The following is a 63,049-nucleotide window of genomic DNA, read 5'->3' on the forward strand; positions in this document are numbered from 1 at the left end:
GCCCTTTCCTCCAGTGTGGGGACTTGTGGAGTAGTCTGGGCAGCAGAGTTGACATACTGAAGCTGAACACGCAGAGGCACACCAGAGGCAATTGGGCTGGCCAGCATATTTCTCTCTGCCCTGAGAGCAAGTGGTGGCTCTGGCAGGGCTGTCACAGCAGCAAGGCCCATGTCCCCCCTCCAGCCAAACTGCCACTTGTCCAAACAGCCGAATTCCATGCTCAGGGAGCAGGCAGGGATGGAGGCACATGGCTGTGGTTGATCAAAGCCACAACCTATTCTCCAGGAAGAAGCCCAGGCTGAGCTCTGTGGTGGCAGTTGCAGTTCCATATCCTGGAGGCAGACTGCAATGAGAAGGAAGACAAAAAAGCCCCACACAAGCACAGACAAAACCTTCATTCCTCCTTCCATCAGATTGTCTCCTTTGCCAGCTGCTCAGCTCCTCGCCTCCAAATCCTCACCAGCTCCTGGACCTGAGCAAATCCGCAAGTTATCAACCCTCACCTGCCTTTTTGCTCAGATCCAAACGGGGGAGTCATCACCCCTCCCACCTATTGCCCTCACCACAGTCCACTGGTGCTTGCAAAGGTTTATCCTCTCCAAGGAGCCCACACACAGTGTGACTACTGAATTCCACACGTGGCTGGCAAGTCATGAGGGGATGTTTGTGCTCCCAATCCAATTTGCAGAACCGACCAACATACCATGAATTACAAGTGTCAGATATCACAGGCACATCTCCAGCTGGATAATCCATTCACAGGGGAAGTATTGGTTCCAGAAACTGCAGCAAGTGCCTCCCAAGAGCAAGAAAGAAGGGTGACTGTCAGAGAAGGGTCACAGATTGATCCCCTGCCTCTATCCTTCCTCCTTGCTCACTTGTGAGCTGAGGATAAGTTGCTCTGAAGTTCACCGCCCAATCACTGCCTGCTGGTGAATATTCAGACAGTCTGTGCCACACCTCTGAGCCTTTTACCCTATTTGCATACAAGTCTCCTCAGAGATAAGGGGCAAAGGAGGGAGACCAGAGGCAGGATTGTTTCTAGAGAGAATAGCGTGCCCTCTGTTTTCCCAAGAAGAATCAGGAGCATCCTGCATCCCTTCCAAGACACCGGCTTCCTTGTATTCCAGGGATAAGCCCCACCACCAAGCCTGGACACCAGGCCACGAAGAAGGAGCTCGCAACTTGACCCTGTGAACAGCAGAGCAGGGTTTATTTAGGTGTGAATTGTTACTAACTGCTGTGTGCACTGCAGCAGAGCAGAGAGGCTCTAGTGGAAATCATGGTTTTCAGGCACAGACACATACACAGAAGCTCATCCCTGTCTCAGAGCTTACAGACTAAGAAGGAGCAGATGCAAAAGGTCCCAGCAGGAAACATCAGAGGCTGTCTCAGTCCAACCTGAGTGCTCAGCTATCGGGTAATACATGCAGGGAGAGAAAAACACTGAGGGTCTGTAAGACAAAGCAAGTAAAGTACATGGGAGACTTGAGCAAAGAGCTTCACTGGCACACATGCCCAGCACCATTTATTCTTGCAACCAGAAGGCATCCTGATGAAAGCATGCAAAATACTCACAGAGAGAAAGGCAACTGGGTGTTGCTGCTGTCCTCGGACACACAAGGGCAAACAGATATTCAATCAGATGAAGAAGCAACCAGTCCAAACTTCATCAAAGTAACTAATTTCCTTCACTCATCTGGACTAAGCCATCCCAAACACAAGAAGATGTGGAAGACAAGAATTTAGCAAACCTTACAAAAAGATTGGACAGTGACGTGGATGAGAAGAAACAAAAAACCATACTAATGATAGCTAAGAACACTTTTGGGAAATATGCTAAAATTTATCCTCCTGGTCCCAATCCCATCTCTAATAGATAGTAACCAGAAAGTGATATTAAATGTTGAACAGATTATGTTACATCTGCTTACTGCAATGTTCTTGCACCTTCCCCTGAAGCACCTGGCAAAGGCATCAGAGAAAGCATCAGATAATCAGTGACAGGATCTGGGAATAAATGGATTTTGGGGCTCATGAAGTTTGACCATTTCAAGATTCCAGTGTTTCCAGGGTCAAGATTGCAATCTCCATATTTGCGTATACAAAGTCCTTGCAGACACCAATGAAGTGAAGCCATTGGAAGTAGCATTGCCAGTGCAATGTGATGGGTTGTGGATCTCATGATACTGTTCCTGTTTCTCCTTAAAGCTCCAGAACCTGATGACAGATGATTAGGTGAGGAACATGTTATCTGTATAGGACAAATTTCTAGTCCACTCATGTGTGGGGAAAACCAAAAATTGTGATACTAATGCAACATGTTTTCTAAACAAGAGAAGTTTCTAGTAGTCTTCGCTGTAGGTGAAAACTACAAAATGCTATTTAAAAACAATTCTAAAGCTCAGCAGCCAAGGCAAAGAGATAGCATGTTGCATTTATTCTTTCACAAAAGCTCATAATTTTACAGTTATCACAAATTTTTGTGGTTCAGCTTAAAATGTCTGAACCCTTGGGGCTTAGAATACTGAATTTAAGGCAACATAAAATGCTTTAAGCTCCCTTATATCTCAGTTCTTCCTAGCTTCTCTCAGTTGCAGGGCAGCTCAGCAGCTCTTCAGAAGCCCTCCTCTGCAGGGTCTGCCTCCCCCCATGCTGCTGACTTTCTAGATTTCATCAGACATCCCGCTGATGTCACTGTTTTTCTTAAAGCTCCAGCTCTCAGACTCACTCAATTATGTGAAAACTTACATCATATAAGGAAAAGTTCCTACTCCTCGTAGGTGCCAGGAAAAGCTAGGAGTAGAGCCTCACTGTAACCCGAAAGCCCAATACTGAAGGCCTGAGAAAAACACTGGTATCTTCTTACAGTACTGAGATGTTTATGATTTGAGAGATTCAGGTCTTGAATCGTGTATCTGAACTCCTTCTGCTGGCAACATTGCTCTCCCCAGACCTCAATTTTGAATGGGTCTCTCTTGCCTCCAGCCTGCTAAATTTACACCACTGCTTCCTAAAAAGGCTAAAAGGCTAAAAAGTGCTCCACAGCAGTATGGATTCTGGATAAAAAAAAGGAGACTGATGTTCCCGTGAACACCAAAAGTCAGTCCAGCTGAGGCACTAGTAGTATGTCCTTAGCATGGCCCTGAGCTTTGTCCCAGCAAATGTCACTGTTGTGTCTGCCTCCAGCTGAGCTGTGTGTCCCTTTCCCTCATCTCAGGGCATAGCATCCCCTGGCCAGGAAGCAAAAGCAGCTTTCCTCTTCCTCCTCCTCTCCATTCCTGGCGCCCCTGTCAGGTTAGCAGAGGTAGCCAGAAGCTGGTAAAGGTTACGACCGGTTTTCCACTGCTGTTGTAATTTGGCTCTTGTTTCTACAGCACAGCACCCTTCTAGGGATGGGCTTTGGAACCCCAAAGGCTTTCTGACTGAAGATGGAGTTGGACCTGAGGGTTAGGGCGTTCACAGTTTGCATGGGAAGCAAGTTAATGCTCAAACTCAGGCTCTGACCCAGTTTAGCATACATTGTGAACATGCCCACACACTACAGTCTTCTCCTGGGGCCAACACCTCACTGCAGTATCTTGAAGGTGAATGTACACATCTCCTTACTTCGTGTAACCTGCTCAGTGAGGGGTTTCCAGTGCCTCCCTCATCCCGGTACGCAGGTGTGTGAGATTTGCATCTGTGGCTGCTGCACACAGGCACAGCTTTCTAGGAAAGGTGTGTTTTCCAGCTCTTTCCTGTGCCAGTATTGCCGCCACCTGGAGATGAGAGGAATGAAGGGCTCCCAGCCATTTCCTTACCTTCATCCCTCTGCCTTTTCTCAGCCACAAGGCATCCTCCTCTATTTCAGCTGGAGGGAGAGCTGGCAGCCTCCCAGCTACTGTGGTTACGATGTCCCGTGAGTGCAGCCTGTTGTGAGCCTCGCTCGGCGAAGGACGGGGCCCTTACGTTCTTGGTAAAAACACAGCTCCTGGGCACTGGGGGAGGCTTTGGATAAAGGAAGCAACCCCCATTCAGCCTACTCGCAGTCCTTCACCTTTTGGGAGGAGGCAACTAGCCCTGGGCCTTCCTGTCCTTGTTAGTTTAGAATTTAAGTTGCAGATCTGCATGAATGAATACAGGCTTGTGTGTTCGGCAGAGCTGTGCACATAAAGGAGAAGGGGTTTTGTCCATGTGTTTTATGGCACTGCCTGCGTAGGGAGATGGGAGGGAGCTTATAGGCTGCATGTGCACGTGCACATTTTCATGTTGTCTGCACGTGTGTGCATGCGTATGTGCATTTCCATATTGTGTCTAATAGGCTCTTTGTTTCTCCAGAGAAGAAGGAAAAGGAAATCCGCATGTAATGAATCCATTTATTTTATGGAGCTCCCCTGGAGAGGGGCCGGGGAGCATGATTTATGCAAAAAAACAGGCAGCTGCTGTTGGGAGGGGGGCATCAATCTGGTTTTGATTTTAATTCGTAAGTGGAGGTGGCCACACAAGCCAAGGCCTCGTAAACTCCCCATAGAAGAGAGTGGCCCGTTGGTGTGAGGCTGTCAGAGCCTATTTGGCCATTAGTATCGAGCTGCTCTCTACTGCATCTGACTAATTCCCGCCCTGTTGTTCTGCTTTCTTAGGATGTGTTTCCCCGTGTTGAGGCCTCCCATTAAAAGAGAGAGGCAGAGCTGTACTGGGGCACAGACTGAAATCTTTGTATTGAAGGGCAAAAAAGCCCTTTACAGAGCATTTGCAGTTTATGTCACAATTCAGTGTACAATGTATACTAATAAAAAAAAAACAACAAAAAGTAATATGACTTGTATGCTACCGTCCAGATCCTCCCAGCCATTTACAAAAACATAGGGAGCAAGGTGGGTTGGAAAGACTTCTGGGTTGGGGTAAATGGCCTGGAAACTACATACCACTCCTCAGTCTTTTTTCCATCCCTGCCATTCTGCATAACTCAATGCATACTGTCAGGACTCTGAGTGTAAAGGGACAGTGGAGAGGTTCCCAGATGAAGAGATGCTTTAACAGGGCAGAATTCTTGACAGAATTCTGTTTTATTATATGATTCTTCATCAGATCAAGAGTCCATGGAGTTTAACCATCAGTATAGGAGAAAACTGCTCATAACATACTCACTCACTCTGTGATTGTCCCATATGACAAGAAAGTTGCATTTGGCTTCCTGATCTCCCTCAGCTGTCTGTGCATGGTATAACTGATATACAAAGAATCTAACTCAAAATCTAGCTCAGGTCTGTATTCTTCACCATAATCTCATGCATGTCCAGTAGAGGTAGGTAGGTAAGTGGACAGACAGATATATCAGTTCAGGAAACCAGTGAAAACTGGTCTTTTCTGAAAACTATCCTCACATGTTACCAGCAATTAATTATTGGACAGAATTAATAATTTTTGTATTTTACTTACTCTGTGTAACTTGGGTCCCTACAAAGAACACAGATTTTCTAGTTCTCAACACTGAATGGTATTTTTAGATCACTCAGATACATGTTGTCCCTACAGAGAACAGACAGCACTTGTCTGTTGACATTGAACTTTAAAAGCTTTTTCCTTGGCAGAATTAAGGCCTAGTGGTGGGTCAGTGAGAAGAATTTGGAAGAAGAGGTGTGGTTCACTTACCACTCCCTAAAATGCCCAAAACACCTTGCAGAAGGAGGATCTGTTTCGAGAGCTACAAAAAGGAAGGCAGCTCATTTGCATGTTACACCTTTGTTGATTTTCCAGGTAGTCTTTTTGTGGCTTTCTAAGAACTTCATTTGGCACCAGCTTATAAGTCAAGGGTGTTTACTCTATGCTGCCAGCAATACAGCCCCTGGCATCACCCCGCTCTTGCATCACCAAACATTCTGAACCTCCTGTTCCCAAGTATCTGGGAAAAAAAAAAAAAAAAAAAAAAAAAAAAAAAAAAAAAAGCTTTGAAAATATAAAGGCCAAGTATGCACTGATGTGAAATGATGACTTTAGGAAGCAGCCACAAGGAATGTTTTTATTTTCTTTCCCTGAAGCCAAAAGTGGTAGGTCAATTGGACTATCAGTTTTCAGGCCAAGAAAGCAAGCTGCTTTTACAGGCCATGCTGGAAAAAGCTCCTATAACAGAGTCTAGTCTGTGGAGGAATGGATCAGGTCACAGAACTTCCACCAGCAGTAGCTTTCAAGCATAAAGCTGGATCCATTTCACAGTTTTATCTGAAAGAAACTTAATTGCTTACTAAGTCTCAGAACTACTAGCCCTGCAGCAGAGACTAATAAAGATTAGCTGAAAGGCCTCAAATTTACAGTAAAGTGCCATTATCCACACTTGCCCCTTGATAATCCCCAATTCAATGATTTTGCTCTGTTTGAGAGACAAGACTGAGTACCAACAACCAAAACACTGTGAAAGCCAGGTGAGTAGTTAAAAGTAAACAGATCACCTTCATGCTCTTCAACATGTTTTACATTTTCCTTCCTTGTATATAAACATAAGTGTCTTAGTAGCACTGCAAAGGATATTTATAATTAGGGAAATGTTTGAACTGATCTACCTTTCCACCTTCTGCCTGTTTTCACTTCCACTTATCAAGTGCACGTTTAAGTCATCGTATGAACTGTACATTTTATGAAGTCTTGGTTGAATGATACTGTACCTCTCAAAGTTTTTCAACGGTTCCTTCAGCTACAGCTTGTGCAACTCTTAATTTTAATGTGTTAATCTTCATACAGACCTACAGGAAGGAGAGGCACAATTATGTCCCAATTATGGTTAAGTCCCTGAGGAACTCAAAAGACTAAGCCTTGTCCCACACGGCAAAGCTTATTCAGCCAAAGAGGGCTGCTGATATAATTGTGCCAGCAAAACCCCTCATGTAGGTGTCTTCAAACTGATGCAACTGATGCAACTACACCATCTTCATTTTTGTCACTGGATAAACAAATAAATGTCCCAAGGTTGGGAAAAGGAGGAAAATGATGCCCAGTCCAGCTTCTAGACATGCAGGCCATATTCCCCCTAGGTGACTCTGCCAATGTTGTTATGCTCCTGATCATAGGGTAATTAACTTATTATTCCTCAAGTAAAAACACACAGAGCACATGTAGGTACACTCTACTTCATGAATGGCCAGCATGCAAAAGTTTATTCTTGCTATTCTATTGGAGTTTGACTTCTGCTTCTAGAAATGTGTCCCTTAATAGCTCACAAGAAAAACATGCTGGAAAAATCACCTCATGACTTGTCAATGTCATACAGAAAGTCTGTAGCAAAGCAGAGAATTGAGACCAGGTGGTCTGTGTCCCCAGCTAGTCACCTAAGAACATGGATCAGATGAGGCATGAGAAGCAGAACAGCCTGGAAGCACCCCAAGAAAATTTGTGCCATCATCAGAATGTAACAGCCCAGAAAACAGAAAACAAAATAATCCTGGGAGAAAAAGGATGAGCTATCTCAACCCACAGGCACCAGGGCATGTTCCCATATGCTGCTGCAAGGCTAGAGACATGGCAAGCTGAATATTCCACAGGATAGCACTACCTACATTGGTGTGTCATGCTAGGCTATGACACCTCCTCTCCAAATGGGTGGCTCTGAGGACAGTGAAAGTAAATATTTTCCTGCAGTATCTCTGAAGATCAAGAGAAGCCTCCACACAACCGGAGACAGGACCACACAGTGGGACTGAGACAGCAGCTGGGAGTAGAGAAGGTTCCAGTCTGGCCTCTGGGCAACCACAAAGGGCCTAGTAACTTCTGATGCTCCTTACTCAACAAGCTGTAGGGCCACTGCTGCCTGCTTGGAAAGGGTCTTAGTATACAATGAGGAAAGTTGAAAAAAAAAAACTTGAAGAGACTAGTCTAGCTCAGCTGGTTGAGAACAAAGACCCTCCTAGCAGCAAATAACTCAGCACGGCCCTGACTCCTTCATCTAGGAGCTGATTTTCATCCAAGAGCTCCTCACCAGGAATTACACCTTTTCAGCCAGCTCTCTGCAGTTCCTACTGATTTGGTCTAATGAAAGTAACTCCTAACCAATACTGGTTTAGTAAAGTTCCCACCAGATCAAAACTGACCTCAGTTGGCTCCTGTCATTTCCAAAAAGCTCCTGCTGATTTGGCTGACTGACTGAGCTCCAGGAAAATTGTGTGTAAGCCTTGCATTTGCAGAGGGTAAATTCTCCCTTTCTGGAACACAAAGGAGACAGGAACAAAGCCAACAGGAACAAACAGAGTCAATTTGTCTGGATGAAATTGTTTGCAGCAACCCCTGCTCTAGGGCTTCTGCCTCTGAGCCGGACACCAAGATATCCTGGTTAGACCAGCATCACATGCCACAGAGACACAAACCTTCCCAGCCCTTGGCCACTTTCTTTCTAGCTTTATTTGATTGCCCCAGGCCGGGGCACCAGCACAACTGCATGCTGCAGCTACTTGCAGAGAGAACTATCATTATGAAATACATGAAGAGTTCTTTCATCTTGCAAGGGCCCAAAAGATTAGGCCCAAAGCAGACACTCAAAAGCACCCTGTACTTTGGAGATGAGCCCAACAGGACTTGTAGGCACTTTCCTCACCCCTCTCAAACTCTTGGCAGAACTGTGATTCAAAATTATTGCTTTAATTAGAGGCTTACAGCTACTTAAGCATCTGACTTCCATGCATGGCCCACCTGGCAAAGCAGGCACACCTCCCCCAAACCCACGTCGGGCCCATAACATTTGCAGGCTGTGTGGGCTGCTCCGTTTCAGGGCTGTGGAGCCTGTCGTGTTCCCCTCCAGCTGCAGCGTCGGCAGCGTCACGCTGACAGGTTCAAGCCATGCAGAGAAGGTTGTTTTTATAACCCGCTCTCTTTTAACAAAACTTTCCCAAGCTTATTTCTCTACATTATAGTCAAGATCACCTGCTGCTCAAGGGGATGCAGATTCTTAAAGGAAAATTGCAAAAAAAAAAAAAAAAAAACACCAACCTGGAAAAACTGACACAGAATGGCATCCAAGGAAGAAGAAAGCACCTTAGCACTAACCAGTTAGTCCAAATACTGAGCTCTGCCAACATCCCTCATTCCTGACTGGCAACTCCCCTCCTCTCTCTGTTGTTCCCTGGTGTCCCCACAACGAGCTCTGCTGACCTGCAGCTCTCCCTACTATTCCAGCCGTGGGACCACAACATAATGCCCAGTAGCTGTCTTTGAGCCTTGATCAATAGCCCCCAGTGTGACCAGTGAAATGCTGGACTACTCACAAATTAATCACAGCTAAGTTCCAGGATCCCACAACGCATCTCTGCTGCACGCTTGGCCTTCGCTCACAACATCCCAACTGTTCTTGACCCTCATTCACAGCACAGCTCCTTCCATGCACCTCAGTCCCAATTCACCACCTTCTTCAGCCCATACGGATGGAAACCAGCAGATGTGGAACGTGTGAGTTGCTCCGCTGTATCAGTCCCAAGGTCTCCATTGTTCAGTATTCTACCTCCTGAAAAAGCTACCAGACTAGACAGGGAAGGGTTTAAAATCCACTTAGTAGCCTGTCCACCATCTAAATTTGAACTGACATTAGCTTGAAAGCCTGAAACATCATGTTTATTCTGGCTTTCAATTATGTTGTTAATAACTACAGTTATTCTCCACATACTTACCATTTACACACTGCCCAACCAAGTAAACAGTAATACTGTAAGTGCACTGAGTAGTGCTGCTCAAGTCTTTTCCTAAACCAACAGAGTTAAATTAGAACAATTCAAGATGTCTGAACAAATGAGTTTTCTCCCAAATCATGCACTGCTGCCTGGCATTCTACAGGGAACTTCATTTGCCATGGAGCCTCCTCTTCAGTAAGTTTAGCTGGGTCTCTCTGAACTCCTCCCTAGTCTTGATCAACCTAAATTTGGCTAGTGCTCACATAGTAATATTTAAAGCTCACGCAGTGCAAATGAAGAAAACATGCTATAAAAGGATTCAAAACAATACCATTTGGTTTTTGTTTTAAAATTTTTGTATTGAATTTCATGCTATTGAATCCACAGCCCTGGAGACCAAAGTTCCTTCTTAACTCAAAAGGAACTGCACAGGCAAGATCAGGTTCTTCACAGTGTGCTGGAGGATCGACTTCTACACTCCCTAGTGAGTTTAGACTCTGAATAACATTTAGTCCACAACTTTTTTGAATAAAATATCAATGAGTGCAATGAAAGTCCAAGGCCTTTTAGAGAAAGGGGTATTCTTGCTCACTAGGAACTGGACTACAAAAAACCCAACTTATTTCACACATGTACTGCCAAGGAGCTGTCAAATGGAAACAGCTTATTGTGAAATGTTTTTGTCATGAGAATGAATATTCAGTCAAGAACAAAACAAAACCCACCAACCTCTCTGACTTTAAAATCAAAAAGCCCTCTGGCCAAGAGTTTCAAAGCTGTTCATCACCCTCAGATGGCCTGAGATCCAGGACCCAACAAAGTTCAAGAGCTGCTGCTCAGTAGGACAGAGAATGAGATCCCAAACAGGTGTGGACCAGGTGTGAAAAAGAAGGTTAACACACCCCATCCATCACTGGACAGCACATCTGGAAAAACGGAAATAAATATTAACTCAAGTCACAATCTTGTCTGGAGATGAGCAGAATTCCCCCCAGTGGCAACTACAGAATATCATGTGGTAAGGACTGCAGCTGAGCTGATTTACTGCTAAACTGTGCTTGTATGTTTGCAGGAGGCTCTCATTCCCTTGCTGCTGAATTGCTTCATCTTAATACAAGAGACAATGAGTCCTAGTGCTCTTCTGAGTATCTCTCTGGTTCATTTTTCCAGTTGCAAAGCAAATGGTTTGAAGTTTCATTGTCTTGCCAGACTCATAAAAAGAAACTATCAAGTGCTAGCCAAATTGTGAAGAACAGCATGTTTTATGAAAACCCAATTAAACTATGGCCATCAGCGTGTCACTTTCATCTTTGCCGAGCACTGCCTCAGCTTTCTTGTTGCATGCCAAACTCATATTCTTCTCTGATGCACTCAGTGAGATTACAGTTAATAGTTTTGTTTTGTTGTTTGGGGAAAAAAACACACACACACACTCACACACACCCCTTGTTTATATACTAGATCTGCAGGGTACCAGAAACAAGCCTCTTTGGGGCCAGGAGAGGATTTTATTTCCACTGATTGGCTGTCAAAATGGGAATTGGTCGTTACTATAACTCACACAAACAGGCACAGAATGTCTTTCCCAAAAACAAACTGACAGGCATTAAATGAAAAGCACCACGTTGCAATGCACTTTGGGAATCCTCATCAGTGGAACAGCTCTTTGAGCTGCACAACATGACCCATGTAGACCCTACAGTCTAACGTACCAGGAGATTTGGAAAGTGTCATAAAAGTACACTCCTTTGGAAATTCTCTTTTCCCTTATCTGTCTCTAAAACAGGTCAGGCATCCAGCTATCCACCCTGGAAGACAAAGGGAAATGCAAGATCATATTGCGTTTTCACTTGATGGCAAGGAGGACATCACTATAGTTTTCCACCAGCTTTCAAGTCTCTTCCAGGCTGACGATCAATAAAAGTAAAGAATTCACTAAAAATGCAATGCAACAGATTGCAAAGCAGAAAGCACATACAGTTAGGGATGAAGTAAAACTGATTTTAATGGACCACTAATCATCACTCCAGCCCATCTAACCATTTTTCCAACATGCCAGTCCAAGAAGCAACTTGATGATGACTGAAACAAAACAGAGCTGTCCTACTTTCTTGCACTGTTATCACTCCTCTATTGTCTTCTCTTTAGAAGACTGTCTAATAAGACTGTCTCCTATTGTCTATTCCTCAGTGCAATTTTGATGCTAGTGAGAAGGGCATTCCCTGCTTTTACTTGTTGCAATATTTGAGGCTTTTCATGCTGAATAATACTGGAAAATTAAAAAAAAAACCAAAAACCTAGAAAGAAAATGCATTCTTTCCAGATTTGCAGAATGCAAAGATAAATCAAGGTTCAGATAACAGTTCTCTGTGGATTAAACAAATCCGCTGAGACTCAGAGTGGTAGCACATATAGGTGTGTACAAGAAGTTCCATGTTCTAAAAAATTCTACCCAGCTGGAAAACAGCAGCATTACAAAGAAGTACCACTCTGAGAACTACATCAACAGCACAGTTGGCTAAGTGAGCGCTCTTCTCAGAAATACTTGGAGGGGCTAGATAACTGAAAGTCTCCAAAATTGAGGTGAATCCAGCTGATATATTTGTTATATGGTGCCAGCATAATTTCCCCGAATGGCTAAAGAGAAGGAGAAGCATGAAAGGGGTCAGTTGGGAATATATGTGCATGTGGGGGAGGGGGGCAAAGAAAAGGCAAAACTAGCTGAGAACAGGCTCCATTTAAATTGCATACAGACCTCACACAAAGCACAGAGAATTGGTCAGTAGATTGAAGCCATCTGGCTGGAGGAGCCATAAGAGTAAAACCCTGCTGGAGATCTCCCCATCACGTCCCATCATGGTCCAACATCAGAGCACAGCACGGGCTTCCCCCACTCCAATCTCATGGAGTGAAATATGGGAAGATGAGCAAGAAGAGGATTGAAAAGTTCATCGTTATGACACAGCCCCTACTCCTTTCACAAAGTATGTTGTCCCAAGGCCTCTCCAATAAATCTCAGGCTTTGGTGGCAACAAGAGAGAAACTGAGTCAAGGCTCTATGTGCTGCAGCCAACAGCACAGAACACTGACACCAACAGCTGGCTTCAGACTTCCATGACTCCCCAGTGAAAGACCACCCCAGGGCTCTCCTAATGTGAATGAACCAGAGGACTCCAGTCTCCTCCTGCTCATCCTGGCCATTTACAAGCATGTCTGCTGTAGAAGGCAGACACAGCATTTGTTACAGTGCAGCCTGGAAACATCTGAAGAAGCAACATTTTTATTATAAAAACATACAAATGTATTTTTAAACTTATAAAATGCATCTTGATTTATGTCTCAGATAAAGCCTCTGATTTCATTTAATGCAAATTAACACTGCTTGTGTTTCAGCACACTGGTATCTGAACACTCACCAATGCAGTGGTCTTTATGCCAGCCAACGCTTACAAATTTAATGGCTTTTTATTGCCTGTTTTTCTGAAGTCCCTCCTTCACCTGGGTTGGAAAATCAAGGCACTTAACATCTGGAAAAATTAAAGCTTTGGAAGTTTGCCGGTCTGATTGCCATGGTGTTGTTACAGAGTTTTTGTTCCTTATGATTCTCCCATGCAGCCCAAATATTAGTTGCCAGAGATCAAATCCAGTGCAAGTGGTTCAGTTGTTTTCCATCATTTTGACTTGCCCATATGGAACATTCCCAAAGCATCAAAAGACATCAGTATTTTTTAAACATTGAAATTTATCATTTCTGTATCAGAAGTGATTTTGAGTGATCCCAAAGTCTTCTCCATCTAATAAATGCCATCACTGAAGTATTTTAGCTGGTGTCAGCAATGCCACAGATACTGGGTATAAGAACAGTAGCAGCAAAAATATATAAGGACTGTGGTGGGGGGAGAAACAGAACTGAAGTGCTCACACAAAAGGAAGTTGGATTAATTTTCCCACTGGATTTTTCTTGTTTACACTTAGCTTGAAATCTTGGAAGGAAACGTAATGAAATTATTCCTTGGTTATTTTACTTTGAAAAATAGTCATATCCACTGGGAAAATAAGAAAACCTTAAAAATATAAACAAGTTATATTCAAGTGAGTCACTCATTCTTCTATCCGAGTGCCATCTCTCTGCTCTCTTTGCAGCATTTCCTTCTTAATATCTCCAGCCACCTTTTCATCCCCCTTCACACTTCCAATTATTAATTTTTGTCCCAATGTCATTCTCCTCCACCCTCTAATGTCAGTTTCAGAAGCTAGCTGTCACTTCTTGATGGACACAGGAATTTGGGGTACATTGTTGTGGTGTGGAATGGGCCGGCCTTTCCTGCTGACGAGATGTGGTCACTCTTGACCAGACACGATTCACATGTGATGAGCCCGGCAGGAGTCCCCATGCCCTAAAGGACTCGTGCCACTGGACAATCTTCAAGGACATTCCTGTATCTCAGTGGTTGAGTAGGACAAATTGTATTTTGGTGCAGGATGATTGTTATTCTCTTCCCTTATTTAGACTTAAGAGAGTTTTTGTCACTTTTGTCTTTTACAATCAGAAATTTGAATTATCCAGACTTTTGTTTATGCAACTATAAAATATTATAGTAATATGTGCTTTCTAAGTACAGATGACCCAACAGGATAAACCTGTGAATCTGTGTCCCTCTCATTACAGCTGAGCATCCCCAGAACAATTCTCAGGATCTGTGACATCTAATGTGCATATCTAACAAGTAATTTTGACGAGCTCACTAGTTTTCCTCATTTAAAATCTTGGATGATCAGTTGTTGGATTTGAACACATTTCTTCTCCTTTTGATCACCCAACACAAGATTATAACATAAATTCTAGATGTTTTGCAACCTACTTGTAACCAGATTCAGGTTTCCTAATTTTTCAAGAAGGGGGAAGGGCTGTTGGATGCAAAGTGAGCGCTGACCTGCACTGACCCCTTCTGGAAAGCACCAAGAATGTACCATTGGAAACAAACCTGCACTGGTCCTGGGGGTGCGTGTGGGAACTACTTGACCTAATAGCTTTTTCCATCTTGATTCCTATGACTTTTAATCATGTTTGGTTGGAACAGCCTCAGCCTTCAGAAGCTATTTGCATGGGTAAGGCTCTGGAGCAGATATACATGTCATCCATTAAAATCCAGTGGACCAGAAAAGGCTCACAGAACCAGAAAAGTTTCTCTGTAGATGGGAGCAGATACACTAATACATTACAAGAAACAAGAAAAATAGCAAAATATAGTCCATTTTCAGACAAGAAGATAACACAATTAGTATGAGAAGAAAAATGGAGCCTTACAGAACGTCTACATTGTGTAACCCCAAAGCAGTTCAAACGAGAGAATACAATTTCTTTGACAACAGTCCCATAAAGTTTCTGGAGGCCATGAGCAATTAGGGCATAAGTTTCTCAGCTAAAACACGATACTTTCTTGCTCCTGACCAGATCCATATTTGGGAGCACAGGTTGAATTTTTATTCAAAAGGGAAAGGACTAATTCTTCAACGGCCCGTGACATCCTGTTCTGCTCCTTGGAAACGTCCAGTTCTATCTAAACTGCATGACCCACCACAGTGCTGACAAATCACAGACCATGGCTGAACCAGTTTACAGAAAGAAAATCACTTTCTTTTCTCTCATGTACAGGGACATAGTATTCAGGGCTGTATTTCTTCTTCCCTGAACACAAGGGCTTGATGAAATAAACACATTCAAAAATTATCTGCAAGAAATCAGAAATATGTCAAATTTCCAAATTCGGAAAGAGATTATGGGCTTTAACTCAAATTGGCACATGCTTTGTTTGTCTCCTTGGGACTCGATGGTCTGCACTGCTAACAGTTGTAGAAAATCCTCACAAGACAAAAAAAAAAACATCTTGGGAGAAGAGACAAATTGCTCAACCCAAGAGCGCAGGTTTTTAAGAAAGCAACAATCTTCCTTCTTTGCATTAAATTATTTGTCACTTAAAACTCCTTCAGAGACAGCATTTGTTTGAAGGTGAGGCAAGCAAGTGGAGTACATACTGTATTCGAACTATGACTATGTTGCTGGTCTCTTTCTGTCTGACCAAAAGCCACACTGCTGCTTAAGTATCTGCTTCAAAAGTCTCACGACATGGAAAAATTTTTGAACAGCCACTAATCCTCTGTCTACATTTCTTTACCACGGTGAGCTAGCACTGTGCTTATCAACTGTTGGTTTCTATTCCATAAAGAGAGCCATCCCTTTAGTTTTCCCAAACACAAGAGGCAACAAAGCCAGCAGAAGAAATTGCATTTATTTTAAGCAATTGAATAAACTCTTCTGTTAGGTTATTTCTTCGCCTAGGATAAAACTCACTTTAGAAATAAAAAAAACCAAAATAACCAACTTATAAAAATGTGACATCACTACACCACTGTGCCCAGCAATGTTCCTTCTCCTCATAAGGAAATGAGTCCCAGACTGAATGGCAGTAAATATTTTGTTTGGCTCTTATGTGTAAGATTTTGGACAAGTTGAAGATCACTCTGCTCCTAGAAATCATTATATAGCATAAAGCGGTGAGAGAGGAAGGGATCTCTTCCGGCAAGCATTCTTACTCAGAATAATAAATACTGAATAAATGGGATGGCCCTGCTTTCACTACTTGGCATAAAGCACAAGAGTCTCAACAGAAGTCCTGCCTTCATTCCCACTTCTTTGGGAAGTCCAGGGTTGAGTCCTTAGACCTGCAACAGAAAGAGATTTGCAAGGTAGACTGTAACAAGAAGCAAGTGTAACACACAAGAGGAAGGAGATGGAAGACCTCCTGTGACGGGAAGATCAAATTATATTTTACGATCAATTCTACATTTATGTTGCAGTTTACATTTTGCACCATGTTTTAGATACAAACTCAGAAAAACATACAGAACATCTTGGATGAGCACTGTTGAAATAGAATAGCATCAGTGCACATGACTCACAAGTGATTTTAATTTACTCTGTTAGTTTTCACTTTCTGGATTTTTTTAAAGAGTTGGAATGACAGAAAACAAACAAGCACTTAGAGAAACTCCATGAATGACCTTTGCTCTCAAGTACAGTTCAACTCAAGTACGCTCTTCACGATGATGCAGCATTACCATCTAAGACGAATTGTTTGTTGGTATCTAGAATCCCAGTGGACTATGTAGGCATAAGCAGGCACCTCTATGCTACCCTCCACCCAAAGGCAGGTGTGGAAAGTCAAGAGATAAGGCATGCTAAGAAAGATGATGGGAAAAGTCACCTCGCAGCAGCCTTCAAACTGTCAAAGGCAAGTGATAGTAAAACAAAAATGGAAAGTATTTAAACTAGATTGACTGTTTACAAGAGTTACAGCCTGGCAACATGCTGTTTCAAACTGTCATCTGCTGAAATGCACAAAGCACCGCAGGAACAGGCAGGAACCTCAGGACCCCTGGAACATACAGATGTGGTAATGGTGATTTGAAACAAACCCCTTCCCTGAATCCCACAGCTGGCCTGAAACCCTCCTTGATGCAGGAGCCACCCCAGAGCCCATTCAAACAGAGGAGCCATATAGTTCAAGCAAAACCACCTCTCAGCCCTCCCTCACCAGAAAGCTAGGAGATGTAGGAGCTGTGGCAGGAGTGTAGCTCAGGCTTCCACAACACAAAGGCATCACTACATCTAGATTTACCTCCATCCTCCTGAACATGAGCCAGCGTGTGCCCAGGGGGCCAAGAGGGCCGATGGCACCTGGCCTGTATCAGGGATAGTGTGGCCAGCAGGACCAGGGCAGGGATTGTCCCCTGTACTTGGCACTGGCAAGGACACACCTTGAATCCTGTGTTCAGTTCTGGGCCCCTCACTGCAGGAAAGACACTGAGGGGCTGGAGCGAGTCCAGAGAAGGGCAACGGAGCTGGGGAAGGGTCTGGAGCACAAGTCCTATGAGGAATGGCTGAGGGAGCTGGGGATGTTTAGTCTGGAGAAGGCTCAGGGATGACCTTATTGCTCTCTACAATTCTCTGAAAGGAGGCTGCAGCCAGGTGGGGATCGGCCTCTTCTCCCAGGCAGCCAGCGACAGGACAAGAGGACACAGCCTCAGGCTGCGCCAGAGGAGGTTTAGGTTGGACAGCAGGAGGAATCACTCTACAGAAAGGGTGAGCAGACACTGGGATGTGCCACCCGGGGAGGCGGTGGAGACAGCGGCCCTGGAGGTGTTCAAGGAAGGACTGGACGTGGCACTCAGTGCCATGGTCTAGTTCCCATGGTGGTGTTCAGTCGTGGGTTGGACTCGGTGACTTCAGAGGTCTTTTCCAACCTAGCGGTGATGCTGTGATCCCAAGCTGATACCACCGCCAAAAAACCCCGCCCCCCAAGCCCCAAACAAACGAATAAACCAAACAAAAAACCCAAGAAAGCCCGAACTCGGTACCAACCACAATAAACTTAAAAGAAACAAACGAAAACAATGAGGAGGACCACCCCGCAGAGAAGAAGCCGGGCAGGAAAACAGACACCTCCCCTGGGGGTTCTGCCCTCGGGCGCCGGGGCGGGGAGGACGCGCCCCGAAATGGCGGCGGCAGCACCGCCCCCCGCCGGCGGAAGCGGCGTGACGGCAGCGCCGGCCCCGGCAAGATGGCGGCGCCCAGCCTGCTGCGCGGGGGGCTGCGGCGGATCCTCTCCGGGCTCCTGGGGAGCGGCTGGGCCGCGCCGCCGGCCCGAGCCCTCCGCGAGGGTGAGTTCGGGGGGGGCTCCGCACGGCCCCGCGCCCCGTTGCCTCGCCGCTGTCTCGGAGAGATGGTCGCGGTCACTGTAATTCGCCCTCTTCTCCCGCCCCCCCAAATGCTGTTTCTTTCAGGCTACATGAGTCTCATTCCGGCTTCCCGTCTCTTTTTTCTTTTGCAGTCGTGGAGGTGACTGAAGGCAATACGACCACAGTAAGTCCCTGCACCCCTTTTCCTTGGTAGCTGCCTTTGACATTGCTTCTCCTTCCTTCAGCCGTTTGTGTGTCCGTGCCCTACTCCACAACAAGTAAAGGAAAAACAGGGACATTTTTCTACTTGAAAGACCTCTCAGGCTGTGAAGGCAGAGCCAAGGCAGGAGTTTGTTGCGAGTGCAGGTAAGCAATGGAGGGTTTGGCTGCTGAAAGACAGGATGATCACCCTGTGCCGCCAGTCAGAGCCACTCATGAGCACCAAATCCCTCGCCGCACCCCGGGTAAAGTCGGAATCCTTGCCCAGAGGCATTCAGCATCCACCACACTGGAGGCCTTTCTTCAGACGGGTTCGTTTTCTAAACTGGTGACATTTGGCTTCGTCTTGAGTGTGGACAGGCACGAGGGAGGTTTGCCGTGGCTTTGTGACTTCATCCTGCACTGGCAGTGCGATGTGGCATTGCAGGACGTGTCCCTGCTGGGTACATGCCACACACATCGCTTGCATTTGATCTGAGTTGTGTTTGTTAACCACACTGTGTGCCATACTGACTTCAGGTGGTACAAAGCTTGCATCTTATAACACACGTGGTAAAAAAAAAAAAAAAGTTAAGTGGAAGGGGTGTTTTCAAAGGAAGATCTTAAATACTAAGGGAAACCAGCTCCTGAAAATAAAACGGAAGTTCTAAAGTAACTGATAAAGAAAAGCATCTTCTCAGCTACAGTTTAAGACAGGAAGGAAAAAATTAAAGCAGTAGAATTAGAATTTTGCCTAGTTGGCACCATCTAATCTGATGTACTTTTATCAAGAGAATTGTCATTTTTTAGAAGAAGCACTGAAATTGCTGAAGGCAAAATAAGATTGCATTATTCTGCTCACATTGTACCTGGCAGTAGCTATATATGCCTTGGCTGGAGAGCGGTAACACAGATATTTTGAAATACATAAATAAGATGAGGAGAGTGGAAGAGGAACTTGGGAGTAGATAGAAGGCAGTACACTTAAATGTTAATCTATATATACATAAATAATAAGAAGGGGGTGGGCTTTTTTTTGCTTGCTAATGAAACAGAAAAAACCTGTTTGTTCATGCCTTCAAAAGTCTAATTATTTTTGTCAGAAATACATTTTGTTGGAAGTTTTATTGTATTTGTGTTAGTGGACATTGTCATATCTGAAACCTGCGTGGAGCAGATTACTTACTCTATTTTATATATCTAAAATATATGGCAGCTAGCAAGATGTCATAAGACTGTCAACAAAAAATAAGTTTAATCTGTGACAGTAGGAATGATGGAAAGTATCTATTTCTTGCCTTCAAGTGCCAAACTACTAATCTATGCCCAGAAACCTGAAGAGAAGAGCTTGCAAGTGTGACCTGGAGTTTTTTTAACCAAAACAAGAGGGGAGCGTACACACCAACAAAACATACTCAGTGGATTGCTGTATTTTGCACTCAATCAGTTTCAAACCAGATGTAAATTATAATCTCAGAAGTCCAAACCATTAACTGAGGCATGAAGTGAAAAAAGTAAGCACTACATTAGCAGAGCCCTTTATGAAAATAACTCTTCCTGGAGATCTGGATATATTTGCTGTGTAATATCCTAGCATCAGTCTGGAATCCGTCAGTGCCTCTAGATGAGGAAAATGTTGTCAAAAATGGTGTAAATTGACCAAAGGGTTGATATGTTTCTCAGAGTATGCATTGGTTGCTCCATTTATCCTGCCAATTCTACATCAGTCTTCCCTGAATCCATGGTTCTCTGCTCATCTTTCTATGTCCTCATTTTTAATCAGTATTGAAGACAGCGTTTGATGTGAACCAGATGAATAAATCCCAGAGAAATACAGATTTCATCAGCATACTGAGAATGTACAGCCCTTACACTCCCGCGTAGTTGTTTAAGAGAAAAGTAGCAACTGAGTGGATTAACAGTATAGAAGTCCTCAGCAGTTGGGGAATAATTGCCAAAACCTGTACACTGAAATTTATCTCAAGAAAAATTGATGCTGACATAGCATTCTGAATCTTTATTCATTTCCAAGATGGAATTACAGTCATAGTACAGTCTGAAGACAGACTGGCAAGAATCCAGACTAGATACACTGGCTTCCTTCAAAATAACTTCACTGATTAATAGAAAATTAGATACTGGCCTACATTTTATATTTATAGTTAAGTATTTGTTTTCATAAAACTAGCCATTGTACTTGTGGGGAGAGGAATCTTACTTAAAAATTGACAATTCTGTCTGTTTGAGGTACCAAGATGCTTAAACTGCAAGTAACTTATCTGTTTCCATTTTATCATCAGAAAGGCAGAAATCATCTGGGGTATGAAATAGTTCTGAGAGTTCAGCTCACATTCATCATGGGATGCCAGCTTCCCTTGCACACTTACAGAAAAGGTCATGCTTTGCTTTCCCAGATTTTCAGGCACAGAGCCTGATGGTTTCTTACAAGTAACCTTGCATTCCACCCAGGGTTTCTTTTCAAACTCTCTGGTGCTTGCGCTCTTTGAGGCTGACCGTATGCATTCGGAATCTGGTTGTAGTCCTAATTTGACCAGAGGAAACTCCAAAATATCTTGGAGAAAAAATGGCTTAGTTTTAGTATCTCTTCTGTTCATTTGGGTGCAATTTGAGATAGCTCTTACTTCTATTAGTAAGTCCTCAAAAAAACCAGACAAGTGCACATGTAGATGGGCTTTGTATTTCTGACACATCTACGTTTAGGAAACAAATTTGTTGAGTTCTTCCTTTACACACCTCCTACATCTCTTTGCATGTTTCTTGTGAGAAAACTTGAGTATTAGATGCCACCACTTTATAGTGATGTAGAAAAGATCATTTTTATAATCTCATAAAAGAATTGTTCAGAGAATTAAACTGGATAAAATACTGGTATTGTAAAAGAAATTTAGAAGCCCCACAGACATTTCCTTATGATCCTTAAATTTTAAATTTTGCTCAGAGTTTTCCCTGCTAGTGATTTATAATCCAGCAAGCCCCTGCATGTTTTCAACTGTAACATGCATCTGCTATTCTGTGACATTCTCATATTCCCAGAAAAAAGGTACTTTAAAGCTTTTGGCTAAAGGGCCTCTAGAGTTTCAAGGCATGATGGTTCAAAAGAGCACTGCAATGAATGGAATTCAGGCAAATATGAGAATTTGTCCTTCTCCTCGTAGTCTGTGGCATAGACATACCAAAGGGCTTGTTATATCTATATAAAAGTGAATTGAATGATGCAGATACTGTTCCACTTACATCCCCACAGAACTGGTCAACATAGTGTAGACTTGATGAAAAGTATTCCTTGAGTCACAGGTGCAGGTAGAGCTGTAAGCCATGCCTGATCATTGCATCCTTTGAATTGTTTCCTAGATTGAAGGGAGAATTATAGAGGATGCTGAAGCACCACCTCCTCCAAACCCCTCTGGCCAGTGCCCCATCTGTCGCTGGAACCTGAAGCATAAGTACGATTATGTGGTAAGTTTAATGAAGGAGTTCCCCTGTCCTCATTGCTAGACAAGTATTGCTCTCAGATCTAGGTACCCCACAACCTGTCCCTCTTGTCTCTTGCTGGGTGTAGTAAAGGTACTTAACTCCAGCTCTGCTTCTCTTGGGTGCAGCAAGAGCCTCCTACACAGTAATTGTTTGCCGTGGCTGATGGTGTTCCTGGGAAAAAGGATGAGCTTGTATCAAGTAGGAGATTTGGAATTACTCACATGGCCATCTGATCTGAAAAGGCCATATATCTCTTCTGTGCCCAGCTGCCTTTCACCATTGCACTTCCCAGAGAATCAAACTGGAATGCAGCATTTGGTCAGTGCATACAGGCCTAGCTCCAGAGAGGCCAGAAGACTTGACTAGGTCAATTACGTGACTTTGAGCACTATGATTTTTCATTGGTCATTGTCAGCTAAGATAATAACTGTTTCATATAGCTTTTAAAACTCTTGAAGAGTATGAAGAAGAGCATACATTTTTGCTTACCTTGCAATGGAAAAAACAGGTTTTATTCAAGCATTTTGCAGGAAATGCTAATAAGAAGTTTATTAACTAATGAGGGGATAACTAACACTAAACCTAGAATATGGGAAGGAAATCCTGTAGTGCTTTAAAACAAAAGCACAACAGTCACGAACACTTTAGAATAAGAAGCGTGATATAGCAGATGCAGAATGTAAATTTACAAGAGGTCATTCAAACACAGAGTTTACAAAAGGACTAAGTCCCCCCCTTGCAAGCTCAAAACCCAGCACTGGAATTGGAAAAGAAGAAAACCAGACAGGAACATGCTGTTACTAAGATCAGGCAACAGAAAACTCAGAATAAGCTAATGTCAATAGGATTAGAGGGGGAGATACAAACACATTGGAGAAAAAGAAACGTTTGTGAGAAAGTCCATTAATGAGAGGAGAAGGGGACTGAAAGCCACATTGATTGCAAAATGACTGAGCTGCTTACGTGTAGTCCTAGTGCACACACACAAAGGAAAAATTATGTTTTAGTATCTGTGTAGTGATGGCAATCTTGCAAACGTAGAACAACAAGAAAAAGCAGATATAGAAATAACTTAAGCATTGAATTAAGTACAGACCAGCAAGCCTGGATTGCATGTTGCCTCAAAGTCTTGAAGGAATTAGCTAACAAATATATTACTTCACTCACAGGATTTTTTTAAAGTATGAAAAAAAAATCCTGGGGAATCCCCAAATAGTTTGAAAACAACAAGGGAAATATTAAGTAGATGAGAGAGGAAGGAGAATGATGCTGATGATTACCAATTGGTAAATAAAATGTTGGAAATTCCAAGTAAAAGGGTGTCAGCTAGGAGTAAAAGCAAATAATCTATTGGATAGGACTAATTAAGACTCACGAAGAATACGAGTACGGCACTAGTACCAGACAAAATACTTGCAATTACTCCACACAGGTGAAACCACAGATGTGAGGTGTAAATGAAATATGTTTAGTGCCTTTCAGAACCTGTGTTGCAGACATTGAGGCATTTAGAATCTACTGTTGTCAGTGATTCTTACTCAGGCTAGGTGTGAAGTATTAAACAGTGAAGTAAGTTGGGAGCAGGGGAGTATTTAGTGTTTTCTGGCTTGGTTTCTCAACAGTGTGGGAAATCTGGAAATACAATGAATTTGCAGATTATAATAAAGTAGGTGAAATGACAAATTCCATTAAGATTTGTCAAGTACTACAAAACTGGATCATGTCTGTTTTGTGTTGCCCATATTTGAACACAGGGATTCCTTGCAGTTCTTCTCCATGGTTGCTGAATTGTGTTGTGATCAAAACCAACAAGTTACTTACTCTGAATAATACTTTTTTAAAGTTCATATCTTTTTATGTGACTTTTAAATGCAAGAAGTAAACAGCATCATTAAACTGGGTAATTCTAGAGTTTTACATAACGCATTCCATGAGTCACACATTTACAACCCTAGAGAAACTATAAACTGATGTTCAGGGATGAAATGAGCTATGGCAGTGGATTACCTCTTGGGAATTAATACATAGACTTACATAGACTGAGTTTTTACTGCTGTGTGTGGTAGAAGACTCCACTGAGTATCTGGAGAGATAATAAGGCCATCAAGAACCAAAGAAGTTTTAGACAATGTGATTCTGTAGAGTCCGAGTTCTAGGATTAGAAATTGGTCACAACAGACCCTGTGAAACATGAGTTTTATGTGTGTTTGTAGAGTGAACTAAGTTACGAGTTTTCTTCCACACTTCACTTTCATTCTTAGATCCGGATTTCTACTGTGCAATAAGGAGGCAAGAGAAAACTAAATGTGAAGAGAGATTCTGCAGCCAGTCTTGAGAATCATTGCTAAGACCACTTCTAAGAAACTCTGGTGCTGAGAGACATTCTAGGAATGTATTCATCTCAGCTGTCACATGCATTTTGAATGCATGTGCATCTATTGTATATATATCCAGTACTCCTTCTGGACAAAAAGCTAAAGAGAGGAGTGTGAACTGGTATTTTGGAATTGTAGGTTTCTTACCTCGCATTTAGAAGCATCCCTCTGTGGGGCTGATGAGAACTAGGAGAAATTTGAGTTCTGGAGTAGACCACTTCTCTGCTTGTGTAAGTCTCTTATGTTTTTGAATGCCTTGTACCAGTCACAGATTTTCAGGATTTTAAGGTGAATAAAAATCTTCCTTTTCTGCACTAAAGCACTCTCTCTATTCTATTCTTTGCTGCAACCATGATGAGCAGCAGAATCTTGAGATGCTTAAGTACTAAAGTGCAGGCATTTAACTCCATGAGCAATTAAACAGTGGGACAATTTTCTCACTGGTGGTTAATTGTCCTAAATGTCTGTAAATTGATAGCAGCTATTTTTGTTAAAGATATAGCCCAGTTCATACAGCATAACCTATAAGCTGTGCTTGGTAAGAGATTGGAATAGATGGTGGTTCCTTTGAGATTGATGAGATCAGTAGGTTGCACAGAAGGGAAAGTGTGAGTTTTTTTGCTTGGGGCGCTTGTAATTGGACTGAATGAGGCACTATGAAAAGGGAAGTGTTGAATTAGCCCCTGAGGGAATTGAGTAATATGACCTCACAGGACTTTCCTTTTGTCATGTGCAACTAGCACAGTCTAAAGTAGTGGCATAATGAGTTACTCTGGCTGTCAGAGAACTGGGGGACCAGTGTCTCCAAAGTCATTAATCAACTGAACAGGCATTGTGAGCACTAGCAGGTCGTGATTCCAACCTGCCTCAGCTGTAGTATAGAGGGCTGCAGTTGTCTTTGCCAGTTCAATTCTGATCCTCTCCTGTGGCTCAGGATAACAGAGCTTAAGAAATAAATTCCCACAGTTTGTGGTCTGCGTGTATGTGTCTAGTGAAACTGAGATCTCAGTTGCTTTTTTTTTCATATCCATTGGAGATAGAAAAATTATTTTGGTCATTGTAAAGATGCAACTGGATTGAAACCTGCAATTCTGTTACAAAATGCGTGGAGAATGGTGTACAGCTCCCAGGAGTATGGGAGAAAGGAAGAACTAGACTCTTGTATAACTGGAAATAATGACTGGCAGGCTTGTCTGATACAGCCCAGTAGTTTTGTAATTTGGCTGCACGGATAGAGCTGTTCCTGCGGTAAATCGAAGTTTTAATGAATCACGTGTCAGTCAAGGAGCCTGCTTTTCAAAGTGTCTGCAGACATTAAAATGCAGGTGCCTCTGCGTTTTGGTTACCATCTATTCACAAGAATGTGTGGTATATAGTGCTCCGTTCAGCAAGTTTGTCCAGCCCTTTTACAAGTGAAGGCTATACTTGTTTTTCGTTTCCCCCCTCATCCACTTCAAACATCCTTAGTTTGAGTAGGCAGTAAATATGTCATCTTGCTGTGGCAACAATTAGGGGAAACCGAACTGCAAGCTTTGCCTATTAGCCCTAGATCAATTCAGTCCAAGTTGTTTTCATCAAATGCTGCAGATTACAGGGGTGGGAATCTGAGTCCAGCCTCATGGGAGCTGTCCAGTGATTAAAGCAAATCCGTGGTTACAGGCTTGGCTGTCCACTAGCACAAAATGTGAATTTCATGGAACATGACGGCACCATGAGCACTTGCCAGACATATTTTTTAATTTGACCGCTCCACGTACTTGTTCACTTCCCTCCACAGCTGCCCCATAAAGTTGGCTGTACCTGTCTGCCTTCTCCCAGTGGTAAGATACATCTGTGTGAGTACTCTGGGAGAGGCACCTGGCCTGTTAACTGTGGGGAATCTTCAGAAATTGACAAACCTTTGGTCAAGTGTGCAGCATTTTAAGCCAAGCAGTGTGAGTGTAATTTGGAGCTGTAGCAGCTGGAACATGACTGATGATTTCAGTCAAGAAATGAATGCCACACCAGGGTGTTGGTCAGTTGGTGACACTGTTGGTCAGAGATAATAACAGAGAACAGATTTTCTTGATTTTTTTTTTTCCTACAGGGAGAAAAAAAATACTATCTCCATTTGCTTCCCACCACCCCCCTTTATATGGAAACACTTGATAACAAGCATGTGACTCCATGAGGTGTGGTGGTAATACGAGCAATCACTTGGACCACACACACACCCTTAACAGGAGTGTGTGGCCTACTTAGTCTTTCATGGCTGCAAAGACTGAAACTGCTTCAAATTTGCCATCAGCTCTGTTTTTCCTCTTCTCCACAGAGTAATACAGCAGGCTACTAGCAAAGTCTTGAAAGTTTTTCTCTTTCTAGGCACTTGGAGCTGAGCAGCCCTTTTTCACTTAGGGAAGTGGTATGTGCTAAATGGCAAATTGAGCTGTTGGTGATTTGAAGATCCAGACAGCTAAAGAAGAGGAAAAAGGGGGATGGAGTCTTGTGCTGGTTTCCTGAATCCAATCCAGTGTATTTCAGGAGTGGTCAGAAGTCAGTGCCCTTGGTGTTCGGCTGGCCTCCATCCACTTTCTACCAGTACAGCTGGCACCATCTGGTCCCTTGGTTACTGTTCTCCTTGGCAGGGCCATGTTTTAGCTGGGCTGAGGGACACTGCTTCCCTTTTAACCATCAATGGCCTCCCAGGAGCTTGCTGCTAGTTGCTCAGCTGGGCTTTTCTTGTTCTTTGGATACAGCATCGCACTGTAGGGTGCCTGATAAATCATTTGTGTCAGTGAGACATTAAAGTCAGTGTCTAAATGTCAGTGGGCCTACACGATGTGCCATCTAAAAATCAGTCTGAATGTGTTCACTGTAGACAAGTGGATGTAGAAAGCAAGCCAAATATGGGAAGAGGGAAACAGTGTCTCATGATGATATTAGTGAGGGTGGTATTGATTGGGGGTGAGAGTGGGGGGTGGGAAGGACAAAAACAAACCACAAAACCCCAAACAAAGACCCTCAAACTCTCAAGTGTTTTGTCTATAACACTTGGAACTAACACTTTGTCCCAGGTGACTGGAATCCTTTTCTAAAAAGGATAGAAAGGAAAACCCTGAGAACTACTGACCTATCAGCCTTACCTCTGTGGCTAGGAAGATCACGGAAAATCTTCCTATAAGCTGTGCTAAGGTACATGGATGAGAGACAGATGATTTGAGACAACCAACAAGGCTTCACCAAGGGCAAGTCCTGCCTGACCAACCTGGTGGCCTTCTGTGATGGAGTGACTCCATCAGTGGACAAGGGGAGGGCTTCAGATGTCATTTATCTGGATTTCTTTAAAGCCTTTGACATGGTCTCCACAATATCTTTTTCTCTAAATTGGAGAGAGATAGCACTCTCTCAATGGCTGCTAACCTATGACAGACCTAGATGGATAAGGAGTTGGTTGGATAGTCACATCCAGAGGATAGTGGTCAACTGCTCAGTCTGATAGACATCCATGACAAGTGGGGTACCTCAGGGGTCCTTACTGGGAGCCATTCTATTTAGTACCTTCATTAATGACATAGACAGAGGGATTGAGTGCACCTTCATCAAGTTTGCATATGACACAGCTGAGGGGTGGGATGCCATCCAGAGAAACCTGAACAAGTTCAAGAAGTGGGCCTGTGGGAATTTCATGCAATTTAACAAGACCATGTGCAAAGTGCTGCACCTGATTCAGCACAACCCCCAGTAGAAAGATAGGCTGGGGATGAACAGATCAAGAGCAGCCCTGGAAAGAAGGACTTGGGGGTGCTGATGGATGAGAGGCTGGACATGAGCCAGCAATGTGCCCTCACAGCCCAGAGACCCAATTGTATCCTGAGCTGCATCAAACAGAGGGTGGCCAGCAGGGCAAGGGAGGGGATGAACTCAATGATCTTTAAGGTCCCTTCCAACCCAAACTATTCTACGATTCTATGACAGCATCTGTCAGAATCCATCATTACCAGAAGGGCATCCTAAATTCCAGCAGCCCCCTTGACAAGTGAGCTGGTCTTGTGCATTGGGGGTGGGTGAATAATTCCTAGTTAGATAGCTTTCTGAATACTCATTTTATATTCACTTGTGATTATTTGCTTCTGCAATGGCAGTAAATGAAGGTGGGAATGTTCCAGGGAGCTCTCTGTAAAAGAGCAAAGATAGGGGGTAGGAGCAGGTCTGTCAATCTGTGAACAGGCAGTCAGGGTCACCCAACATAAAAAGCAACAAATGCTCTTTGTTCTTGCCTGTTGCCCTGGCCGGGGGGTGCGAAGTTCTGCCATGCCTCATTTGAACTCGCTCTGTCCGGGCACTCACTGGCAGGCCCTGCGTGGTCCTGCTGCCTCAACTAGGAACATACTTACAAGAGCCATGGAGAAGTAAACTCTCAGCCAGCAACAAGTCTGTCAACAGAAGGGATAAAAACAAGCACAAAGTTTCCAGAGGCCCTTTGGGCCAACTTATGCTGATGTCAGGATGTCAAGGATGCCTGCCTATATTGGCCTAAGAGGTATCTTTGCACTGGTGCTGTGTGTGGAAATAGAGAGCATGGATCTGAATCCTGGGCTGTTGTACTGTGTACAGTTAATGGGACACTCATGCAACAGCTGTTGCTGCTGTGTTTAAAAATTTGTCATTCCAGCCCTGTGATACTATCTTATCCTAGAGATCCCTTTAATTTTGTTATTATTAAGAGGGCTGGTTTACATTTCTAGAGCTTTTAATTGTAAAGGTCAACAGCAGTGTAGTCTAAATGGTTCTTGAATCACAGATGAACCCTCAGCATGCTTCAAGTGCTCCTTGCATCCACCATGACTGTCACAGCCCCACCTAATGCACACACAGTTGAAGGGCTGAGTGCAGCAATTTATCCTATTAGTCCTTACTCATCAGCACAGGCTCTTTTCTTACATAAAGCTTCCTCATGCAAGATCTTGGACCATTTCCCTGCTCTCCACCTCTCCAGAGAGACATGAGGGAAGCTCCACCATGGGAAACCGGATAAAAGTTGGAGGAGTAGATAGCAGAGAACAGTCCTGCTGTGAGGGAACAAGGAGGGGGTCAGAGGTGATCTAACATATCTGTGAACTTTAGGACAGCAGCTGTGATGGCATTTCAAGTTGTATAAACAATATCCATCTGTAGGTCTTGTGTAATTCTCCCTGAGTACCTAGGACACATTATCTTAGCAAGAATCTTGGAGCAAGTAGTGAAAGAGTGAAGGAGCAGGGACTGCAGCTGACATCATATGTTTACACCAGTGAAGTCAGGGAAAGACTCAAACCATCTGAGTGACCTTACTGAGCTAAACTGGCAGGCAGTGACAGCAAGCTAAAGCCACTTGTTGTCAAGCTGCAGACAAAATGCGTAGGAAGGAATCATTGTTTTGTTTTACATTGTTTGGAGTTCTGTACACAATGCAAGGCTCAGCACAACACCTGCAGTCACAGCAGTTAAGGTAGGTGGGACACTGAGGGTTTTGCCCTTCTCTCTTCCTCAGGATGTCTTGCTGCTGAGTCAGTTTATCCGTTCAGATGGAGGGATGCTGCCACGAAGGATCACAGGCCTCTGCTTGGAGGAGCACAAGAAGGTTGCTGCCTGTGTGCAGATGGCTCACCGTGCAGGTACATAGCTCTGCCAGAGACAACCCCTAACTCTGGGTTACCTATTGAACCCCTTGAGGGGGGTCTCCTGCCCAACTGGTATAGCTTAGTGACATGTCATTGTCCACTCACCCAGCAAACTTGTTACGGTCCAAGTGCTGGGACAGGGTGAAGGAACAGAGACTACTTGTTCTGCTTTGTCTGTGTCCTGACTCCTGCCTTGACAGCAGACATTTATCCTTGCAGATAAGACTAGCATTGCAGAAAGATCTGGGAAGTGGTACAGTCTCCAGTAACTAATGATTAAACACCTGCTTCTGAAATTACTTGATTTAACTAAGCTTGACCTACCCCATTAGTAACATGCAATCCTACCATCTGCCGTGTGACGACTTTTTTACTTTTTCCTGGGAGTGGGACCCAGGTTGACGCAGTCAAGAGTATTGTGCTGATCTTTATGCCTGGTACCTGAATTGTATCCAAGTTAAATGGACTGAGAATTGTAATAGTCAGATTTTCCATCCTGGAGATGGAATCTGATTGGACACCAGTGCCCAGTATCCTCTGAAAAAGCCTCTGTGATGAGCCCAAGTGACAGTGTCTTTGGTGTATATTTCCTCCCTATACCCAGTACAACTTCCCAGCTTCTCTGGCTGGGGTGCAGGTTCAGTAGTGACCTGGGTCGCCTGGTTTATGAGGTGTAATGTGACTTCTGAATGCAACAGAAGCAGAGACACTGCAAGATATTCTTACATCTTTTTCTGTTTCAGGTTTGTTGCCAAACCACAGGCCTCCACTTCCTGAAGGGCATATTCCCAAGAAACCCAAGCTGAACAGGTGAATAGTTTTGTGTTTCCACATTTCTCTTTTTGAGGAATAAATTGGAAGGGGAAAAGCAGTTCCTTACAACTGGGTGAGAAATGCCTCAGGCAGCAGGGTTCATAAAGAGTACTCAGCATTTTGGAGAAGATCTGTCAGGATATTCTCTTGGCAGTCTTTTAAGGACAAGTCATATCTCATATAAACAGTTTATTAACACAAGATTAAAGTGCCACACATGTTAGAGTCTGCCTACCCTTCCTCAGCTGTGCTCACCTCCTCATCACTAACAATCAGTAAGGCACTCACAGGAGGATGCCACAGATGGAGTCACAGCACCACAGAATAGCTGAGGTTGGAAGAGGCCTCTGAAGATTGTCTAGTTCAAGCTCCCCACTTAAGCAGAGTCACCTAGAGCAGCTTACTCAGAACTATGTCCAACCAGGTTTTCAGTATATCCAAGGATAGACCTTCCTCCGTTCCTCCTGAGGGCAGCTTATTCCAGAGAACCAGCCTCATACAAGACCGTGTTCTCTTAAATTCGGACAGAATTTCTTTTTTCAATTTGTGCCCATTGCTTCTTGTCCTGTCAGTGAGCACCAGTGACTGGGGTGAGCCCACCCCCGTCTTCTTTACACCCTCCCTTCAGGTACCTAGGAACATTGGTAAGACCCCACTGAACCTTCTTTTCTCCAGACTGAGCAGTCCCTTCCCTCTTAGCCTTTTTAGCCCCCAACAGCAGGAGGGTGCTCAGGCGGTGGTACCAGCAGTCAGTGGGACTCTGAGCAGCCCATCACAGGCCTGTTACCCTCTGCCCCATCCGCGTTTCCTCCAGTCAGCGCTTCGCCCTCCACCTGTCCTTCCTATGCAAGAGTCTCTTTCCCCTCCCCAGCCTGAATGGCCCCTGGCCTTTGGTGGGTGAAGAGAAAGCCTGCAGCCTCTTCCTGCTCTGTGCTGGGCACTTGGAGGTGCTAATCCCCTGTTTATAAGCTCACACTCTGTTTCCATGGGGATGTCAGAGCGGTGTATGAACCTTGCATTAGCAAACCATGAGGTTACCAGAGGCCATGGGGCTGTCGCTGGGAGAGCTTAGACTGCAGGGCAGAGGATGACTGGAGACTCCTGTATTTCAGGTCTGACTACAGTGGAGATTTGAGAGAGGCTTTTGGAAATGCTGGCTGGTAGCATAATGGGTATCAGTGAGGATCAAATTAGAGGATTCTATGTTTGATGCAGCCCTGTAGCCATCAGATACTCCAACTGTGATAACTTCTTCCTTGTGTCTCACTGGTCCTGGGGATTCCTTAGTATCTGTACCTTATCTGGCAGCTGTGGGGTGGAGCACATTATCTTGTTAGCATTCACATTGCAACCCTGCATAGCAGGTTGAGACTGGAAATGGTAAATGCAGTATCTTGCAGGAATCACACCAGGACTCCAGATCTGATGCCCTGACTCTGACAAATTGTTCTATAGACTTTTAGTGAGAACAAAGAATGAATACCTCCGGATACATTCTACATGCAAGTAGGCGTGCTACACCTCGAACTTAATTAACTGGTGCTTATTGCAGTGTTAGCCCCTCCCTACACCACCCTTATTTTTTTCTTCCCAGAGAGGGAATGTAGCAGGGATGGTGGAAGCAATTTAGAAAAAGAGAGCTAGAGTTTGCTGAGCATATGGAGCAGCACTGAAGTAGGCAGACGTTGGGGTCTGGGTGGAGGCAAGAGAACAGGATAAAGAAATGGGATTGAAAGTTTTGGTGGTGGGGGTGACACTAAACAAATGAGTCCCAAGAGCTAGAATAAAGTGCAGAAGTACTTCAGGAGTGCTCTCCTGATTCCTCATAGTATTGTCTTCTCAGCCTGCTGGAAGGGGAAAGCTCTGTGTGTTGGAGCCTTGCAAAATCCTGGCCATTCTGTAAGAGTTTTGACTGTGCGAGCCCCCACCTGTACTTCCCTGGCTCTCTGGAGCAGTAGCTGGCACAGCATAAGGCAGGAGTTACAAATTGCTTCCTTCCTCTAGCCTGAAGTGCACTCACATGCTGAATGACTTACTTTGGGAATGAAGCCAGAGCTCTTATCAGAAGTTTCCCACATGAATGACTTGTCCAAGCTTACCTTGTCTTTGCCTCTGTACTTGCTTCCAAAGCTTCCTGTAAGTCTGTAGTAACTTGGGAAGCACTCAACCTGTGGTGCTGCCAAATGCAAGCGAGCTGACAGAGGAGAAAAGGGGTAGAAGTGGGCTTGGACTTCAGAGTGGAACAAGCTGCCTTGTTCAATGCTATCAGAACATGTCTGGGTCATCCTCTAAACGCGTAATATCAGGGCTACTCACCTGACTTAGCTTGTTCCTTCCTTGTGTTTATGTCTCCTGGATTTTTAAGTGCTAGTTCAAGAAGGGATCAACAGGATCTAAAGAGGGCCTATTATAGCAGGCAGTAAATGACACAGTTAAGTGACATATTTTCCAAATCTTCAAGCTTCATCTCTTTTTGAGATCGCTGTATTGGCTATTCTACTCTTCTTTACCACTCTGCTTAGATGAGAGGTAGCAGTGCCTTTCTTCACTGCTGCTATAGCCCTGGGAATGTCAACAGGGAGAAACTGAGATGCCTCACAATATGCTTGGGCCCCTTGTTAAAGCTTTTCCAAGACAGAAACACAGGTAATGTAAGCAATCTGTAGTCTGTCTCTTTACTCTGAATGGAGAAAGTTTTCACTTTTGTAAAGGAAGGGCTTCTGAGAAGTCACTATCTGCTCCAGATATTACCTCACACACTTCTGTGGGAATTCCTAGCATCTGGGAACTGCCTGCTGTCTTAGCTGAGCTGAAGAATGTTTTGCTCATGGTAGAGTGCTTGACATAAGACTACAGCATCAGCTGCTAGAATGACAGGACCATGATGAAAGCCTAAGGTAGCCTTAGGGACTGATTCCACTCACACCACCTGAAGACTGAAGGAGATTTATCATGGTAAGTGTAATGTGAAGTGGGAGTCAGAGCCCAGTGCTGCTGCCATGATACAGACCTGAGCATTGACTTACTGCATGTAGACTGAGAGCAGCAACCCCTGCCTAGCTGAAGGCTGGCAGATTACTTCACTTGGATGACCAATCCTTTTCATTTTTTTCCTGTCTGGCAAAGTTCTGGTTGGTGCTCCCTTCTTCCAGGGCTGTGTCAGTGTATTTGAGAGCAGCTTCATTTGTTGCTGAAAGAGGGACAAATGAGCCTGATGAAAAACTGATGTGTCCCTTAGACAGTATGCAGGCCAGCAACAAGGGAGGAACTCTATGGCGCCTGGGCAAAGGTGCTAAGGAAGTGTACAAAGGACTGAGGGGCTGCATGTATACTTTTGAAAGCACCAAAAAAAGCTGCTCCTCAGCTATTTCTTTACTGCAGTTGTGGCTGTCTTGGCCAGAATGTTTGGCCCATGTCACTGTCACCCTGATTAAAGTGAGCCTACTTCAAATCCAAAGAGTCTGGCATGCACTGGCTAGCACCTAGCTGGGATTAAAAGGTATCATGCCACCATATGGAACTATCAGCAAACTGTCTTGTTTTAACAAGGGTCAGGGGTGCTAACATGCCATTGATTTAGTGTTGTGAAGTGTGGGTTTATCATCCAGAACCCTTTTGCCTCTCAAGAAGGTGATCTTCTGGTGCTTATTCAGTGATGTTTTCCAAAAAGCAGAATTCCTGCTCTGTTTTCTGAACTGGTTTTACTATCTCAATTGTTTGAACTTTGGACGTTCCCTTCTGCGTGCCCCAGATTTCTCTGCAAAGAGGGATAAGGATTTCCCTGCTTTGCACTGGGTCATTCGGTAGCTGGTGTTCCTCTACCCACTTCATCTCCTTATCCTGTTTCCACTACTGGAATTCAAGAAGAGCAGAATGCTTTGAGAACATCTGACCTGCAGATCTTGCCTTGTACTTGGTTATACAACTGTCTAGTGTAGTATGGAATATTCATTCATGATGTAATGTAACACAGAGGAGGAGATTGGGAACTGCAGAAGAAGGCATAACATGGAAGTGAAATCCTAAGCTTTGTGGTGCTGAGGGTGGTAGGAGAATAAGAATACCTTGTGGTCAGAATTCAACTGGGGAACATTCCACATCTCCCTCTTCTACCCCCTGCAGTTGGGACACTGTCCAGGTGACACTTGCCATGATATTTCTCATTTCTTGGGCTTTAGTTCTTTGCCTTTTTGCTTTCTGCCTGATTTGTTTTTGACAGCAATAGCTCATGAGTATTACAACTTAACTGCTTTACTAGCTATGGTTCTTTTGAAGAAATGGCCATTAGAGTAACCCACATCATCCATGAACTCGATCTCCTGTCCTCACCTTCTCTTACGTATCATTTGTCTGCAGAAGTTGGACATTGAAAACAAATGAAGTTTACTCTGTCAATGCAGAATTACTCCCTACAGTTCATTTTCCTCATGTTTGGCCCAGTCTGGGGCTTTCACTCTTTCCAGGGGATCATTCCACAAGCAAATTTGTCTTGCAGGCAAGGATTGTTCCCTCATCCTCAGCCTGTATTCTCCCTTTAAAAACTTCCTGCTATTATTTCTGCATTTGTTTGTGCTCCAGCCTGGCATGTTCCAGTTAAGTGCTGCAGCAACAAAGTATTTTCACTAGCCCATGAGGCTGAGGAAGTTCTAAGCAATTTCACCAGCATTGTGTAGGGTGACAGACTGTTCCCATACTCTAGAGTCATGTGTGTGCAGGCCACCACACACCAGAACCATTTGGGATACAGTCAAGCTCAGCTGTAGGTCAAACTTCTTCCTTTCAGTAATGGAAACCTGAATAGCTGAGCAGTTTTCTTTTCAGCATGGAGGTCTTTGCATGGAAAATGTGGACTAACAGTCTATCCAGAACAGTCCCTGAATTCAAGCCAGCATTTAGATGCTCTCTTAATGTGAATACAGCACTCATTTTCTTCTGGCAGGTCAAAGTATTGGTTAAAACACAACACTGTGAAGTTGTTCCCTTTCCAGAAGGACGAGGGGATATCACAGGTTCCCTCACTCTGGGGTCTGTCAGCAAGAGGTGCTGTAAGATTATGGAGTACTTGATTTTGAGCACTCAGCTGCCACTCCATTTTCATCTTCCTATGGGAAGAGCATAACTTGGCACAGATAGTATCCAAGTCAATCCTTCCTCCATCACCTGAACCAGAGGAGTTGCTCTGTGTTAAGCAAGAGGCAGGCTCCCTACAAATTCCTCATGAATTACAAAGTTCTCAGGCTCTGTGGACACCTCTCATCCCTAGGAGCAGAATCTGGTTTCCCTACTACCAGCATTTCACTCCAGCAGCATGTGGTTCCTCTCATCTGCATGGAAACTGTTGTGCATAGCATGTGTATTCAAAAGCAAAGAGCCAGAGCGGCTGCAGGTGAGCAAAGCCAAGAGGTGTCATGGGAAGGGATGTGGCAGGGAGGAGGCAGTCTTGCCAGCACTTTGATCGAGTGCTTCCTGCCGTCTCCAGCCCTCTGCCTTCTGCTCTTAATCCAAACAAAAGCCATATTGAAAAAATTCAGTGAGGGTTCAGAAGTTCAGACTTGAACTGTACCAACATGGCCTTTGCTTGAGCTGTGTACAGGACTGTGGTTTTCACATTTCCCTTACCCTGCACATGGAAACCTTGGTGCCTACGCCTAGGTCTAAAGTGGCAGCCTCCAAGTGGGAAGGCCTGCCCACTGAATAGAATCCATGAAAACAGACTTCCACATGCTACAGAGATTTTAAGCTCTTACAATGAGTGCAGGTGAACTAACCATAGTTGTTTCCATCCTGCTTATATCTTGCCTTTTCCCATCAGGGAAATCCCACCAGGGTTCCTATCACACTTTATCCAAACTATTCATTTGTGCACTTGGAGTCTGGGAATTCTTGTTCTTGCTCAGGTCCCTACCATACTCAAGGGGGCAAGCAGAGCCCCAAGGTGAGTCACAGTTCCCAAGACTGGCAGTTCTCTCCCCCTTTGCCTAGAATGAGAGCTCTGCACACTGAGGTGACAGGTTGGGAGACTGCGGACCAGCCGCATTTGGCATCCACCTGAAGGGTCTGTCTTGACAACCTTCAGCTACTTGAGTAAATTCAGTCTGCCAGTGTGTGTGATTATAAAAACTCTCCAATACAAACCTTGTTGGATACAATGAAAAGTTGGGAGACTTGGCTAGAAAAGGGTGTACAGTATCTTACATGAATGGCAGAGTTTGCAGAAAAGTCCTGTGTGCTGGACTTTGAAGCTGTCCTATGTGAGTTTTGTGGATTGCTTTTACTCACAGATAAAACCCCAAATCTGTGAATCAGTAGGAAATGGAGTTAGTCAAAGAGGAGAAGGAACTTTGTAGACTGACTGCTCCCAGGCATCAGGCTTTTGCACTGCTGAATCAAGGTTAAAGAAAAAAAAAAAAAAAAGGCAGCAAACAAAATAGGACAAGTTTGAGTTTGGGACAAAGCAAGTATTAAAAGCCCAAAAAGCAAATGTGCTCCAGGAAGGGAAAGCGTCCAAATGTCTGTTTCAGCTAACAATGAAAAGCCCCAGCCTGCAGTCCCCAAAGGAAGCCAAAAGCCTGGACCAGAGGGCTGGATTAGACCTGCTCAAAAGAGAAATAACAAAAGCTTTAAAATCAGGCCATTACTAAATCCTCCTTCCTATGCAGAATTGGGGTGTGCACTTCCAGCCCCCACACAGAAACAGAGGGATTTCTTAAAAAGCCACTGTCTGTCTAAACCTGCATACAGCATTGATGTGTATCTCACATTCACACATTCACTTCTCTCCCAGTGAGATCATTTATTATCACAGGAGCACTTTCCCGTAATCGTGTGGACACGTGACCAGAATTGCACTTGGCACACTGATGCATTAAAACAATTTGGGATTTTTTTTTTCCTCCTTTGCTCTAAGTGTAGTCTTGCAATACCAAAATTTGTGCCATGGCACTCCCCTTGCAGCAAAGGGAGTATGAAATGGAGGACCTAGCCCATGTGCCCATCTAATAACGCCTACAGCTTCTCCCAAAGGAGCTGCCTTGCCATGGTCCTTTGCCAGATTCCAAACTGGGGACCTGCGTTTAGTCTCTCTGAACTCCCCTTGCATGTGAAATTGGAGACAGGAAAGTCTCTCCTACTTCCTGTCCTGATGCTGTTATGTAAGGGATTCCACTAATGCACAGGCATAGCATTACAGGTCAGAAGGGATGAATTTAATGCATGTATAGGAGAGCAAGTGCCTGGATCTTGTTCTGTGTCATCACCCAGACCTTTCCTGCTGTTGCATCTTGGTCTTTTAACTGTCATAAACTTACTCCTCAAAGCAAAAGCAAATCACTTTGAAAGTGGCTTGATTTCAGAGGCAGAAAGCTCCACATGTGATTCATTTTTCAGTTTCTGTTGTTGCGGAGTACTGAGGAAGAAAAGTGCTAAATGGGCTGCTGTTATGCAGTCTGTAGCTGCCTGGCATAGCAAGCTTTCTTTGTAGTTCTCAGGAATGTGCCAAATGCCTTCAGACAAATGTATTACATGGTCTCTATCCAAAGTTCTTAATATCTCAAATTTGCACGATGCAAATAAAAGGTAACAAAGCTTATTGTGGGGAGGATGACTGATTGAGGTTACATTAACACCATGGGATTACTCAACAGAGGCATGCAAACACTGCTGGACAAAGTTTATCAGTCTGTTCCAAATTCTCATTTGTTGGAGCATTGTTTGTGCAGATTATGCTAAAGTTTTAGTTTAGATCTTTATTGTCTGAAAAGACTCCTCTTTCTCTAAGGACCTCTATTCCCCTCTTTATTGGTAGCAAAAGATTTAAAGCCTAACAAAACTGCAGGCCACCCAGCCACAGGGTAAGATTTCCAGTAACTGATTCTGGATCTGAAATCCCCTGCCTGTTTGCAAAGCCAAGTCTAAAACTTCAAATGGTCAAAAGCAGAGGATATTTGCCAGGCACTGCTCTTCACAGAGATTTGTAGTTGTGATGATAATTCCATTTTAATACCCCTTACACTGTAGGTGCTGACCTCCTGCACTAGCAAGCTGCAGTAGTATTGTACAGAGAAGACTAGAGCAAATTTGGACATATAAAAATACTAGACTAGGCCAGAAACCCATTCCATGCAGAAGTAATAACTGATTATCCCCCCAAAGTAAATTAATTCATTTTCAGAAGCTTTCTCGCAGAATTTAGCCTTTGTAATTAGTTTACCTTATTGAGACCAGCTGTTGAAATAACACTTCCCCTGGAGGCTGGATGCATTCAGTCTTGGATTTAGTTCCAATTAAGGGATTTGGCACTCCAGTTTAGCTGCAGGTGAACAACTTGCCAAGAGCCTGGATACTGCACCTGACTTGTTTTGTGAAACTGGAAGTCAAGCAGGTGCCAGTGGGTTCAGTAGAGAGATGAGCTTAGAAATTCCAAAACAAACAAAAACTCCTTTCCAGTGGTCCCTTCTGAATTGAGGGAGCTCGGGCTCATGGTTATTCCTTTTATAAAAAGGCATGTTAGGGAGGCAAAGGCTATAGTGCCTTGCTTCTGCTTCAGTTGGAACATTTTCTCAGTGATCAGTCTCAGAATGAAATGTGTTTGTGTTCTTTTGACAGGTACCTGACCCGCTGGCCCATCAGATCTGCAAAGCCCATTTGGAAGAGGGGCCCTAAGTGGTGCAAAAAGCCCTTTCCAGTCGGACACCCTTTGCTGAAGGATAATGTCAAATATACACAAAAGCCTCTCTGTTTAAACCACTAGTGGCCAGAAGTGGCATAGTCAGTAAGCACACGTTTTCCACTGTTCTGCTGGGTTTTTTTCCAAGTTTGTCAGTATCTCCAATTTTCTTATTCCAGAATTGTCCTTAGTACTCTACGTTGTGTCCAGCTGTGATCTCTTCCTCTAGGAGAATACAAGGGCTATCAAAGCAAAGTTCAGTGTGCAGGATGATTTGAGGAAAGCAAGGGGCAAAGACTTCTACCTCAAAGCCAGAAAGGATCTGAAGGCTTTTGTTTCTTTATGTTCCACAAATGGGTTTGGGAAAGGATGTTTCCTTCTTTTCCCAGCAGTGAGTGGTGTTTCCCCATTCACATGTGTTTCAAGTCAGATTTGTCTCGTTTGGGCTTTTGTACCTGTGACACGGATGGAAGAAAAATTTCTCTGCAGCACTGTATTTTCTTGGCAGCAGCAGAAATTGTTAATGACTACTGAAATTAATTTTTTTATTATTATCATTTGTACTAGCCATAATTTGCATCGGAACACTTGTGGCAGTGGCAAACAGGTGTGTGTCTTACACGTCCCCTTAAGAATTCCTGGCTCGTGCTTCACTCCTGAATCTGGTAAATACACAGTGGTGACATCCTTGATGACCTGGCCTGTTTTTTTTTCCCCCGGCAAATAAATTTTCCATAAATCTTCCATGTCAGTGATATGGTTGCTTCCTGGGATAATTTGGAGCTGGTTATCCATCCTGTAACTAAAAGGTGGCACAATTTCTCTCCCTGTGTTGTACACATACGGATCTTCCACCAACTGACCGCTGCTAATTCCGGGCCTGGTTTGAAAGGCTCATTAAATTTATCATGGTCATTATTGTTTTGGCTCCATTTCTTTGGTATTTGTCTGGGGGCTACAAATTGATACGGAATTTTTATGTCCTACTGTGACACTTAACCTTGGATTGCTTTTATCAGAATAGTCTGCTAATACCTAACAGCATGGACAGGAACAAAAGGTAAGGATAAATCTGTATTATCCAGGAAATCATATTAGATTCAAATGGTTCTTTTTAGCCTTATTTTGTGAAATGAAAGCCCTAGATTCAGCCCCTTGAGCTGGCCAAGACCTTTTGCTTTGGGAGACAGAGCCAAGACTTCATTAACCATACTGAGATAAAATCTCTGGCTGACTGTCTCTGTTTTATAAAGCTTTGAAAGCTACAGCCCTTCAGAAAGGAAAATGTTTTTCTTTATTCTCATACATACAGAAGTTACTATGTCTTCTATCCCAGGTAGCTCTGCTCAGTGAGCTTTGCTAAGGGAAAAGTCACTGGATTAAACCATTGCCTTGACATGGACCCAAATAAGCACATTTTTCAAGACCAGGTGATGCCCACAGCAGTTTTTTTCCTACAGTTGAGTGACATGAGCTGGAAAGACCCCTCTAATTTTGGACATCTAACATCTCTTCAATACTCTCTTCAATATGCCTTTCTAGAGTTCAGGGTTTAGTACAGATCTCTTACAGTATATCAGCTTTCCACTCTGACTCCGACTCTGCTTTTGTCATTCATGGGTGACAGCAGGTATTCATTCATGTCTCCAAATTAGTTCTTGTGTAAGCAAGGTGCTTTTGTAATCAGACAGATGGCCTAGGTTTGATTTCTGACCTAGAGCTTGCCTCTCAGGGAAGAAAATGCCATTTGTTACTATCGAAAGGATCTGCAGTGACACATTACAGGGAGAGCTTGCTGCTAATAATGCCAAGGTTGTGTTCAGTCCCCATATGGGCCATTCACTTACAAGCTGGACTCGATAGTCCTTGTGGGTCCCTTCCAACTCAGAATATTCTGTGATTCTCTGAATTCAATCTGGAGTTGAGGGAGGATTGCATACAATGAAGTCTTAGGAAAAGAATCAGGGCCAGAGTCCAGGCACAAAAGAATGCTGCTCGAAGTGCAGAGGTTTCACTTTTTTATTAGAACAAGCAGTAAACAAAATTTCCTATGTATAAAGTCTAAATCTTTTCTAGTTCTTGAGTCCTTGTCCCTGACAGAAGAGTCACAGCATGAAGGGCAGATCGAGGTTCTTCTCACCAGTGCCAAAGTAGACGTAGCCGAATTGCTTGGTCATTGGGACATGGTAGAATGTCAGTCCCAGCCACAGCAGGCTCCGCAGCACCACCACAGTGCCTCCCTTCTCCAGCTGGATACTCCAGGAGCCTGTGTGAGAAGATAGGCAGGTGAATCACTGGAAAAGAGAAAGAGGCAGCGTTCCTGCAGCGAGTTGTCCTGAGCTGAGAGACGGGCTGCCATGGGTTCTACCTGACCAGTTAACAGGGCACAAGGCTGCACTGGAGTTTGTGACACCTGAAAGGAGGAGGTCGGGGAGAACATATACTTCAATGCCCTGTTTTCCCTTTGTCAGTTCAGCACTGCAGGCTGCCCTCATTTCCAGATGTCTGTGTCTAGGTCCACATAGTAATATATTCCCATGGCTTTGGTGATAACGTTATATGCGTCACAGGAAGGGACCCTCAAGCTCCAGACTTGTATAGTTGATCCCCAGGAGAGGCTGCAGCTATTCTTGACTGCTTCTGAGTGGGCAGCAGTTACTCCAACAAGCTCTACCACCTACTTGGTGTAGCTAATAGCTATAGAGAGCCAAGATGAGTTCTAGCAATCCTGCATAGGTATGAAATTTGTCCTTAAAATAAACTTGTAGCATTAGTAGTGGGAAGAGGAAGAAGGTGCTTTCCTCCTTCAGGGAAGACTGGTTTCTCTGATGCAGCAAATGGAAAAAAAAGAGAAAATGAAAAGTAGGGTATTTCCTATCTCTGAGAAATTTATGGAAAAGGTTAATTCTCTTCAGTCGTTCTTGGCTCCACCATTGAAGAGGATGTGCGTGGTAGGGGCAGAGGGATTAGTTTCCACATTAATTTCGCTTTGGCTCCACAGAAGAGGTTCAGAGCCAGTGCGAAAATGCAGTTTCTTCTGGATGCAAGGAGCTCAGAGCCACTGAGTATTTATTTTGCATCTGACATGACAGCTTGGGAACTGTGCCAGAGGGAGGGGGCTGAAGCATCACCTTGGATTCAATGCCAGAGGGCAAGGAACTGCGAGGAGAAGAAAATACCAGCTTCAGTACCAAATTAGTAATGCCTAGAGGCTACAGTGTAGGGAAGAAGGTTCCTGCTGAATCTCCGTCTAAAAAAAAAGGAGCAGGCCCAAATTAAAAAAAAAAAAAAGTGGTTGGAACAGTCAGGCTACCACTGGCTTAGAGTCAAGCAGTCAGCCTATCTGCACACAAAGCCAAAATCTGCCAATTCCAGAGTAAGCAGAAAGTGCTTAATGTGCTGGGCCATTTAGGCAGTATTCATCTTTGTAGATAATTTTAGGCTCATTAATTTTAGGCTCATCAATTTATGCTATGATTCATGCTTACTCATGTCACGGTTAGCCTGGGGAAGGGCTTCTATGATTGCTGTCAGCTGCCTGTCCTCCCCCTCCCACTCACTTGTGACTCTTGGCCAATTTTAGTCACATCCGACAAAGGGCTGAAGGGCTTTAACACCACAGGTTCCTACAGCATCCCTGGGATGTGGCCCAAGCGTTGTCTGCAGCTCCTGGAGCTTTGTTTGGTCTTCCAGTAGCTGCAGGGAAGCACAGGCTGTTAGGCCTGCCTGACAGCCAGAGGCAGCAGATAGCTGGACAATCCGCATTTGTGCAGCCTTGGGCTCCTGCGTGCTCCCTCACAGTACATGTTGTCTCATGTGCACTTCATGGCAAACTACGGTAGCTGAGGGAAGGAGGGAAGTTGAAGGGAAACGTTTATGTGGTGGCTGCAGAACCAGAAAGGAACAATACAATTCAAACCCCTGTAAACCCAGATGACATGAGTTGTGCCACTGTTACCTAACTCTTCACTTCGTATTTCTGTACTTCTCAAAAGTTTCTTGGACACCACTATGTCCTCTGTCTTCTTCAGTAGCAAGTTCCACATGTTTGTTATACTATAATATGCAAGCCCTGTGTCACCTCTGATCTTTTACCTTTCAAAGTACTCTCTTCAGCCTTGTGCAAATGTGGAACTCAGTGAACAGCAATACCTACCTCCTTTCTGACAGACTCACTCAAGCTGCTGGACAGAAGTACAAAACAGACATTCACAGTCTTTTGACTCGGGAGATTTCTGCTTTGGAGAACTTAATTCTGACTCGCTCTCCTCCACGTTTCCACTAAAGACAAACAACTGGGGTTGCAGTAAAGCAGTGCACTGCTTAATATGAGACAGTCAATACAGGTGTACGCCATCTTGTCACCATTCTTGCCCTGTGACATTCTTTACACAAGTCCTAGGTACAACATGAGCTAATATCTTCACAAGCAGTGGTTTCACATACAAGGCAACCCCAAACTCCCATCCAGTCTCTCCGGTGGCACTCATATGGACACAAACTGGACTGGATCTTTTTCATACCTGGAGTAAAAACACCTATTATGGTTCAGCCACTAGGATTACAAATCCTGACGGAGGGGGTCTCTTAAAAAATCTGCATGTTCTTAAGAAATTTCACCACTTGGATAGCATGTAAACCCAGATGAGGAACACTTCACTACAAGGCAGATCATCCAGCAACTGAAGCTCTATAGCCACTTGCTGTCAAAGGAGAAGCTTTCAGTTTCTGGAACTTTGTCTCTACAAGTGGCAGTAGCATGACTGTGCATAGGAGCGTTGAGCAACAAGCAGCAAGCAAATAGGTCTGAATGTAATAGTGACAAATAACTTTGTCAATTTCTCCTCTGAACGACTGCTCCCAGTGCATGGTTCTTCAGGTTGAATTTGCAGAAATGATCTACAAGTCTTTCCTCCAAATACTGGTGGTACTTGCTGCAGCTTTACACACTGGTTTGTGGGGAAGGGGACGACGACATGCTGTAAACTTTTTGAAAAGTTTCTCTGACAAAAAGATGATGCAATGAGGAACTCTCATTGTCTTTGATTTAGGACCAGTCCTCTGACAAGCAAGTCTGTCAAGAATAGGACTATGCCTTGCCTTGCTGACCGGTGAAAACCTTTAGGGACTATCTACTTTGGTAGTGCCTCCTAACATACTGGAAGCATCTAACAACCTGGGTACATGTGATAGCTCGCTTATGTATGTTCACCTACACAGATGAACCCTCTGCCCCAAACCATTTACACAGAACAAAAAGAAATGCATGGGGCATGACAAGTGGGAAAGGTAAGAGTGAAAACAGGGATTTTAATGCTGTTAGGAACTATATCTGCATTCAGACATCTTTTTGTTGGATAAATTCACAGAGGAGGTAGAGTAAATCAAGTTCAACATAATTAAATCCCCACATCTGTGCTCTGGGGCAATAGAGCATGGATCCATGATCTCCTCAGAACATTTACCCAGTGACACACAGACTTATCAATCTCAGCAGAGTATTCATCAGCAGACTCTGCTGATCAAAGGAAGTTCCCATGCACTTTCACATCTGGCAGAAACGGACAGATATAATTGAAGATGGCTCCATTCACTTTCACGCTACATCTCTGAAGGCTGTGATGTGCAGTTTCTGCATTTCCCTATCATCTGTCCAAGCTGTGAACCTTCAAAGGGCTCGAATTTGCCATTTCATAAATGTGAGACCTTTGGGGAATATTAATTACTATTGTTGTACTTTCCAGCTCTTCTCTGGCCCTTCACTCTCCATGTAGTTCTACACAAATATGGGCAGTAAAGTTTTGCTGATGCTGCATAAGCCTTCCTGTGAAATGAGGGCCTGAACAAAAACAAGCAGGTTACGTAAGGGCAATCCCATCTGGACCAGCACAACAGGTTGAGAACAGGAAAAAATTACAAGAAGCTGTCTGGAACTGTAATGTCATTTTCACTGGAATCCTGTTTTCAGCCAGAATGATGATTAGTCCTAGAGCTGCTCTTTATTCTGCAGAGCCAAAGAGGAGCAGCAGTGCCACCTTCCACCTTCTACTAAATGGATCACTGGAGACATTTTTTTAACCTAGTCGTCAAAGGTTATTTATTCAATATACTTTTCCAGACTGGACTTTTGCAACACACAAAGCCCATTCAGAAACTGCATTTGATACACAATGCTGGTGTATTTTCTAAGAAGAGATTACATTAAAGTTCTGTAACCTATCTGGGTTCTTTGGACCTTTTCATTAAGAGAAAAAATAAGAACCTGTTATCTCAGTACATATTTTTCCCCATAACTCACCACATCAGCAGTACTTCAAGAAATGGTGCATAAAACAAAATTTGAATTCGTGAGACATGGAGAAAGTTGTTCTCTTGGAAAGATACAGGACACTTGAGTTCTCTTCCATCACAGCTCAAATCTCACAATATTCAAGCAAGATGCTTTTTCAGGCTCACATTTCTTGTAGGAGCTTGAAATACTGCTGTCATAAATTACTCTAGAAGTACTTTAAACACTAACTAATGAACAGTATGGCAATAATAGCTTAAAATAAATATGCCACCTTCCTCACGAGAAAGTCTCAGAAATGCATTTAATAATGCAATATAAAAAGGAATGAGAACTATGAAAATTAAATGCTACTTTTATCCTTTTATTTTTCTTTTTCTCTCTTTTGTTTTTTAAACTTCTGTGCTATTACAGACAGTTCTTGGGGTAAAACCATTGCATAGATAGCTGCAGGTCTGTGTTAGTATACAAATCAGAAGCAGGCTGCTGGGTCCAAATCTTTTCCATCACTGGCTCAGAATATTCCATGGCAGTCCCTCTGTCAGACAATATGTCTTTACTGAGAGACTGGGAAGCTCAAAACATCAGTCTATAAGGTACACCAAGATTCCTAGATAAAAGTTGTCAAGAAAAAAAGATTTAAAAGTACTAATATTTGCACTGTAGGGAATACAACTAGAACTAGGAGACAGCAAGTAAATGTTGGATTTCCTAGAGTTAAATACTGATTCTAACTTGCATCTCGATGTGTGCTGTCTCTAAATCAGGCAGCAGAGTTAACTTCACTCATCATGTAAAGCTTGCTGAGGTGCAGGGAACTGGTCATTGCTCTCACACTAGAGAGTCCTACCAGTAACACTGCTCTGTTGAGGTTCCCAAAGTTCAAAATGCATTTTTTAATACAGCAAGTTAATATTTAAGCTGCACCCAGAAAACTTAAGAAAGCCAAGCACTGTCTGTGCTGAAACTATTGCCTGTTGCAGCTCCAGAAGGGAAGGGAGGGAGCTGCTGTGTGGGAGGAAAGAGCATGGGAAAAGTATCCGCTGGATGAAGATCTGGAGCTTCCTATTCCCTCTTTGGATCAGGCTGCAGCCTCCACCCCTCCAAACACAGGCCGGAATTCTGAGGAGTTCCTTACATCTTTCCCAAACAAGAAAGTGCTTTGAAGATGCTGATGCTCACCCAGTGTTAAACCACTGCCTTTTTTATGGCCCTTCAACAGCTGCCAGAACACCAGGGCTGAATTTCAAAAGTCAACGTCCTTCTCAGCTTCTTCTTCCTTTCCAGTCGCCAATAGAAATCCCTGTCTCATCCCCCATGTCTGCCTCAGCTATGGGCTGAATCTTGTAATCCACAGAAGTAATAGTGAGCGTGAGACATGAGCTTTTAAACAAAACCCTTTTAAGAGGGCTGTTTGCAGAAGAACTTTCCTGCCGTAACTGGTCCACTTTCAGTATGACCTCTCATAACACTGCTGCTTTGGAGGTGATTCAGTGATGTCTCATTTCAGTGCAAGCTTGAGAAGAAACAGCTTTAAGAGCTAGACAGCCTGATAGAGAGGCTCCACATTGCAAAAGCTCACAGAGGGTCATAAAAGTGACATTATCAATTCCTCTTCAAAGGAGGAAATGTCTCAAGGGAAAAGCAGCTACAGCGTGGTTGCACTTACCATTAACACAGTATGCTGCCACAAGCGCAGGTTACAACATCTAGTGCTGCAGTTAGTCCCGAGTGAGAGTCAAACATGGAGTTCCAGGACAAATATTAACACCCAGAGAGGGGCAACATAACATTTCCCTCTGCAAAAGCAGCCACTGCTTGGCTGCATGACCCCAAGCACTTAGAGCTGACAAAGCCTCGCTACACCCTTGGGATTTATCTTCCATTTCCCTCCAACAGAAAATCCTACACTGGGAAGAGCTTCCTACTTCTAATTTGTTGTCTGTGGGGAACAAAGACAAATTGCAAACCAGAGCAGCTGTAAGGAAAGGTCACTGTGCTTTGGCTCTCAATAAATTGTGCCACACGGACATTTCACGCACAGCCTACCAGCCATAAGGACACATCCAAACACTCCTATATGGGGCCCAAACTCCTTCGTGCCACTTACTGGCTGCAAACTAAATCTCTTTCATTTGCTTGACACACCACCTGCACCCCATATGTTAACACTGCTGTCAATATTTCCAATTCCCCATATAACTATTTAATAATAATTAAATAAAAACACAGACTGGTTGCAGGTTCAGTACTATTTTTAAAAGCCTCCAGAGCCAGGAAAGCACAGCTTACAGTCAGATGCTGCCAAGCAACCCTTGCATGGTGCTAATGCCTTCCATGTCCTTGACACACAAAAACCACCATGCCCAAACCCCAAAAGTAAAATGGTCATACTTTAGAGGCTTTTCCTCTCCATTATCCTCTCCTACTGGGGATGCCTCTACAGTAGAAATGATTTTGACAGGCCCAGGCCTTCCATTTACACATGAAGAACCTCTTTCCTGCTGATAAGGAAGACTCAGGGATCACACTGCTGTCCCAGATACACGGTATTCAGGTACCTCCAAGTAAAAATGAAATTCAGGCCATACTTAGACATCCAACAACAGTGCTGCTTAATCCAGTTGAAGCAGCCTCTGCCCTCAAACCTGTATTCCCACCCTCATCATTCTTCCATCATAGAGATCATGAAAGTGTTTGTTTACTGCTCAGTGAGTCAGGTTGGGGAAATGATCTGGCTGAAAAATATACTGGACAGAAATAACATTATTTTTCCAGCTGGAATCTGACTGCACAGCCAGCAGTGCCAGCACAAAAGAAGGGACAATACACAGATATAAATGAGCAGCAGAGGATGGGAAGGACTGAAAAAGCTAGTACTGAAGTAATACACATCAAATTAGAGCCTCCCTTATACCCTGTTAGTTTGCCCTTTAGTCCTAAATCCACCTGATAAAACAAAACATAACAATTCTCATTTAAAAAAAGATGCAGACTGCGCAGAAAGCATTAAAGACTTGGAATAGGGCTGTGCACTAGAGGAAACAGCAAGATCATATGCAATCAAAACTTATAAGGAGTAGGAAAAACTGGTTAAAATCCATGCTATTTGTATTCTGACAACTATCATACAGATCATTGAATCTTGGGTTTTCTGTAGTAAATTTAGAAATCTCTCAGAGTGGCAAATCACCTCCTTCCAAAGCACAAGTTAATGCTAGATCTCATCACACTCCATATTTCTTGTTCAGCTGGTCGCTGTGGAAACGTTTTTGGAGCGTGCCAGGAGTCACGTAGCATCTACCTGGGGAGCCCCTGCATTAATCCGTCACCTTCGTGGGTTTCTCTGAGCCCATTGGTTGGTAGGAAGAAAAAGGAGTCTCTTGCTCCTCCCTTTTCTGAATGAAAGACGCTTCCTCTAAATCTTGCTACAGGATTTCAGGCTCAATTCAGCTTCTTTGGGGCTTTTGTCACCAAACAAATGTGATGTCTTTGAAAGAAAGATTAACAGTTTGATGAAAGGATGCAATGGGCAGCTTTGTTCTAGCCTGCTTCCCCTAGAGCTTTTGGTCACTGTCACTTTCTTACCCACGGGAGAATATCTGTCTGACTCTCAGAGGAGATTATGGCCACCTTGTAAGATTTTTCCTCTCCTGGTAACAAAGCACTGGCCACTTTGAGGAGGTGATAATGATGAACGGGGGCTGGATTAGAGGCAAAGAACCTCACATTGATCTCTGAATTCTGAGAAAACACAAAGGAGTCGATGCTGAGATTCAAAACCCATCAAATGCTTAGAGCACATCCAATTCGCTCTCCTGCAGGAGGGGCAAGGCCACAAGCCCTGTCAGTCCCCTAGTTGTACTTCTTACCTCATCGTCAAATTAGCAAGGCTAGTTAAAAGGGCTTGGGATGAGGAACAGATGGCACGGATTATAAACTGTTGATGTTTTTGTACTAAACTAGATACGAATTCTGGACCAAATTACCCTGAGAATACTGTCACACTGAGCATATCCACACAATGCAGTGTTGATATTCAAGCTACTTCTGAATACTAAAGATGGCTAAGCATCTTCCAGTGCCTGTGATAGCCTAGCTATTTCTGCTCAGCATAACTGCTGTACAAATATACCCAAAGATGAACTGTCCCCTGTCCTTTTCCCTTTACACACTGCCACAAACCCCTTCAGCATGCAGAATTTCAATCTATATGATATTTGTGTACAGTAAAACAAGATAATGCCAGTTGGCTTCCTTCTTTGAAAAGCTCTGTGGCCAAAGGGGCAGCAAACACCAAAGCAAAGCTATATGCAGGGCTGGCACCCGTGCCAGCAACTGCCCAGGCAGGAGCTGCCACTGCTTGGAGCCCCTTCAGGAATAGATCACTCCTAGCAAAAGCTGACCTCGTTCTGACTTCAGTGACACACAGACTGTCCTAGGATTTTCCCCACAAGTAATTTTTCATCATTCCCTAGAGAAAAAGTTAGGCCAAGACCAACTGATGTGGTAATAAACCTGCAGCTTCTGGTTCTATAAGGCTTTACCAGCATTTCCCATCATCTTAGCAAGAAGTTCATCTCCTTTTTATGTCCAAGGAACCAGGAGTTTAAATGGAGACAGGGTGGGTCATGATTTCTTTCACTGAGGAGAAAAAAACCCTTTAAATACAATCCCTGGAAAGTTTCTACAAAGACTCTGCTTCTGTCCTCATTCTTTCCCTACAGCAGTCAGGAGGGCGAAAGACTCCACCACAGGTCTCAGTTGATGGGCAGCCCTGTTCCAGTATAAACTCATCCAAGGTCTGACTAAACAAGACCTGAGGTGATAGAGACCTAGGACCCAAAAGCAGTGAATGCACTGCTTTATTACCCATAGACACAAAGCCCAAGGAAAACAGGCTCCTTTCCAGCAATCAAAGCAGACCATGATCAGCCAGTCAAAAGCTCTAATGATAGCTGGGCTGGGAGTCCTCCTGCCGTGCTGCCATGTGAGAGGTTGCAGTCTGATCTTGAACTCCTGAGCTGGCAGCACCCCAGCTTGTAGGAAGGACAGCATCTTGTCTTGCTCTCAGCTTTTTTGGATCACTGCAGGAATGGCCTTAACAGCCTCTACACATCATTAGCAAAAATTAAGAATGACCCTACTTTCGAAGAATGTAGGGGACATGCCTATATATTGTGTATGTCCATTTGCATGCTCGTGATCGCTAAGGGTGCTGAGAAAGCTACTGAAAAGCCTAGTGACCATTCCAGAAATTGCCTAAGCTTGAAAGGGAGAGAATATCTTCTCTGTACCTAAAGTTCAGGAGGCCAGTATGCCACACACAGTCTGGAAACTCAGGCCATACCTTTTTCTCGATTTGATGCTGCTCTTGGTGATTTTTCTTTCTCATTTTACTTTTCCGTGGTTTCCTTTACTGTGCTCAGCACTGACAATGCTGGCACCATAGTGCACCCTGCTGGAAGGAAGCAGGTAGAGCCATCCTGGAATTACTGCTAGGGATGGCCGACTTCAGTTTGAACTGAGAAATTCAGGTACCAATGCTTTTACTAACAACCCACTGAACCAGATACTGGGTTCGATTTTCAGATCAGGAATCCTACTGTTCTGGCGCACACTCATCTAGTTTTCTCATTCTCTAACACTGTATTGTAAAGCTTGTTTGTCAGAACTACTTGTATTAATGTCAGGTAACTCCATGGGATTCTGTAGCTCAGTTTCACACATTCACCAAGCCTAAGGACCACATCTCCTAACGAGGAATGAGGATAGCTGTGAGCCACGCTAGGTATTTCAGTCTACATTTTGGCTACCTCTTTTTATCCCTGCGAATATGAAGTACTGCCCTCTCATTTATTATGAGTCTTTTAGTTTGGATTTCAGTGAGACAGCTTGAAAAGCCTTGTCCCCGTGTGGCTCTTGGCAGGCTAAAGAGTAAAGTGCTCTTGCTCTCAGCTTTCACAGATCTGGGGAGGTGCTGCTTATTGTTAAGCAATGAAAGGGGAGGGCTCAGGTCACATCTGTGAAATGTTAGTGGAGAAGGGAGGCTGGGTGAAAGTAGGTGGCCAGCTCAGCATAGCACTTTGCTGGATTTTGCAAGGCCACTAGGGAGATAGGCAGCCATTTGTCTTAGAGCCCTGATAAAGGCCCCTTGCCTCTGGTGGCTGGCTGGGGGCTGTAAATACCTCTGCAGACACAGACTCTTCAAATAGCTGGAGACCGAGGCTGATAGGGGATTAATCGCCTTGAAGGGAGGGGGAGGGAGATCGAAAGCAAGTTAATTAGCTGTGTTAATGTATGGAGATAAAGCAGGGTCGTGCCTCCTGGTCTTCCTCCTTCCTGCACCCTGACTTTTGGGACAGCCATGATGGGGCTACCAAAATGGCCCTTGAGAGCAGCCACGGAAACTATCTCCACTTAGAAATGCAACCCCCTCCATCTTCAAGGACCCATTAGGCACCAGCTTTTGCTAAACCAATAAAGACTGTGCTAATGAACCTCAGATGACAGGAGGTTAGTGTTCTAACTGAGGCTACTGTTCCGCAAGCTTACAGAAAAGCTAGTGCTCAAAGTGTTCAGCCAAAGAAATGGCCACAAATCCCTTTGTCTGTAATGCTGTATAAGGAATGCCCCAAAACCACTGCACTTTCAGGTGAAGAAATAGAGCTACAATGCAAGTGGCTGTCACTTCCTCCACAGTCAAATGGTAAAGGAGCTGAAATGATCTTCTGTCTAGGCACTTCTTCTACCCTACCTTCATCTTAAAACAGCAAGTACACAAGACTCACTGATTCACCCTGCCACTGTATACCCATTTGGAATGATGCTATAAAATCTCTCCCAGCAATAAAGACCCACAATGGACAGCACTAAGTCAGGAATCTCCCCAGTCCTCTTTTGAGCCCTCACATATCATAGTTCAGAAAGCAAAGCCAGCTGAAGTGAGCTGACTTGCACTTAATCACTGTCTCAGGAACCCACTGTCACCTTTGTGTTACTGCTACTGACAATGAAGAAGTCCAAGCTGAACATCACCCTCCATGGCTGTCATCAAGTTTATGGCCAGGCATACCTCCTACATACCACTGCCCATTTAACTGAAGTCAGTTATGCATGTCTGGGACTATCAACTTGTATTTGCATTTGACTGAATCACAGTTCCCAGTAAGACATCCAACATGATGTTAAGCTATCAAGAGACACAGGCTCATCCATTACCCTTGCTAACTGGTAATCATTTCACTGTTAAAAATTCTATCTAATTGTTCATTTTAATTCTGGCTATACTTTCTAGCTGCTGATTCCTGTTATGCCTTTCTCTGCTACAATAAATAGATCCTCAGTACCTAATACTTAAACTCCACGGAGTATTTACACAGTGTAATACAGCCATTCTCATGGGCTTTTCCTCAAGATAAACAGATTGAACTGTTTATATCTCTCACCAGCCCTTGAATAATTTTGTGACTCTTTTCTGCAACTCTCCAGTGTTCAATGTGCAGTAATCCAGTTATGATTCCACTAACAGTATATACAAAAGTAAAGTCACACCCCCCTCCCCCCTTCCTATTTGCTACACCCTTGTTTATGTATTTGCAGATCAAATTACCCTTTTAAGTCTCAGGATCAGCCTGGGAGCTGATGTTCAGTGGGTTGTGCCTGGATTTCCTTTCAGAGCCACAGCTTCTAGAATACAATTCTCAAAGTCTGACTTACAGTCCTTACGTTCCTCATGTGACTTTGCAGGTAGGCACATCAAAATGTACTGTATTTAAGTAAGCCCAGTTTTCCAGATCTCTGTATCCATCCTCCCTGTGTCATTAGTTGTGTCTCAACCAACCCTTTACTTTTACATTATTTATAAATAAGTTGAAGAATATCAATGTTTGAAGAATATCAATATTGGCACTGGTCCCTTTCTGACCTCTTCCAGAAATACATCCATTCAGTGAACTCTGAATCACAACTGCTAAGGAAGACTAAATTTAGGGGAATAAATCTGCAGTGCTGGGATATATTAAAGATTATTATGCCACAAGTCTCCTGAGATAATGATTTCAAAAGTAACTTATCTGACTCGGCCATTTTAATGTTTTTGACCCACAGTAAATGTTGTTTAACTCTACCCTCCCTTAGCAAACAGTCTGAAACAGTATTTTATTGTCTTGATCAAGTCCATACTTTTTCCAAAAATAGAACAGAAAAAAATTGAGCTCTTCTGCCCTTCCACATGCTTATCAGCCTTTTTACCATCACCATTTAGTGACAGTTTCCAGTACCTTTACTATGCTTTCTTTTCTTCTCAATATAGTTTTAAAAAAATCTGCCTTACCGTTGTCATGGACTACTCCAGTTATTCTGGCTCCCTTTGTCATTCTCTACTCATTATAAATTCCAATTTATATCAATCATTAATCATTCCAAACCTTCTGAATTTCCTTTTATATGTCTTTTTAAATTCTAATTTCTATTCTTAATCTACAAGGGAACTGTGGTGGGTTTTCAGCCAAAGGCAGCTATTTACTGGCTGGGGGTCATGACTTTTGAAGAAAGTCTTCTCATATAAATCCTATTTCCACTCATATCTTTTCCTATCTAGACATACCTCCCCACCTACATCAGTTTTTAGCAGTGTTCTGTTGGTGTCCCTTATCTCCATATCAAAGTAATCTGAGTCAGTAATCTGTAACAAACCCTCAGAGTCAAGTTATTGCTTTTCTGAACTGTAGTTTCAAAGTGCCCAAGAACTGAATTCCCCATCCCTTGTCTCACCTCCTTCCAAGCTTTCTGTTCTACACTAGTACCTTAGGCTTTCCTCCATCCCCTTTCTTTATCCTTGCATAATGGAGTATACTCTGATCTGATACCAGGGCCACAGTAAAATCAACCTTCCCCCTCCATTTTCACTTCCTCCATCATTATCAATGCCTGAGAAGTCTCTCTTATTTCATATCTCCACAACATTAAGTCATCAAGGGAAAATGCTGTAGGCATGCTAGGAATTATTGCTATTTGCTTTGCCATTCCATTATCTACAAGCAGATGTAAAACTGCCACAGCCCTAGTTCCTGAAATACTATGTCCAGGGTTCCAAACTCCATGCAGCAGAAAGGACAACGCTGGCAGTGTGCCAGCAGCTGAAAGGCCACATCTAATTGTGCATAAAGTTGAGCAGATTGTCTGCTTAGACTAGAGCAAACAAGCTTATCTTTAATGCAGACATATGGCCAGCAAAACCTACAGATCCCATCATGCAACGGTCTGGCCAGCTGGCCATTTGGATCAAGATGAAGCATTACATGATCTGATACTGTGGTGACAGAAGATCAGTATCACAACCTCTCCATGTTCATGCTGTCGAGACAAGGTTCTCATTTCCCACTTTTCTCTAGAATAATTTTTAAAAATGCATTAAAAAAAAACCCAAAAAAAAACCTAAGTCACTTGTCTGTGGGGGCTGAGACACCAAGAAAAAACAGACAGACTCACAGGATGATTAAAGGAGGAGCAGCAACATATTCTGAACTTTTAAAGTACCTGATAGATAGACACACAGACAGAATCTGGAACCTGCAAACACCATGGATATCACTGGTAAAGATAAGAATGGCAGACAGTTTTGTTACAAAACTCCAGGTTTTCCAATTTTGCACTAAACTCTGCTTTTACCATTGTTGCCTTTATTCAACCTAGTTTTAACTTCCTTTCTTCCCACCTCTCAGCTGTCATATAAAATGTTCTCTCTGCCTCCAACTTTCCATTCTGTAAGACACCTCTGCTCTCCTATAATGACACACCATATATCTTATGACAGTTACCCCCTTGACAGCCATCACAGATGCTAAGTCTCCAATTAATAGAGAAAACTATTCCAACAGAGTTGTTACTTTTTGACAGGTTAAAATCAGCCCTTAAGCTCTCAGTTCTGTTCTTTAGGTCTTTTAAGATGCTAAGGGAATTTAGCCAATGCAGGCTGGGAGCATCACTCCAGTGTCACTTACCCCAGATCACTTCTTATGTATTTGTTGAGAAAAGAGACAATTCTAGCTTCAGTCACAATTCTAGATGCAATAAATTTGAGAATTCCTACTTCTGCTCTGACAATAACTGGTCAAGACAGGATCTAACCAGGAAAGGCAAGAAAAACTTCAGGTCAAAGTGAGGGGATTTGCCAGAGTTATGAACAACATGTCAGTAAATAGAAAAAAAGCACTGTCTACTTTTTCTGCTCTGTCAGGACCAACACGCACTGACAGAGCTGAAGGAAAGTTATCTGAGAACCAGAGTTTGAGTGTCTCACAACCAGGAGTGATTTTGGCAAAGCCATGCTGATAAAATCAGCAGAAAGCCTGTGTCTGCCCTCTTTTTTTTCCCCCACATTTTCACAAGCAACCAGTACTTTTAGGCAACCTGAATGCTTGTTAAAGGAGGCTGGGTTGATCTTTCTTTAATGTCAGAGCTCCTATCTGCATGTAATAGAATGCAATAAGAGAGGCTACATGCCTTGCTGATCCTGTAACCAATTCCTGTCCTACCTCCTTCACCTCATCGCCGAATTCAGGACAGAGCAGGCAGAGCTGCACAGGCACCACGATGAATCTTCTCTTCCATTAAGAAGCACTCAGCTGCACTTTAGCTCAGGTAGTCTTTAAGAGGTAACTTTTTTAAGAAGACTGAAATCTACACTAACAGCAACATCCGCCTGGGAAGGGGGCAAAGGTTCATGCTTACAGAGACATCAGGCTGCCACAGGAACACAATCATGACAGTGGCACGGTTGAGCCCCACTTTCTGTCTGCCACTGGGTAAAATACAGCTACAAGTCAAATTTGATTTGAAGACTTTAAAAAAACCACCATCTTCATGTGTAACATATGGTGTGTCTCCCTACCACGAGGGAGGGAGGAAAATAGGGAGGGGAGCAGGGGGAAGGCAAACAGTAGCAACACCCAAACTAGCACACAAACGTGCAGCTAAAATTTTCTTAGGAGATATCTAGGATCTAATCCCTCTTGAAATTCTGCTTTGAGTCCACCTTTGAGGGCCACCTCAATGAGCCAGTGTATGTAAAAATGTGCAGTCTCTCCAGTCTCTGGAAAACAACTGCATCAAGAACACTCCCAGTAAGTTGAAGAGTGGTTTAGATTTTAGCGGTTTATGCTCTGTCAAAAATGTTCAGAATCCGGGCAGGAGCTCACATTCTCAGTTTTTTGGGGTTTTTTTTTGCCAAAGGGAGGAAGGGGTAAGAAGAGAGAGGAAAGGAGAGAGAGTCTGAAAAGCTATTTACAACATTGGCAATTCACTGTCCATCCACTCATCTGTGCGTCTGGCACATGTCACCTAGTATCCTATCCTACTACTCCTGGACAGGAATAAAACAACAAATCTAAGTTCTAATTGTTTCCCTAGAATCTTTCTCGACAGAGGATATGAAACATTTGGTCCAATCCAAAAAAAATGCAGCAAATCAGCAAAAAGCAGATAGAAACAAATAACAAGCCACTCCCATCTCTTTAGAGAAATATCCTGCCAGAAGGATCCTTGGAAGAGACTTTAAATATATTTGCAGTTCTCCAGCAGAACAGTAGAGATGTAAACTGAAGATACAATCCAGTATGCCTATATTTTTTCTCCTTTCACAGTGTATAATCCTGCCAGAGTACAGACTATTCCCACCCAGTTTATCAAAGGAGCATTTGAATTCAGCCTCTCCGAGATATCAGCTTGGTGTTAATGAGAGCCCATTTAGATAAAGAGCAATACTGGATGGGACAAGAGGTGTGAAATACTTCAAACCACATAAATTCCCTCTATCACTGGTGGAGTTATCTCTCCCAATACGGTCACCAGTTGTCACAGGCTTTAACAGAGGTCAGGAGGGAATATGGCACTGAGGCAGAGAGTGGTCAGACCTGTTGTGAGGATGTGACAGCCCTGGTACACTTACATCTTTCCATTGTAAGCATTTAGAATTGCATAAAACAGGAAATAACTAGTAATATTTAGTAAAGGATAAAGTTCCTTTACAGATTCACAGAAGCTTCTCCCAAGCATACCATCTCTACAGTAACCCACACCAGTCCCCTCAGTGTTTCCTAGGCTATTCAGACTTCCCTTTTGCATCTGTTGATTTTGCTACCTTTACCTTGTGGGATATCATGCTCCAGAGAATCTAGAAAGTCGGTGGATGGGTCCAGGTCAGCCTTTTCCAGCAGGGTTTTATTCTTCAGGTTAACAGGCTCAGCGAAATGGAAATAGGAACTTAACTTTTTTGCCTCCAGCAAAGACAGACCTGCAAACAGCCATTGGTGAACATTAATACAGTGAACTAGGGTAACATTCATTATACTACTGAGTATATGTTTCTCTGATGCCCACAGCCTAGGACAGAATCACAGTCTTTCTCCAGCAGACTCCACAGCAGGCTTGTCAGAAACAGGTGTCAGCACTCCCTGACGCTGTGCATTGCAGACCATTCTGACTGCAGTCCCAGATAACCAACGGGTACCGAATTGAGGACAACTTTCTGTGCCCATTCGATCTTATCCTATATCTAAATGGACATGTATTCACTACATCTGCAATTGCTAAACACTGACATAAACTACAGTTTATACAGACAAATGACTCAGTTTAATGACTCAGAAGTATTACTGACTTTTTTCCCACCTTCCAGAGTTGGATCATGCACCTGAACATTAGTGGCACTGGATTCTCTCCTCCCTGTTCATCTTACCAAAGTGAAAAAAAACCCCAACTGAAATCAAAACATCAGTTAGAGAAAGTCATCTTAATTTACAGCCTTTATGATCAAAGTACAGTTGATCCTGATAAAGACAATCAGAGTTTACCTTCAAAGTGCCTGTTCTCATGCACAGACCCAAGAGGAGTCTTCACAAATGCCCCCCGGGGGATGATACCAACTTCTCTGTCTATCTGTTCTATTGTAGCTATGAGGCGGGCCTCCTCCTTGATCACAGGCTTTAAAGAAAAATAGGGAAATTTTAAAGGCAGGGCTTTCCTTGTTTCCATTTCTGAAAATAAACTTGAGGTGACACAATGGCCTTACCATCTTGGAGTCCAGTGGCACTATGAGGACCTCAAGAGACATTTCTCTCTTAAGATATGACAGAAAACATGACTAGGAGCAGACAGTTTAGACTCACCAGAGATTTAACTCTCCATCCCTTCATCTGTTCTTTCCTCCCTCTCAATTCACCTACTTATGATTTGTCTAATCATTTATAAAGAATGCTGTCTGCAGTTACTATTAAAGCTTCAGAAACCACCGTGAAGATCTGTACCAGTTGTGCATAATAAAGCATAGGGGATATATACTATTTCTGAGGAACTCCAGCAAAAATTCAAGTAAGAGTTCAATCAAGAAGCTGTTGCTACACAATGACAGTGAAGAATTACAGACAGAGCTACAGAATATTCTGAGCTGGAAGGGACCCATAAGGATCATCAAATCCAACTCTTAAGCGAACAGCCTGTACAGTGATTGAACCTGCAACCTTGGTGTTATTAGCCCCATGCTCTAACCAAGAGGAAATTGTGTATCTTGTGCCTGACCACAGGCTCATGCTGCTCATTACAAAGGCGGAGAAGCCACCACCTGTCCAGTGCAGGGGGCACAACTGTAGCAAAGACAGTTTGAAAGTGTTTTGCTGCATTTACCTCCCTACCACCTTCAGCCAGTCTTGCAGCAGCTTCTGCGTTTATCTCAGCCAAGTTGTACTCAAAAGAAGGATCCCCCTGGAAGCGGCCCTTCAGCTGCTCCACCAGTGCAAGCATCTCCTTGGTGGCTGGTGTCAGGAGGCTCCAGTCCAAGCAGTTCAAGCTGCCAACGACAAGCACGACTCAGGGCTGAGCCCGTTAAAGAACAGGGCTCGAAGCAACTTCGCCAGGCCCCTCAGGGCCCAGTGAGGCTCCCTCCCGGAGAGCCGGACAGCACCCCCCGACTCCCACAGCCCCAAAGCGGCCAGGCCGGCCCCCGCTCCCCCCACCTGTACAGGCGGCTGCGGGGCGCGGCGCGGTTGGGGCCCAGCCCCTCGGCGATGTAGTAGGCGCCGCGCAGGCCCTGGATGCAGCCCCAGAACCAGACCCGCTCGAAGCGGTAGTCGCGCTGCAGCAGCGGCAGCGAGGCGCCCAGCGCCGCCCGCCGCTCCGGGCTGAGCCCCGCGCCGCCGCCGGCCACCAGCGCCAGCGCCGCGGGCAGCGCCAGCGCCTCCATCCCGCTCCGCGTCCCCGTTGCCGGGAGACCGCGGCCCGCCCGCCCCGCATCGCGGCCGGAAGGCTGCGGGTCACCCCGCGCTTCCGCCGCAGCAGCGAGGGAGCCGGCAGGCTGCGTGGGCCATGCCGTGCTCAGCTAACCCCGGCCGGACACAGAGACGCTGGCGAGCAGCAGCACAATAAGCATGCAGTTACGGGTGTCTGCCTGCGCGTGTGTTCCTCAGTTTCACGGGGCCTAAATCCAAAGCCAAGTCCAAAAAGCAGAAGGGCATACAATTGCATTGCACCTTCACCGGGATACCACAAAGAGCTCAGTTTTCTTTATTTCTTACATGGACAACCCCTTCTGAAGCTCACTGCTTACAATGTCACAGATCCTGAGGGGGGCCATGAAATTGATGAGAGGACTGAAGCACCTCCCCTACAAAGACACATAGAAATTTGGGACTCTTCAGCTTGGAGAAGGTTTTATGGAGAGCTCATTGCAACCTTCCACTATCTGCAGGGAAGCCAGAGAGGGACTCTTCATCCAGAACCATAGTGATAGGACAAGGAGTTATGGGTACAAACTGAAAGAGAGGAAATTTAGGTTAGATATTAGGAAGAAATCCTTTACTGTGAGGGTGGTGAGACACTGGAACAGGTTGCCCAGGGAGGTTGTGGATGCCCCAACCCTGGCAGTGTTCACAGGCAGGTTGGGTAAGGCAGGTTGGGTAAGGCCTTGAGCAACCTGGTCTAGTGTCTCTGCCCATGGCAGGGGGTGTTGGGACTAGATGATCTTACAGGTCCATTCCAACCCCTTAACATTCCATGATTCTGTGATCTTATCTAGCTCATGTACCTCTATAAATAAATGGCTTATTTATAAATTACAGCATTTGGACTGCTCTTTGGCAGCTCATTCTGCTGAATCACAGACATCCAGGAAACAGCTCCTGCCCTAAAAATCTTGCTGTCTGGCTTAACACAAAATACAATAAATAAGTAATGAGATTTTGCAGCTGCTTAGACAAATAGAATTTCTGTTTGACGTCTTCAGGAAGTTTAAGCTTTTATATGTGTGCGTTATATACATAAATATGGGCATGCACTTACATCTAAATCCATTGTAAAGACATAAATTCTTTCTTTTTCATCCGTTTCCTGTTCGCTTCTAAGGAAAACACTGATCCTGGGACCGCTGCCTGTAACAGTTATCGCCTGATTTTTTGTCAAGTGAGATGTTTAATGGGTTGTACAGCACACAATCTGACCCATTAGCTGTACTTACCCTGCACAAAAGGCAACTCAGATTCCTGAAGATTAACCACCTCTCTTTGACACGAATCATGCAGAACATACAGGAGTGACCGCAGACTTTTTGTCCGCGCTGCCACCTACCTGTGCCTGATCTGCTCAATGGAATAGGAATTTTCAGGCTTTGTAGACTCATTTAATCACTGACTTCTCTAGAAGTGTGTGTTAATATTTTATGTTAGGGCTACAACTGACCAGTAAACAGCAGAACTGCAAGCCAAACTCGTTTCACATGAGTCAGAGAGGCAACCCAAGATTATAATGAATTTCTGCCACTGTCAACCACCACTGGATTCAAACCAGATGCTAATAGCTGAGAGGCTCTTTAGCCTGTTAGGGATCTTCTAAGCCACCTAGTCTCTAGTCTTTGCCTGTCCTGACTGAAGATTATAAAAGAGGATATCTATAGCTTAAGGAAATTCTTCCTGGTTCAGTAAAGTATGGTGGGTAACTCTGCTCCCCTTTGTCTTGACCCCAATTACTAAACACTGATAAGGATCGGGAAGTAAGTGGTTGCATTATTTAACAAATGAAAGGTCAAAAGCACTGCTATTCAGTAAGGTCGAAGGTTACCATCACTGTTATTAAACAGTTCAAAAGCAGTTTCTCTCATTCCTTGCCATCCCAGGCTCAAACAAGGAGCTGCTCAGCAGTGGGGCAAACAGGAGGGAAGAGAGGCACCAGGCATCATTCAGCTGGCTGCTGGCTAGGTGGCATTTCTGAGACACCTGCTTCAGCAAGGGCAGGTGCCACAGTCCAGCAGCTCCCATCAGAGGACTGAGTTCTCCTGCCTTTGCACAGAACATGCACATAGCTGTGTGCCAAACTGCTTCAGTTTCTCCCAGCTCCACCCTTTAGAGCTGGCGTCCTTTTGGGGGAGAAATCAGTCCCAGGCTCACTTCCACTCGTCTCAGGCAAGGTAGTGAAGCTTACAGAACTGAGCAATTTGAAATACATGTGAGTTGCTGCTGTGGGCACAGTGGCTCCTGGATGCTTGCACACCTTCATGAAACATTTGAAAACACTTTTAGTGATGTAGTGAAGTGAGCTCATCTTCCTACATGTTCTTTAATATACCTCATCTCATCATTCTTACTAAAGAATTCTTACCTCATTCTTTCTAAAGAAAGAATAATAGCTATCATTCCATGTCACTTCCGTTTCTGCTGGTACAAATTAAGAAGGCTGTCCTCAAAATACTCTTGCAAAAAAACTATTGCACTGTCCTGGGCATCCACTGGGTTGTCACTGATCACAAGTTATACTGCTATCCATCACGCACGTTTTTATGTGGTGGGGACAAATCTGCAGTTGGTTCTGATGCAGAAAAAAATGGATAGTATAGGGGTTATTCCTCCCAGGTGTGTTGAATATAAAATCTGATTTTCCTTCAAATTATCTCAAAAGTTCAGACTGTCTCTGACTTCATAAACATTGCAGCTTTGAATAATTTTCCTGCATGTAAGTCATTACTGCTAAGGATAGTAAAAGACAGTAAGCAAGAAAAGAAAGTACAGGGTTTTTCTCAATAAGGAAGGAAAGACAGATGGCTGCTTGTCAGAAGGGGAGGAGACTGTGGATGATAAACAGCTGAACAAACTTCAAGAACTGTAAAGTGAAGCCTTGAGCTATGCTGAGCATAAAAAGTAAGGAACTAGAGCCAAGTAACAGTTTAA

At 43.9% G+C, this 63,049-nt stretch overlaps 2 protein-coding genes across 2 annotated transcripts; one reads left to right on the forward strand and one right to left on the reverse strand.

Annotated features, from left to right (window-relative positions):
• Window positions 1-18,231: 18,231 nt before the first annotated feature.
• MRPS18A (mitochondrial ribosomal protein S18A) lies at window positions 18,232-40,305 on the forward strand. The gene is made up of 6 exons (XM_082302344.1): window positions 18,232-18,347; window positions 18,518-18,549; window positions 21,936-22,040; window positions 29,943-30,066; window positions 30,816-30,882; window positions 39,490-40,305. Exons 1-6 carry the CDS (start codon window positions 18,248-18,250, stop codon window positions 39,632-39,634), a joined length of 573 nt encoding a protein of 190 aa, XP_082158470.1. The 5' UTR covers window positions 18,232-18,247; the 3' UTR covers window positions 39,635-40,305.
• Window positions 40,306-41,434: 1,129 nt separating this feature from the next.
• On the reverse strand, window positions 41,435-60,078 carry RSPH9 (radial spoke head component 9; the record flags this gene model as incomplete). The annotated part of the gene is made up of 5 exons (XM_082302343.1): window positions 41,435-41,816; window positions 57,988-58,134; window positions 58,694-58,823; window positions 59,523-59,685; window positions 59,852-60,078. The coding sequence occupies 5 exons, from the start codon at window positions 60,076-60,078 to the stop codon at window positions 41,656-41,658; spliced, it is 828 nt and encodes a 275-aa protein (XP_082158469.1). The 3' UTR covers window positions 41,435-41,655.
• Window positions 60,079-63,049: the final 2,971 nt, after the last annotated feature.

This window comes from Coloeus monedula (assembly GCF_965178545.1).
Source record: "Coloeus monedula genome assembly, chromosome: 2".
Classification (NCBI taxonomy): Eukaryota; Metazoa; Chordata; class Aves; order Passeriformes; family Corvidae; genus Coloeus; species Coloeus monedula.

Coding starts and splice junctions, on each gene's coding strand:
- MRPS18A (XM_082302344.1), top strand. CDS start 18,248: ATGGCGGCGCCCAGCCTGCTGCGCGGGGGGCTGCGGCGGATCCTCTCC. Junction 18,550..21,935: donor CTGAAGGCAATACGACCACA/GTAAGTCCCTGC, acceptor ATTGTTTCCTAG/ATTGAAGGGAGAATTATAGA. Junction 22,041..29,942: donor AGCATAAGTACGATTATGTG/GTAAGTTTAATG, acceptor TCTCTTCCTCAG/GATGTCTTGCTGCTGAGTCA.